The sequence below is a fragment of the Manacus candei genome, unplaced genomic scaffold (assembly GCF_025592945.1).
Source record: "Manacus candei isolate 608988 ecotype Guabito, Panama unplaced genomic scaffold, ASM2559294v1 h1tg000024l, whole genome shotgun sequence".
Classification (NCBI taxonomy): Eukaryota; Metazoa; Chordata; class Aves; order Passeriformes; family Pipridae; genus Manacus; species Manacus candei.
This window is the reverse complement of record NW_026138072.1, coordinates 6,552,843-6,624,931: the sequence shown is the minus strand read 5'-3', so window position 1 is coordinate 6,624,931 and position 72,089 is coordinate 6,552,843. Positions and strand designations below refer to the sequence as shown.

The following is a 72,089-nucleotide window of genomic DNA, read 5'->3' as shown; positions in this document are numbered from 1 at the left end:
CAGTTTTTTACTTCTTACATATGTTAGACCACACCTTGAGTGCTGTATCCAGTTCTGGGCCCCTCAGTTTAGGAAGGACATTGAGGTGCTGGAGTGTGTCCAAAGAAGGGCAACAAAGCTGGCGAAGGGACTGGAGCACAGGTCCTTTGAGGAGCAGCTGAGGAAGCTGGGACTGTTCAGCCTGGAGAAGAAGAGGCTCAGGGGAGACCTCATCACTCTCTACAACTCCCTGAAAGGAGGTTGTAGCAAGATGGGCATTGGTCTCTTCTCCCAGGCAACCAACTGAGCACAGTAGAGAACAGTCTTAAGCTGCGCCAGGGGAGGTTTAGGTTAGACATTAGAAAGATATTCTTTACAAAGAGAATGATTGGGCATTGGAGCGGGCTGCTCAGGGAGGTGGTGGATTAACAGTCCCTGAAGGTGTTTAAGAAGAGACTGCATGTAGCATTTAGTGCCATGGTCTAGTAGATAGGATGGTGTTAGGTCAAAGGTTGGACTTGATGATCTCAGAGATCTTTTCCAACCTAGTTCATTCTGTGATTCCGTCATTCTGTTATCCCAGAGGTGCACCACTGTTGCTGATGTGCTTGGCCTTGGCCAGTGGCGGATCTGTCTAGGAACCTGACTGGCACTGGCTCTGTTGGACATGGGGGAAGTTTCTGGCATATTCTCACAGATGCTTCCTGCTATGGTCTGTGGGGGAGGGGAGAAGGACCACGGCACTGCACAAAGGGGTCTGACCAGGTCTGAGGTTGCAATGCAATGCCCCTTTAATGAAGGTGCACAAGGGTTTTATCAGCTCTGGCGTGGAATGCACCAGAAAATGGGGTGGAGCATGAGACAGACAACCAGGGAAACGAATAGAGATAGGGACTCAGGCGAAGAGGGAGGAACTAGGGAGGAACCAGGGAAGGAAAAGACGAATGGTAGCTCTCTCCTCTCTGCAGCTTCTTCAGCCAATCAGAGGGGGAAGCAGGGAAGCAGGGAGCAGGTATGCCTGGGCAAGCCCGGGAATTACAACTTTCAGGGAATCATACAATGTATATATTTGTAAACACATAAGAACTGCAAAGTCCACATAATAAGTCCTTTCAATTGCTGTATATCTTTTTCCACTCCTGAAACCACTGCCATCCTGATTCTTGCTCCTTCACAGCTACCCTTGTAGCCCCCCACGCTACCAAAACTTTGACAGTCAAACCCAATCTATTATATTTTTCTTTGATGATTAGATGAAAAACAGATTGTGCACATCCGAGGAAAAACCTCGTGTCCTTCTCTGAGCACAAACATATGTTGTAATCTCCATGACCAGAGCTGTACACATCCATGCATGAATTGTGAGTTCTGAGCATCAACAGGCAAGCAGAAAGTGTATACAAACTGTCACTGGAGGTGGTGTATGTTATATACAAGCCTGCATACACAATAATTGAAATATCTGTGATAATAAAAAAGAATTCAACAGTGACTTAGAAGGAGAACAAACCCCCCAAATTTTCTTAGTTTAGGATGACACTAATTTGAAGTTTGAATTAATTCATAATCCATCATTAAATTCTTATTCTACAGTAACTCAGAACAAGAATTTGAACTCCCATTACTAAAAAATCCCCCAAACCTGGAAGACAAAACAGTAGTTTATTTTTCACCTTTCTGTCTGCAAATTAAATGTTGGGTATTTAGCAGAGCCCTGTAGGATTCCATAGATCCCTCTCCTGAATCACTTTGGCTGCATATTAAAAATAACATCTGAAGAATCTCTGAAGAATCCTCTGAAGAATCCTCTGAATCCTCCTTCTTCCTCTGAAGAATCCTCAGGGTTCTCCTTCAAGAAGAACAAGGACTGATTTGATAAAAACAATCAAGAGATCCAGGAATTGTTGAGGAAGAAGAGATCTGCTCACCAAGCACACCTTGCCCAGCCATCTTGTCATGTAAGAAAAGCAGCCTTTTGTCTTGCATGCAGCAAGCTCCAACAGAAACTCCGTGACATCCAGTACAAGTGGTGGATCAATCTAGCTGAAAAAACTCAACTATGCACAGATACGGGTGATCACAGAGGATTCTATGAGGCCCTGAAAACAGCATACGGGCCTACATACCAGGTCCAAATCCCTCTACTCAGCGCTGATGGTCAAATGCTTCTGACAGATAAAACCTCCATTCTGAATCGATGGTCTGAACATTTTCAGACTCTTTTCAGTACCAACCGTGTAGTTCAAGACTCAGTAATTCAGTCCATCACACAACAACCAGTGAAGAATGAATTGGATATTGCCCCCACTTTAGGAGAAACCCTTAAGGCCATACAGCAGGTGAAAACTGGCAAGGCAGCTGGGGTTGATGGAATTCCACCTGAAGTCTGGTAGCACGGGGGCCAAGCACTCCATGATAAATTCCACGAGTTCATGGTGCGTTGTTGGGATCTAGGCAAACTACCATCAGACCTTCATGATGCAGTCATCATCACCTTGTATAAGAAGAAGGGAGATAAATCAGACTGCTCAAACTACCGGAGTATTACTCTGCTCTCAATTGCTGGCAAGATCCTGGCAAGAATATTTTTGAACAGACTAATACCTGCTATAGCAGAAGAACTTCTTCCTGAAAGCCAATGTGGTTTCAGAGCCAACAGGAGTACCACAGACATGGTATTTGTTCTCAGACAACTGCAAGAGAAGTGTCGGGAACAGAACAAAGGTCTCTATGTAACCTTTGTTGATCTTACAAAGGCTTTCAATACTGTGAGCAGAAAAGGTCTATGGCAGATTCTGGAATGTTTAGGATGTCCACCTAAGTTCCTTAAAATGATCATCTCACTTCATGAGGATCAGCGTGGCCAAGTCAGATATGGCAATGCACTTTCTGAGCCCTTTCTAATAACCGATAGTGTGAAACAAGGTTGTGTTCTTACACCAACCCTATTCACAGTCTTTTTCAGCATGACACTCCACAGGGCCACAGCAGACCTCAATGAGGAAGATGGTATCTACATTCGATATCATACCAATGGAAGCCTGTTCAACCTAAGGTAACTGAAGGCCCACACTAAGACCTTAAACCATCTTGTCCAGGAGCTCCTTTACACTGATGCCGCTGCCCTGGTTGCCCACACAGAAGCAGCTCTGCAGCGTTTAACATCCTGCTTTGCTGAGGCTGCTGAGCTTTTTGGGCTGGAAGTCAGCTTGAAGAAGACTGAAGTTCTCTGTCAACCTGCACCTCAGGAAGTTTTCCATCATTTCCATATCACCATTGGTGAATCAGAGTTCAAATCAGTCCAGTAGTTTAATTACCTAGGTAGCCTCATCTCCTTGGATGGTAAGATTGACGGAGACATAGACAACAGGTTAGCAAAGGCATCTAGAGCTTTCAGAAGACTCCATAAGAGTCGGGCAAAATAAACACCTGAAGAAAAGTACTAAGATAGTGTTTACAGAGCCATAGTGCTGTCTACTCTTTTATATGGGTCCAAATCATGGGTCATCTACCGCCACCACTTGCAACTCTTAGAACATTTCCATCAACGCTGCCTCCAAACAATCCTAAACATCCACTGGTCAGATTATGTAACTAATATGTCTATTCTAGAACAGGCAGCAGTTAGGAGTATTGAGGCCATGTTGCTGAGAACACAGCTGCGTTGGGCAGGGCACATCTCCAGGATGAAGGATCACCACCTCCCCAAGATTGTGCTCTATGGTGAACTTACCACTGGCTGCCGCAAGAGAGGAGCCCCGAAGAGGAGATACAAGGACTCCCTAAAGCAACATCTCAGCCTTCGTCACATTGATCTTCCTTGCTGGTCTACCCTGGCCCCCAGTTGGGAGGTCTGGAGACACACAGTTCATAACGCTGTTGCTTCCTTTGAGAACGCACGCAGGATCACCATCAAAGAGAAAAGACAACGCAGAAAGAATTGTATCCTGCCGATACCATCCAAGGAGTCTTTCTGCTGTGCCTTTTGCAACCAATCTTGTCTATCTCACACTGGCCTCTTTAGCCACCAGTGTGCTTGTAGCAAATGCGGGTAAAGTCCTTCCCAAATCTTCGTTCGCGAAGCCTGGCCATGATGATGTACATCTGTGTATTGTTTAACAAGCAAACTAAAACGCAGTTCTTTGGAAAGATGTGAACTTCCCCTTCAGCTCCATAGCTGCACATTATTACTGTTATGCTGTTGTAAGAGCTATTAATGACCTAGTGAATTAAGCTTCAAAAATTTTATATTTCATGACTTTTTGAAGTGGTTCTGACATCTTTGCTGCTCTCAAAAATCTTTGAAAGCCAGTGGGTGAAAAAGCTACCTTTCATTTTTTATATGAGATTTGTTTCAGGTGTTGTAAAGAACAAACCCATTACAATTCACTGTCACCCTCACTCTCGTTCATGTTCTCTGAAAAATGATAACATAGGTTTCTGTGAAAGCACTGAACAAAGGAGGAGAATCACTGCATTTTGATCATGTCCTGGACCCTTATTCCTATATATAACATCATTGAGACTGTAATGGGGGTATGAACCAAAAGGGTTCAACAGGACCAAAAAGGGATATTATAGAAAGGTCTCTGAGACACGTGCACTATATTTTAATGCAGAGATACAGAGATTTTTGAAAATTGCAATAGCATTTACTAAGAAATTATATATGTGATATAAGAACTCTTACGGTTAGTTAAACAGTACTTCTGGAAAATTATTGGTTCCAGTTACATACTCCAGGGCACTTTAAAACTCAGAATGAGTCCTAACATGCTCTCTGAAGGTCAAATCTGCTTGCTAAATCTCATATAGGGACACATTTATACACATTTTTAAGGTATGTAAAAGAGATTTCTCCATCTGCTTAGTCATGCTGAGGACACAAATGAAGTGTTATGTTGATCAAGAAAACAGTATGCCTGAAAATTAACAGTGTTTGTGATTCTGCCTGGTGTTCTAACGTATATTTAAGCTCTGTGTACTATTTTCACATGCAGTTTTATATATTTGAAGGCTATAATTAAATTTTAAAATAATGAAAAACTTATTTGAATTCAAATTAGATGGAAACCATACATTAGCCTTGAGTCTTTTCTTCCTCAATTTCCCTGCTTGTGGGTTTTCGTTGTTGTTGTTGCTTTAAAGAAAGAAAAAAAGGCAGTGGAAAACTCTACATCTGTTTTAATAGCAGCTTTTGGATTTCAAAACGATTTGGATGGAACAATGATGGAGGTGTGATATCAGAGGCACAGGGAAAATCTTTTTAACTTTTTTGTGCTTTAAAGAATGTCTCCATTGAGACGAAGCACTTTTTAACTGGGTAGGTGCCTGGGAGGTGGGAGAAAGAGTCTGTTTCCTGACTCTGCCCCAGACACCCAACTTGAGCTTGGGTGCATCACTTGGAGCAGAAGCCTAGCACTTAGCTTAAGTCATCCTACAAACAGGTATCTCAGATAAGCTAGTTATTTTGGTCTCTTCTGTCATTCAGACAGAGAGACAAGTATCTCTGGAGCACCATTCAACCTCTTTTAGAATAGTTGTCTAAGAAAAGAGGAATGAATCATGCTCTGGATGTACCTGTCTTTCTTCATCAGTTGTAGAGAGAGCCTGGATGACTAGTTCTGATTAGATTCCTGATTTTGGGGGGAGGTGAATGAAGATGAGCTCAATCCCACCATTAGCTTTTCTGCACCTCCGTTAATATGTCTGTGAAACAGGCCTGCACTCTTCCCACTGGGAAATGTTCAGTAGAAGTGATGGAAAATGTCAGACAGGACAGTCATGAGGGCCATGAGACCCTCTGAGAGGGCTCTAGTGTCAGACATTTCTGGTGTTTAAAAGGCAGAACAACTTTTTAAGGAGTGACAATGTTCCAGGTGGGAGGAGCTTGCAAAGTGCAGCAACTGTCTCTGGAGGAGGTGTCTGTACATAAAGCATCTTGCACATGTGGAGAGAAATGTCTTAGCCTTCCCATGCAGCATCCATATTGCTGTCTGGCAGAAGACAGCTGCATTAGAAACAGAAAATGTAAGAAGTATCTCATTAAATGACCTTTTGAGGAGGAAAGAGACCATGTTCTGAAATGGGAGAGGAGAGAAACAACCAGTGGCTCAAAAATATTCATCTGTAATGGTCTGTAGGGAAATATTTAACAAGGATTCCCACTTCCAGGAGGAGAGGCAAAAGAAATTCCAGTGAGAAATGTTCATCCCTAGTAAATAAGGAGGCAGTGAGGAGCTACTCTGTGCAAGTGATTAAGCATTGCAATGAATTGCTGTCCTTTGAAGAGCCATTGAGCCTTCTGCACAGCATGCCAGACTCGCAGCTTTCCATTCCCATGAGAGTGCTCTGGGCTGACATACTTTGAGGGCTGTGTTCACAGCAGCAGATACCTCATTACTGGAGGAGACATATCTCTGTGTTAAAAGGGGCTATGTCACAAGGAATGCTTCTGTCGCAGTCACCCATGACAGGATATGCTTGTCAAGTGACCCATTTCTCCTGTACACTTGCCACTGCATTGGAGATCTGGTCACATGGAATTTCACCCTTCCCATGCAAGTCATAGAAAATCTCATCTCACAGGACGTCCCTGATACTGCTGTGAACCTTGTAATGAGCTCAATCTAAGTGTGGTAGGAGAGTCAACTCTCTTTCCTTGTAATTAGGAGACAGAAATTGCCCATGTAGAAGAGCTGGCCAGGAAGTAATTTGGAAACAGGTTTCCAAGTCTTTTGGTTCCCAGACCATATACTCATTATGCAGAACAGATTATTGCCTCTCCTTGACTATGTTTTCCCTCCAAAGTATGGATACCAGTTATGATGTAGAGTGTTCTGGAAAAAAAATATGTAGAAGTATCATCACGAATTAGCGCTTCTGTTGCACAAGCTAAGACATGGATATTGAAGGATGGCTTAATGGCTCCCTGATTCTGCTTATTGTTTTATAGCAGGAATCAGATTTAAACCCTATAGTGACCGTGCATTGCTCAGATTAGCCCCAGCTCACAGCTCAAGAACAGGCCCATGCTAGCTGTTAGCAGTTGTGTAGCCAGAACTACAATAATTTTTGCCTGCTTTACTTCTAATCTGTGCAGTTTGTCTCCATTTGTAAAGTTTTACAAGGTATTGGACACTTTTGTTGCAACAGACTCCATGCCAGCATGCAACTTGTTCACTTTATGTTCTGAACATAACATTGTCCATGTGATCTTCACAGTTGGCTGCCACCAGCAGCTGTTTTTCTTTATTCACCGGCTGGCATACTGAATGCACTCAGCTGTAATTCACTTTTTCGTTCCCAACCGTGAATACTGATACCACTTTAGAAGGTGAGTTTGCATTTTGAGACCTAGTTTTTACTGGAACTTGCAGGACGAGGGGAAAGAAATATCATTTATTTCAGGACTGGTCCTATATGAAGCTGCCTTTTGCAAGAGAATGACAGAAATGGTATGTATAACTGTTCTATAAGGGCTTTGAAATTATCTGTAAACCTGTCACTTCTGGGTACAATTTGATCAAAATCCTATAACATGCATTTTGTCAGAAAAGTTCTACCAGTATAACTGATACTGTATTTAACAAACAATGTCAACAGACATAATTTTATCATGTGCTCTTTCCTTTCTTATTCATTTTTTTCTTTTGCCTCCTTCTCTTATCCCACTGCCCCTCCTTTTCATTGACATCTTTATCTGAATGATGCCAGGGCTGACACTTGTTGCTTCTCGGTGCCACCATTGCTCATGTGTTTGCTTTTCTGCTACAGTGATTTTATGTGCTCCTAACATGTGTTAAAATCATGCTCTTGGCATATCAGTGCCAGCAGGAGTCTGAGAGAGCAATGTTTTAAAAAAGACATTTCAAGCCACCAAGTGACCTAGATACTCAGAGTTTTAGGCAAAAACTTCAGGTCAAAGGTGAATGTTACACGTAAAAATGAGCATTGCATTTAGAGTCTTTATAATGCAAAAGGTTTCTATTTGCCTAGTTGAAGGTTTCTGGCTTTGCATCACCAGCCTGTAGAGTTGACATATGTGCACATTTTGCTTAGAGCTGCCCTGTATTCGTGCCACAGATGAAACTCAGATCCTAGGGCTTGATAGACAGGAGTGGCGTGTGATTTTCCAGAGAAAGGGAAGATCTTATCCCTTACCCAAAACCAGGCTCTAGGCAAAGAGTAGCTCAAACTTCATACAGCAATGGAAAGGGGAACAACCAAAGTGGCATAGGCAATACTATGTTCATTCTTGATATGTTCATCTCATGCTAGACTTCATGTTTATCTCTTTTGAGGGTGTTACATAACTGCATGCGTGTTTGGTTGGTTGGGTTTGTTTGGTTTTGTGCTTTTTCTCTGAATATTCATTAAACACAATTCTCACAACACAGCTTTTAGTTCTATGATGGATAAATAAGCTCCAACAAGGAGAAAATTTGTATGCATGTACTTCCAATAAACTCTATGCAAAATTTTGTGCTTCAAGATATGAAATGGACAAATAAGAGACCTGTTGGGAGCATAAAGATGCTGATTATTATGAAGGCACTAGGATTCCATTAAAAATACTGATTTGTCCTTGTGGATCTGAAAAGAGTCCAAGAGACAAATATAATACTAATTTCATGCCAATAGGGATTTCTGAAAAAGTGTCTGTTGTATAGACTATATACCCCTGCCCAAAGACAACTTAGGCCTGTCTGATAACATGAGAGAATTTAGATACCAGGAAATAAATTCATTTCCTCTTGTCATTCCAGGAGAAATTATAAGAATTACAACAGGCACTACGTATTTGGGGATATTGTCTGTATGCATTGGAAAGATACTGAGTCAAAGAAGGACAACACTGGGTTTTTTCCTGTAATTTTAATGTGAGTGTCCCCAGATGGGTCAGGTTATTTCACATACAGCTTCTTTCTCAGAGGAACTAGTTCCTAATGAACTGAGGTGAACTGACCCTAGGAAGACCAGGCAATCCAGAACACAGGGAAGTGCCATATGATTTTCATTATGTGTCTTGTCTCGTGTTCACCTTAGTGAACTGTGTTGAAACATGAAAGATAAAGTCAGTTGTAGCCTGAAGCTGCTAAAGGGTAGCCATAGCAAGCAAAGCACATCTGTGAGATTTCCAGTCATGGAGGCTTTGCAGGAAGAAATGGAAGCTCCTTTTCATTTGTGTGTGGTCCTGGAGAGGATTTAGGCTCAAACCAGTGAGCAAGTGGCCTTTCTCTGCAATGCAGGCCATGAAACAGGTAGCAATGAATTTCTCCAGTCTGATAAACAGCCAATAGATGGACAAGACACAGCTGCTATCTGCAAAGAAACTGGTGTATCTCAGTGTTTCATTCTCCTGACTTTCCTTCCCTCTCATCACCCACCACTCCTTCTTCAAGATCTCCTTTGACGGTCTCAGATGTCATAGCTGAGAATAAAAGGAATGTACATTATCTAAATGTCATTGGCTGTTACCATACCAACAAGTAGACTACACTTAACAGCAGTCGAGATACAGATTTGATTATATCGAATATACTGAATCCTCATCTGTCCTTAAACCAACCTATTTGTCTTCTATGATGGAGTGACTACATCAGTTGACAAGGGCAGGGTTACACATATCATTTATCTGTACTTCTATAAAGCCTTGGACATGGTCCCCCACAACATCCTTCTCTCTGAATTGGAGAGAGATGGATTTGATAGGTGAACATTAGATGGATAAAAAATTGGTTGAATGGACACATCTTGGTCAGCGCCTCAAGAGTCCTGATGGACATCAGTAACAATATGGACCCCTCAAGGGTCTGTATTCAGGTCAGTGTTATTTAATATCTTCATTAATGACATAGTCAAATGGAATGAGTGCACCCTCAGGAAAATGGTAGGTGACACCAAGCTGAGTGATCCAGTTGACACACCTGAATGACAGGATGCTGTTTAGAGGGACTCGGACAAATTTGAGAACTGTACTTGTGGGAATCTCACGAGGTTTAATATGACTTGGGTCAGAGCAGCCCTGGCATCAGTGCAGGCTGGGGATGAACAGATTGAGAGCAGGCCTACCAAGAAGGACTTTGGGGGTGCTGCTGGATGAGAGACTGGACATAACCCAGCAATGTGCACTCACAGCCCAGAAAGCCAAGTGTATCCTGTGCTGCATCTAAAGCAGCGTGGCCAGCAGGTGCTGGCTGCTCTGCCCTGGTGAGACCCCACCTGGAGTGCCGCATCCAGCTCTGAGGACCCCAGCACAGGAAGGACATTGATCTGTTGGAGGAAGTCCAGAGGAGGGCTACCAAGCTGACTAGAAGGATGGAGCACCTCTCCTACGAGGAAAGGCTGAGAAAACTTGGATTGTTCAGCCTAGAGGAGAGAAGGCTTAGGGGTGACCTAAATGCAGCTTTCTAGTACCTGAAGGGAGCTACAAGGAAGATGGAGAGAGACTTTTTACAAGAGCATGTAGTGACAGAAAGGGGGGGATAGATTCAAACTAAAAGTTAATAGGTTTAGATTAAGAAGAAATTCATTACTGTGAGGATGGTGAGGCACTGGAATAGGTTGCCCAGAGAAGCTGTGGATGCCCCATATCAGGGAGTGTTCAAAGCCAGGTTGAATGGGGCTCTGAGCCACCTCGTCTGGTGAAAGGTGTCCCTGCCCATTGCAGAGTGTTGGAATGAGATGATCTTTACAGTCCCTTCCAACCCCAGCCATTCTATAGTTCTATGATTCTATGATTAAGCTAACCCAGACCTACCCCATTACATAGACACACAACTGTCACCTCACTAAGCTAAGCAGACGGTGTAAACCAGGGAAATCAGAGAGAGCCTGACAAGAGCAGGAAGGGCATTCTCTGGGGTGAGCTTCCCTCCCAGCAAAACTACAGAACAGCACAAACTGGCAGAAAGACAAGGAGGTGAGTGTGTCAGGATGACTGATGGAAAAGTCACATGGTTTCATGGAAATACTGAGCATACCTTTTACTTCAAGATTATTACGAATTGCCAATATTCCTTTTTTCCTTTAAACATGCATGGAGGAAGATAAGCAAACACACAAGCTGACTGAATTATCATTATTATTACAGTTTCCTGTTTCTGCACACAAGTAAGATTTCTTCTGCTTTGGCAGCACTTGAAAAGATCTAATAAGATCAGAAGAGATTTCTGTGCCAAAACAGGCACAATTTTGTTGCATATTGAGATGCTTTTAATAGAATCATAGAATCACAGAATATGCTTAGTCGGGAGGTATCCTTTAGGATCATCAAGTCCAAATCTTGGCCCTGTGCAGGACACCCCAAGAATCCCACCATGTGCCTGAGAGCATTGTCCAAACGCTTCTGGGACTCTGTCAGGCTTGGTGCTGAGGAGCCTGACACTTCCCTGAGAAGCCTGTTCTAGTGCCCAACCACCCTCTGGGTGAAGAACCTGTTTCTAATATCCAGCCTAAATCTCCTCTTGACACAACTTCAGGCCATTCCCTTGGGTCCTGTCACTGGTCACCAGAGAGGAGAGATTTGTGCCTGTTCCTCTTCTTCCCCTCACAAAGAACTTGTAGACTGCAATGAGGTCTCCCCTCAGTCTCCTCTTCTCCAGGCTAAACACAGCAAGTGACCTCAGTTGCTCCTCCTTTGGCTTCTCCTCCAGTCCCTTTACCATCTTCGTTGCCCTCCTTTGGACACTCTCTAAAAGCTTAGTATCTTTCTTATATTGTGGCACCCAAAACTGCCCCAATATTCCAGGTGAGGCTGCCCCAGGTCCGAGCAGAGCAGGCCAGTCCCCTCCCTGGCCTGGCCAGCGATGCTTTGCCTGATGCCTCCAGGACACAGTTGACCGTCCTGGCTGCCAGGGCACTGCTGACTCATATTCAACTTGTCCTCTGCCAGGACTCCCAGGTCCCTTTCTGTGGCACTGCTTTCCAGCATCTCGTTCCCCAGTCTGTACACACAACCAGGGTTGCCCCATCCTGGGTGTAGAATCCAGCACTTGCCTTTCTCAAACTTCATAGAATTGGTGAATCCTTTTCCACTCCAGGGGGAAGTTATTCTTTAAATGGCACTGCTATACACACAGAGGCACTGAGGGACTGGAATGGGTCTCAGGAGGTCATTTAGTCCTTCCCCCAGCCCAGTAGGCCAAAGCAATTACACTGACATAATTTCTGGCAGATGCTTTTCTAACTTGTTGTTGGAAAGTTCCTGCAGATGGGACCCTATGACCTTCTTAGTCAACACAAGTGCCTTGGTTCTCTCTCCTTACAGGCAAATAAAAAGAAGGTACCATTCTCAACCTAAACCTCTTTTCCAGCACTTTAAGCCTTTCACTTGCTGCATTCTTTCTGATGGATCCGGAGAATGGTTTATTAGGACTGCTGTGCAGTAGTCTTTTATAGAGCAGTTGGAGACAGTAATCTTGTATTGTCTGAAGCCTAAAGTATCTCCACCTGAGTTTTTGACACAATATTTGTTCTTAGTGATGATCTCCTTTCTGAATTTCATATGTTACATCATAGGCAATTTAAAAAATACTACTTGCAAAAAGTATAGAAGATGCGCAGTGGGAAATTTATGAAGCATCTATACCAGCAGATGTTCTTGACATAGGTTTGTCCCCTGCTACCTACCTGTGTAGAAGTTGACCTGAAATTTCCTTAAGAAACACTTGGCCATGAGAAGGGTGAGGCTCTGCTCTTGCTTTAGCAGTAGAGGATTCCTGAAAGACTAGTTCTTTGGCTCAACAAGTCAGATGATAATTATTTGCTGCTCAGGTTAATAAAGTGCATATATGTGAACAGTTCTGTTCATTATCAAAAGACACAATCATGACATTTATTATTACCTGGTTAGTGTGAGATGTACCATAAGACCTTTTATGGGAACTCCAGGGTCAATGGAGTGTATAAGACCTTTTGGTCTTATACATAGAAATATGGAGCACAAAGAGTTTTTTGGTAGTTGTTAATAGAGATGTCTGCTCCTTAAGTGCAACCTGAAGAGTCCGGGCAAACTCTCTTTATACCCTAAAATAAAGGGTTGAGGAACCCTATAAATATCCATGTTATCCTTTGTCTTGGAATATGAGCCAGATTCCACAAGAGAAAATGACACCCTTAAAAAAGTAACCTGCTTATTAAATGCAACTGGAAAATTGAGATGTCATGTAAACAGCAGTAAAGCCAAGTTGAGAAATGAGCTAAAAAAAAAGTTTACTCTAACTGGAAACATAAATCAAGTGCAATATAACAAAAGTTCTCTGCAAGAGTTTGTTTATGGCTGAAGGCTCCAGAGAGCGAATGCCAGTGTGTGGTTGACTCAGGGATACTCCACAGAATTTTGTCAGCCTGTTTCAGTGACTCGCTTGGAAACTGGCTTTGAAACTCATGTACTTGAATCTCTCCATTTGAGGGGAAGGATAACAACAGGGAAGTAACTCAGCATTTGTAAGGAAGGCACGGGGGGAAAAAACCCCTTCATTTCTTCTTAGTTTCAGAAAATAAAATGCTGATGGCAAAGTTCACACCAGAACTAAAATGTAGTAGAGCTGTAGAGTTGCTCACCTATCAGAAAAAAATTAGTCTCAGCAGGTGAGTTGTCTTCCCTCCCCACTCATGCACCACCAATCTCTATTCCTATTTTTCTGATGTCCTTGAAAGTTTGGTCATTTTAGTGATTTGCAGTTCTGACTACTCAGACTGTAATCTTCTATAATTTTCAACTAGTCTGCATAAAACTTACCCAAAGCAGTAGAGGAATGACCCCTCAGGCCTTCTGCAGATCTCAGCTGCAGCAGGGCTCTAATCCAGCTACCCCTTTTGGCTAAGGTGTCGCTTTGTAGATGTTGTGGGACTTGCCAAGACTGCTCAAACTCTCTAGAGAAAGAGTAAAAAGTCTATTTCTTTACTGACCTGCCAGATAATGCGTGACCTCAAAGTATGCAGCTGCTGAGAAGAACGACATTCTCATATTTGTACGAAGAACACAGAGTCTGGTACAAGTGTTCCCTTCAGCATTTTCCCCTTGGAACTAATAACATAGTCATTGCTGTTTACTTCTGCCATCTTAATACAGATACCTTAATCCTTACAAAAGGACATTACTAGTGCAGGGGACAGTGTGAGAGTGTCCCATCAGGGCAAAGCAATCTCAAATGGGGAAGTAGTGGGAGAGGTGGGACCTTTAAAGAATCACCATTGGTGGAGGAAAAGAACACACAGAAAAATACACATTGAATACATTTTGAAAGTGGAAATATTTCACTTTGCTTCTGTGGCAACCATGCCTATGTAAACTGCAGACAAATAACATGTACAGAGTAGCAAGTGACAAGCTGTATTTATTGGTGGCTCGCAATTGTCATCATGGTAAAAGAGGATACAGATTTCTCAGGAAAAATGAAAAAAACCGAACAGATTAAGTAATGTTTGTCCTACTTAAACTAGAGCATCTACTCGTGTGCTGCCCAATGACATGAATCCATACCCGCAGGAAGAGGCATACACAGATGTACCCACAACAGTGCTTTGCCAATTCAATTCAGTTTCTTCAGTTGCAGTTGCTGCCGTCTTCAGCCCCTCTAGTCCTTTGCTGCAGTCAAAGCTGAGGTTGGGAATTTTTATGTCTCTGAATTGACATATATTTCTATGTAGAATACAATGTTCACAGTAATGGAGGATAAAACCCAGCCCTCTGTAGGAGAGGTTAACCAACCACTGTTCCGTTGAAATTCCCATGGCAAAATCTGTGTCTGTGACATTGACTTGTGAAGTTCACAATTTTCTATTCATTAGCTCATTTTGAGTGAATTAATCTAATATTTGCAGAGAAGAGAGCTTTCTCCAGGTCACTCTGCTGTTGAGAGAGGAGGAGGCATCACAGTCTTCATTACTTGTGGGTTTATTTTCTCCTTCTAATAACAGAAGGCCTCTCCTTTGACTCTGCATCACCTAAGGACATCTTTTAAAGAATGAATATGCTGTTTTTCCAGGGGGTGTATTGTCTCAAAAGTATACCCTGCACATTTTGTAAATTTCAGCTGAAAATGCTTTTTTTATATCCTAACCCTGCAGTAATTTATATAAAAACTTAAAATTATATCATTTCTTGTGATTAAATGTATGGGATACAGTGAAATAAAGAGCTTTAAAATGAAGTGATCATTTGGACACAATGAGAGGGTGCATTATGGGAGGTCTCTGGTGGTTTGGTTGATACAGAGGGTGCCCTGTCCTCTCTCCATCAAGCAGGACATGGTGACTTAAGGGATAAGGGAAAATGGTGACAAGTTCCTACCCCAGGCAGCAGGCACATCTTTATGGCTACCACACCTTCCAAGGTGCCCTCGCATAGTAAGTACAAGGCTCTGTAAGTGGAAATGAACAATGTCAAGGCTGAATGTTCATTTAAGTCAGAGGTGTCACCAAGGTTAAGTCAGCCTATGCTCTGAATGAAAACCACTTCCATAAGTTAAAAAAGATGAGTCATTGTCACAGGGGACTGTCTTCTGAAGGGAACAGAAAGTCCCATACACAGACACAACTCACTTCTTAGGGAAATCTGCTGCTTCCCTAGAGCCCAGGTAAAGATGTGAAGAGAAAGTTTCCTCCCCTTTATGACCTTTGGATCATTATTCATTATTGATTTTTTTTCATGCAGGCAGTGATGAAGTTGCAATAAGAAGTTCCAGGGCAATTGAGAGAGACTTCAGAGCCTTGGGAGGACTCATTAGGGGATCACGAACTCAAGACATGTTCTTTTCTGCCCTTCCAGTTGCAGGGAAAGATGAAGGAAGAAACAGGAAGACACAGCACAATCAATACCTGACTCCAAGCCTGGTGTCACTGGTATAGTTTTCTTTTTTTTATCATGAGTTGGTCTACATGACACTAGGCCTGCTGGCAACATATGAGGTATGCCTTTCTCAAAAGGAGAAAAGGATCTTTTTACAGGAGTTAGAAAGGCAATCAGTAACCACGTGAAATTTACCTAAGGTAAGTACTGGATTCTCCACCTGGGATGGGGTACCAGATTACTCATACAAATTGATGGATGATAAGCTAGAGTGCAGCTCCTGCAGAAAGAGATCTGGTGGTTTGTGTCAACAGCAAGTTGAATGTGAGTCAATAGTGTGCCCTAGCAGCAAAAAAAGTCAACGGTGTCCTGGGGTGCATCAGGCGCAGCATTGCTGTGGGAGGTTATCATCCCACTCTGCAGTACACAGGTGTGGCCTCACCTCGAGTCCTGTATGCACTTTTGGGTGCAACACTATAAGAAGGACATCAGACTTTCCTAGTGTGTCTGGAGGAGGGCAGCCAAGATGGTGAAAGGTCTTAAGGGCAAGACCCTAGGATGAGTGGCTGAGGTCACTTGGTTTGCTCAGCTTGGAGAAGGCTGAAGGGTGACCTCTTGGCAGCCTACAACTTCCTCGAGGTGGGCAGCAGAGGGGCAGGAGATAATGTTCTCTCTCTGGTGACCAGTATTTGGACATGAGGAGGTGCAATGAAACCACATCAGGGTAAGTTCACACTGGGCATTACAAAAAGGTAATTTTCATTAAAAAAAAAACTGAGAAGGTGGCCAGCCACTAGAACAAGCTCCCCAGGGAAGTTGTTATGGCTCCAAGCCTGGCAGAATTCAATGAGCATCTGTATGACACTTCTGGTCATATGGTTAAGTTTTAGGTAGTCCTTTGAGGAGCAGGGAGTTGAACTCTGTGATCTTTATGGGGAAGTTACCCCAACAGCTGCCTACGGACTGCCTAGAAGGCACAGGGGAAAAATGGTAGCTCGTGTTCACCTTGCTCCAGACCAGGTTTTGGTCAGGTGGGACTTGACCAGAGCCAGACTGAAGATACTGTGTCTTGTCCTTCAGTGGTCAGACTACCCAGACTGGGGATGCTATGACCAGAAGCACAGAGGAGAAGTGCAGAGATTGTGGACTTTCTGTGTGACTTCAGATTGATTTGCACCACTTTATTAAAAAGCACAAAAGACAAAAACTAATGGAAGCAAAAACTGAACCTAAAAATTCCATATATAAACTAAGAACCTGTGACTGTTTCAATTTCAGCTCATGAGAATTGATTAAAGTCTGCTCTGAGTGTGTAGGGCTTTCACCACTCAGTTTAACACAACTGCAGATCTTTCACCTGTGTTCAAAATTCCATGTCACAGAAACTCTCCAGGATGGTTTCCATTCTGTCAGAGTGACAGACCCTTGGAAACTGCATCACTTGTCACCAATAGACTAGCACATCCTTATATCTGCCTCTCCTCTTCCAGGGCTTGCAGTTTCAAAGCTACAGTCTAGGAAAAAGGATTAAAAACTATTATTCCATGACAATTTGTGGTTTTCTATCCTAACTGCATTTAAATAGCATAACTTTTTCATCAGGGAAAACAAAAATTACTGTGATTTGTTGTCTTCTTGTAATTAGAGCCTTCTGCATTTTTGTTTGTTTTTTTCTCTCCTCGTTCTGATACACTTACAATGCGGAATAGACTTCTTCCTCATTAACTTCACAATGTTTTCAAAGGTGTGATTGTGGCATTTTTTTAATGGTACTAAATTAGTTCCTTTATATATTTTTGAATAGAAAGAAAGAGGAATTTTAAAATAATTTGTGACAAATACTGAATAATCTCACAACTATTCTGTGAACATGCCAGCAAAACAGCTGCTTTGAATTAGTCCACAGTTCCATTTAGTCCCCGGCTTTGTTTAAGAGTACTGGATACTTTAAAAAGTGTAAAGAATAAAGTACCTGTCTCTCATATCCCAGGCCTCCTGCGATAGAGATTGCATGGTTTTTGCTTGATGTTTCCTTTGTCTAACACCTTTTCACGCTGTTTATGCTTTTTGGCAGATTATCCTCTGACGGTCCATTTCAGGGTTTGACTTCATGCTGGCTTTAAGGGGATTTGCTCTGGGGTTTTTGTTCTTCCTTTGTGTTGCTCAATACTTGTGCTGTAAGCCACAACAAATTAAGAGATCCCTATTCTTCTCTGGTATTTCAGAGGCCTCTGCCACCACTGTGCTGCTTCTTTTCCAGGGTGGAAACCCTTTAATTTTAACTCTCTTTATGTGCAAACCACTCCTCAACTCTCACCACCTCAGCTCCTTTCCTCTGTGCTGATTCCAAAGTGCAAATGACATCCTCACATCCCTCTGATTTGTACTGCTGCATCCCCTGCTCCTGCTGAAATAATCCATTGGGTGCAAACACACTGGCGGTGAGGCCGAGCTGAGTGGTGTCCCAGGAGGGTAGGCTGCACCTTTGTGCCCAACTTGTCCCAATTCAAAAAAAGCTCCTTCCCAGAAGGGCATGGGGGCTGGGTGCACATATGGTTCTGAGCAGGCGGGACAGCTGGCTGCTGGAAAGGGCTCTTGCTGAGGCATATGCTCTTTTGATGTCCTTCCACTCTTTGTGGGTCCAAGGCGCAGCAGCAGCACATCTGTGCTGCAGAAGCCCAGCAGCTCCGTGATGTGTCGTGGCACCCATATCTGTGGGGAGCTGCAGGCACCAGGGCAGGATTGGGTCAGCAGGACCCCTGTAGGTAGCAGGGCACATTTCACTCCTGCTGAAGCAGCTGCTTCTAGTCCCTGGTGGCAGGAGACCTAGGGTCCTTGCACACCCCTACTACCAAAAGCCCATGCTTTTCTGGAAATCCTCCAGACCAACAGACAGCAACAGGAGCCCTGTTTGCTCCCCACAGCAACCCGACCAGTCCCTTAGAAGTAACAGACAATAGCAAAGTCCTGACATTGTCTCGGACAAGGAAAAGCACATTTCTGCACTACTTCATGGAACTATCTAGGAAAGAAATGCGTGCCCCTTGAAAGCTGGGGAATTGCTGCTGGGCACATCTCTGCCTTGGCTGAGATGTTCTGAGCATCATCCTTGGCCAGGGGCAGAGAGGTTGGACATGGCACAACATTTCTGCTGCTTGGGGGTTTCTCTGTGTGGCTTCCCATGCCTGCAATACTCCCTGCTACCTGACCTCAGGGTAGGTGTTTTCTTTCTGTGTATTTTTATAGAAGACAAGGGATGAAAGCTGACCATTCTACTATCCAGGCAGGTTCCAAGACTGGCTGGATCCTCCTGACCAGGCGGCATCACCGCCCAGTCCTGTGTCATGCTGTCATATTGCCTCAACCACAGCAAGATATGGCCAAAGCTAGACTGGGGGGCAGAAGAAACAACCCCTTGGCCTCTTTGCACTATTATTAGGTGAGATTTTAAGATCTTACTTTGTCTCGTGTACAGTATAGGCTAGCTCGATCCACACAGAGTTTTCCTTTCTCTGTTTTTCATGACCTCTCATGGATACAACAGAACAGAGGAAATAGAGCCTTTCAGAGTTGAAACATAGAATGTTCTAAAATTTTTTTAAAAAAGAAGCTATGTAAGTCTGCCTTATGTGTGCATAATTTTCAAACTATTCACTGAACTCCAAGCTACAAAGTCACTGAGATATACAAACACCGCAGCTGTGGTCTCCTGTCTGGCTATGAAGGCACCAATATGCATGCAGCTATAGTTACCTAATGAAATACAATATTTCAGTGTTGCTGGAAGATGGAAAAAAAGATGGAGTTTAAGAAGAAAAAAAATTGTACAAAAAATATGTTGATAATGAGACAGATCACTTAGCAGCTCCCTTTTTTTTAACTCACAGTGTGATACAGTAACCATACATTTTAAAGTTTTTAAGATCTCTCTTAAAAATAGTAGAAAAGTATATTCAGCAAAGCACCATCTACAAAATAAGAGATTAAAAGCAATTGATAACTGAGGATCAGGATCCGTATTCTCTCTAAAGCAGCATTTTCATTATTATTCATGAGATATTGCATGAGAATCAAGCTGGTATGAAAACAACAGCAGGTCAAGTGAACTGACATTTTCACTAGAAGAGAGAGAGAGGTAGAGAGAGAGAGAGAGAAAGAGAGGGAGAGAGTGCCTACTGAACAGCCAGGAAGTGTCCTTTGTAGTTCTAAACACAAACACATTTATGAGCTGAAAGTGTGTTTCAGATTGTATTACAAAGTGGGATTCCATATGGCAGCTGAGGTCCAGAGCTGGGATGACTCAGGAAATTGAGATGAAAAGATCAGCACAGTTTATTGAACAGGACTGACAATTCCTGAACCACCCTTACCTTCATGGTTTGAACCGGCAGGCTTACGAACTAGCAGAGTTTGAGACACCTTTTGCAGTAGCTGGAGATCATGACTACATTTTTCAAATACTGGCTTTCAAGTAAAAAAGGATATACAACAGTCCAGTTCCTGTTGAGGTGTTTTTGTAAGTGGGATTTTGTATAGGGAATAGACAATAGGACATCTGATTGATTTACAGCTGTAAAATGTCTCTGTAAAAACAAGGTAATAAAAAAGATCAGAAAATAGGTATGAAAAAATATTTTTATGAGACTTGGGAGTTTGGAAGTAACTTTTTGAACAGAATTTTTTTTTTGGTAATAAAGAAAGCAGTAAACTTACCTGTTCCACATATATGAAAAATAGGTAAACACAGCACTACCCAAACTGGAAAATACTTATATTTAGTCCTATCTATATTTCTACTTTGACAGTTGTTTTCCTGCCTTTGTTTGCCAAAACAAAAACCAACTTCTGTGCAAACCGGCTGCAGTAACGGCACCTGGAGTAAGTTCTGTATCCCTCCAAAAGTCCTCTATGGTGGGCTCTGGAGTGGGACTTCAGCCCTAGAAGAGTCAGCCATGCAGCTCAAGTGGAGAGTGTCACCTGGCCCAGGTGAAGGGAAACTCTTCTCGGAGCTGGCCCTGTCTGCCCACAGCAGTGTCCCATCCAGTGCTGCCCAACAGACCTTGGTGACTACCTTGAACCTGGTTACTGGTGAATGAGAACATACCTACTTTATTTTGGGGTATTGAGTGGAAAAAACATGGTGCTTCTAGATCTGGTCATTCTTGTAAATTTCTCTATTTGTGGTAATTTGGAATAAATTAATTTATTTCAGAACCTGAAGAATATAATACGAGGGACCTTTGTTTTGCCAAAGAAGCTCTGATCTCTGCCTCTTTTTGTCACAAGAAGTCCTCCCCAGGTTTCTCTGTGAGATTAAAAGGCAATCTTATTCCATATCAAGGCCAGATGACAGGATCTAAAAGCGATCAGCCTTTACAAATATGTTTAAGTGTAGCCAGGAAGAGATGTCAGACTACCAACCAAAACAGCAAACAAAAGTGGGCCTGTGAAAGGTGTGTTTGATAGCAGGGCTATTCACTGCTGTCCTCAGATTGCTAGTGAAACATGGCAAGGATCAGTCTGAACTTGAGTGAAGTCTTTAGGTAGTTCTGCAGCATAATTGTAGGCTGCATTACCTTCTCTATGCAGTGTCAAAGACAGCTCTCTGAAAGAGACTTATCCTGAGCTGTGCTGGCTTTTACCTCTGCTCAGCACAGGCACAGCATACCCTCGGGGCCCTGGAGGGAAGGCTGTGCAAGGCTGCTAACTAAGGCATGGTGAGCTGTGCCTGGGCCCGGTGTCTTGGGCAATACCATGCACGGTTCCAGGCATGGTGCAGACAGCACACCTCAGCCCTGGGAAGAGGTGGAAGCTCTCCCAGCTTCACAAGAGCCTCAGTGCCAGAGGGTGGCCAGTCCGTTGCGATCCCACTCCCACATCAATCTTGCCATTTTCTGCACCATGTGGGAATGGAGAAGGGGAGGTGGCCAAGTTCCATGGGTAGTGGCATAAGCTCAGTAGGCAGGCTTTGAGGGGGCAGCAGAAAACACTTCAGCAAGCAAGTCATGCACAGATCAGCAGAGTGAACAGAGAACAAAGAAATGAAGAAACAAACGAGCACTGACATAAGGACTTATGCCCTCTCAAAAAACCAAGACATGAATGTAGAGGGGCAGGCAGAGGGAAACTCTGAGAGCCTGCAGGATGCCTGAACCAAAGCAAAGCAAAGGAAAAGGAGCTCTGGGAAAGCCACCAGCCCATCTGGACCACAGTCAAGCCCCCAGGACAAACCTCAAGGAGTAAAGAGTGAGGTCCTGGTGAGCTTCTTTAAACTTTGGCTGTAGGATGTCAAAAAAGCAGAATGAGTCACCCTTGGTAAAGGGAGGGTGTGGTTGACTGACAGTTGAAAACCCAACAGAGTCACTGTATCTGTCCCATCTTGTGTGAATCCATAGTGCTCTCCAGAAGATCCCACTGGCAAGATGATTTGGCCAACATGGATGTGCGCAGATGAGCGCTTGTTTTCTGCTTCACCTTGAGTAATCCAGATGGGGACAGTAATATCTTAAGCTTTAGAGGAGTTTTAAAATATGTGTACAAAGATTTCTTGCCGTTGACTTTTTAACATTAAAACTAAGGTTTAGGATTCAGCAGAATATGTCTCTGTGTGTTCATAATGTTTCTGATGCCAAAATACAAAAAAAAAAAAATTAATAGACTGTCACAAAAGTGTCCAAAGCTGAGTCTATCAGGAAGAAAGGAAAATGTACTTTGTCTTCTCTCATTTTCACAGTTGCTTTATTGCATATTACTTTTGGCATTTTAGCTGGAGATTTTGATATCTGAAACCCATTCTTCATTCTTTATTCAGTTCCACAAGTTTTATGTGCAGCACATCATCCTTGGCTTTGAGTTCTCTTCCTAGCAAGCTCTGATTAGGACATTTTCATGTGAGCTTACTTCTATACTGTTCATCTTGGACACAGTCCTTGGCATGCAAACCATCACAGAAACATGGGGCTGGTGGAAGAGAATGACAGAAGTCCTCGGTCCACAGAGGACTGAGCTGCAGTTACTGCTTTGCACAAGCCTTTTCCTCCTCCCTTGGTATGGTGTTTACATGAACAAGAAGGTCAGGAAAAATCAAGGGAAGGGAGCAGCAACATGGAAGAAGCAGACACTAAAGAAGCAGAGCTTTCAGTAGAATTAGGAAGCTCAGACATACATCTGATGCCTTCAGCATGCCAAAAGCTACCTTCTACCTACAGCTGTATGTGTGCCCCTGTGAGTGTATAAGGTCTGGAAATCACAGGGGTGATTCCCAGTTTTCCATTTGGACCAGCCCACTGAATGCTTCCCATATTCTTTCCAGCTCTGCATTCCTGCCTGGGCCTGTGGGACGCACTCTCACATTAGCTTTGGGAAGGGGAGAAAGAGGTGACGGGAACACGGTCTCAAATTTGGCATTGTCCCTTTTTATATATAGGTGGAAATGGGTATCATTTCAATGTGCTGCTCTTTTCACACACTTTTTGTATATCCTTTTTTCTGTCTTGTTTCCTGGATGAAACAGATCCAGATCTTCAGCTGCAGTGGATTCACAGAGCTCTCTGACTCTGACAAAGCCACCAAAATGCTTATATGCATGACTAGGCTCTTAATTACCACCTTCTCCTTCTGTGTTTCCCCAAGATACACGAATTCACACTGCATGGGAAACTGCCGCTGGGAAACCTGGCCATCACTGCTGTGGCTTTTGTTTAACTGCAGTTTGATCTAGAGCCTATAATTACAGTGTTTTGATATATCAATATGTAGAAAATATTACAAAACAACAGTGCAACAATGTATAGGCAAAGCAACAATAGAGAAAAGATCTTATGAGAAGGGTGAGAAGTCCATGTGGTGGAGCTGTGGTGTTTGAGCAGACAAAGGCATGGACAATATATGGTCCCCTTTGCCTGCTGCAAGTGCCTGCTCCCACTCAGCATAGCTGCAAAGCCACTGCTGGCACCTGGCAGTGCTCAGGATCTCGATGCAGACTGAGTCAATGGCAGGTGAGTCCAAAAAATGTCACAATGGCGGTGAAAGGAATATGTCTGCATCCTCAGGGAGCACTGATGCCATGCTGAACCCCCCATCCTGTGGCTGGAGGGTAGTAGGATAGCCAGAGTGGGCAAAAAGGGTATGGTGCTGGAGGCTGATGGGTGCTGGTGTGCTCCGGGAGGTGCCTTTTAACTCCTAAAGTCAGAGAAGTTTGCATCAGTGAATGTCCTTTCTAGGTTTTGCTCCAAAGGATTTCTCCACAAATCAAGATCAGAGGCTGCTAATTCTTCATCACTCCTCTAAGATTCAATGAGATGAATTTATTGCTCACAGTCTGTGAAGCAGATACAATCTGAAAAACTACATTTTTACCATTCTTTTTTTTTCACAAGGGCAGAGATAGCTTCTAGACTTTTAAATTTTTATTTATTTAATTTAATTTTACTTTGTTGTATATAATTTCTTCTTATTTGTTTTGCTTTTTACCTATGTATAGTGTTACTCTGTACTGAATATAGGAAGGACCCTGGCTGGTTTTCCGTTTTTGTTGCATTTTTCCTTTTAGCAGACAGACAGGGCTTAGCAGGAAGCTGTGACCAGTGTAATTACTGCTGTAGATGAAAAGGTGTCTCCAAAAAGGAATTAAAGAGAAAATGCCTGTCTTGGCAACCATTAGCACAGGAAGTCTGGACAGCTGAGGTGGTGGAGTATTTTGAAACCAGATTAGGAAAGAGATGCAGCTTTTGACATTGATGCCCATGTGTGGGTGTAATTATGGAGAGGAAGGACTATCTGGAGGGTGATGTCCACATACAGTCCTCAGAGAGAGGTTCTTCTTGTTTCACCTGGTCAGTGAGGACATCTCTTGTGTCAAGGTTGAGTTTGGTTCAGCAGTTAAAAGTTCAGTTAAAACATCCCAGGTAAGTCTTTCTTAACACAGTGTTTTCCAGCATCTTTCTGGACATTCAGAAACTCTCTCCTCAGCTTTACTTTCCCCTATCCTCATAAAAGAAATAGAAAACCCAAAAGTCATCACAGTGCAAACCTAATCTTCCCTGATAGGCCACATCTGTCATGCTGTTTGAAAAACTGTCTATTATTGTTTGCATGAAGTCTATACATTAATCCACTTACTCAGATCTTTGTCTACAACTTGTCAATGTTTCATGGTATTCTCCCAGTTTGCATCAAGGTTGTTAAGCTGAAATTTTTAATATCACAGACAGCCTAAAGTGTGGTCTTTTAGAAAAGAAGGGACATAGACATAGGCAGATGCATAGCCTGAATTTGTAATCAGCAGATAAAGTATTCCCATAGAAATTATACCCTTTCCCTATATCCTGCAAAGTAGAACAAAATGTACATTGCCCCCATATTTGAACAAGACAGGCATCCAAATCTCCATCCAAAGCCAGGTCAAAGGTGAATCTCACAAATCTAAATCCAAATCCGGATTTGCACAGATCTAAATTTAATTCATTATGCCAGTAAATGCTCTCAAGGGCTCAGACATCTTGAATGCACTGCCGTAGATTTGAACTCCAGGGCACCAGACTGCTTTTCCCACATAGCTCTTCAGCAACAGTAACAGCAAATCTTGAATTTGAGATGAAGTTGTGCATCTTTGTAATTTTTTTAACAATCAAGTTACTCTTTTTGAGGGAGAGGTTTTTGCCATGCTGGTGATCAGAATAAAGGGGTTCATATTTATCTGACTAACAATAAAAGTGATACAAAGGTGGTATAGAGAGCTCAGTAAAAGCCATCACAATCAGGATCTGTAGCAGTTACACTTTGCTGAACCTTCTCTTCCTCTGCTCAAGGCAATGGGCCTCAATTAGGATGATTGCAGCTGCAGACAGAAGTGTGATGCAGAGAGGAGGATCCTAGCATGCATTTTTTGCATGGGAAAGATGGCAAAAGAATCACGTATGAAAACTCTGGACTGCTCAACAAGCAGAAAGTCCAAAGCTCAGACTGTAGGTTATTACTATATGGAGCTGTTGCAAAAGAATTGCAGTCTCTTGGGGTAGCACAGAAATGTCACCTTATTTTTTCCATCAAATGCTGTATTCAGTAAGGATGGCCAAAATCATGTCTTCTTAGACATGGCAGGTTTCATACCTCATCTGGACAAGAAGTCAAGTTATCAAACTTCTTAATGGAACTGGAAGTGCCAAAACAGCAGAATATTTTGTTCAAAGTTTTCACCTAAATAAAATGATTTAGAACATCTGAGACAAAACACTCCTGCTTTCTTTTTAAATTTCTTTCAATCTGTGATCTCAAGTGAGGGAGCCTTGACTCCTTCACATAACTATGCAGGGTCTTTCCTGAAGGCTGAAAATTATCTTAGCCCAAACCTGACCATAGAAGAAAGGCAGTGCAAGGTGCATTTTGGGCCTAGCCATCACTTCACTCCTCAGCCATCCCAAACAGGGAAAAAGCAATCCCAAGACTACACTTCCCTCACACCAGCTCTAGCAGCTTCAGGACAGAAGAGATACAGCTTTGACTTTGGCCTTTGCTAGTGTTTTGCAGTGATGGTTGCTCATGAAATTGCATTTACATATAATTAATATCATATGATTGGTGCTCAGGAAACCTACCGCATGAGAGCCTTAAGTGTAAAGTACTCCCTTCTCATCATGAAATATTAAAGTTACCAAGACATTGCTGCTTAGGTGGAAGCAGTTGCATTATCTCTTCACAAAGCATAAAATCATTTTATCAGCCTCTAGCAGAGAGGTCCTATTTTGACATATTTACTTCCAGCCGGGGAGCATGCAAGGAAAAACCTCATGAGAAACCTGCCTCTTTTCTTCTCTTGGTGGGCAGGACAGGTGACTGTCCCCAAAAGTGGCCCTGAATGCATAAAAAATATATTTGTTGTGAAAATCAGATACCCTCTGTCCACAATCTCTGAACTACAGAACATATGGCATGCTGCTAAAGTCTTTATAAAACTGGAGTGAAAAGAGATAGAAATTTGGTAAAAATAAATCTAGGAAAAAAGTATAAAACTAATTTCTGTGTGGCCTATATCTGACCCTGACTGCTCTTCTCACAGATGTTGAACCAACCTTTCACAGGGATGTACATATAATCGATTGTGAGAAAATCTGGCGTATTCATTTTGTGTTGCTAGAAGATAATGCACTGTATGACTTATGGGAGAGTGGATAATAAACACAGTGGATTTTCCTAGTATTAATGGTCAACAACTTACTGATACTGCAGTTTATAGTTAAGAACACTGCCATTTTATCATGCAAGAAGCTTATTTGAACTTGTGTCCCTCTAAGTGTATTTTCTTTATAATTTTCAATTGTATCTTTTTGATAACTGCCTAATTCCATTATTCTTCACTTAAGTGTTTGTAATTTTCTTTTCTTCTTATCTTGAAAGAACCAAGGAAATTTGCAACTGTCTTTTGATTTTTGGAAACAGTATTACTGTCTACAGAAAAAAATAGTCAGTTGTAATTACATCTTTGCTGTAATATGCTGGGTTTTAGTTCTTTTGTTCAGTTCAGACTTCTCCCTCATATGTTGATTTTGCTGCTCCCAGACTTCAGGAGAACTAATTTTCTTTAGATACTTTTATTAGATGAAGTATTTGAATCCAAACTGTAAGATGAAGGAAACAGAGAGAAACTAAAAGATGCCTCCAAAGAAATTAAATTCCTCCAAAGGGCAAATTAACAACCTTGAGAGACTCAAAGTACTGCAGTTTCTGTGTTTAGATGAGGAACTGCATGTCCAGTAGTTTGTAAACAGTGCAGATTTTTTATCTACAATCCAAAGGGCAAACAGATAAATGATGACAGGCTCTGAAATAATGGAAATTAACTGGTCTACAAGGGCCACTATAAGGAGAAGATGATGATTTTCAGAGGATTTCTTGGGCACACTCTATTGATTAAAGTAACAATATCATGGAGCTCCTGCACACATTCTTCTTGTCCTAAGAGAATTTTGTAAAAATCCTTGTTTGGGAGCACAAAACTGACTTCACTTCTGTGGCTACTGAGCAGAGACAGCTGTTGCAACTTGTGACAATGTTTTCAAGCATTCTCATTTTGAAGAAAAGCTTATTCTTGATCATTGATTTGGCATTATTTCCAATCACCTTCTATGGCTATGCAAAAGAAAGCACAGAACAAATTATTATAAGTAGATGCTAAGTTCACCAAAGGATAATTTTAGTTTAACAATTGGGATTGTTATTTCAAAACTTACATACCCACATGCAATTGGTCTTATTCTTGACAGCAATAATTTACAATATCTTCAGTTCTACCTGAGGAACTTTCTTGACAGATTTCATACAGAAACCAGAAGTGACAGTTATTATGATACTTTTAATAGAAATAATCTCAAAATTCATGAGCTACCATCTTCATAAATATTTATTATGAAGTTTAATCGCATTTTAATGTGATTAGATGTTAAATAGCAATGTTCTGAAATACCCTACTTGACTAAGGAAAATTTCAGTTCTATGCAAACAGCAAGTTTAAAAAGTTGCATTTGTTGTTTCCTTTTTTAAAGAATGCAACTATAATATTACTGGGAATTGATGCCATTCTAGCATTTTATCTATCCTCTTTTTTTTCTCTAAGCACACAGAAATTAGATTTTGAGAGTGAGATTTTGAGCTGTAAAGTACTGACCCAGTCTGCTTAGAAAAATGGGCATAATTTTATTAAAGCTTATTCTGCCTAAATTCCTATATCAGGTCCACTTTCTTAGGTATAGCTGTTGCTAATGAATAGTGTAAAACAATCTAGGCCTCATGTACAGCTCTTAGCACTGTTAATGACCTCTACCATATGTTGTGGTCTGAAGCTGGCTCCCTGCCAAGTCTCCAAACCTCACCACAAGAACTCCCCCCCCCCAAAAAAAACCAAGGGAGAAGAGGAAAAAAAAAAAAAAAAGAGAACCGAAATGAGAGAGAGGCAGCTAAAGCAATATATCCAAATATATTTACACTTACATTACAGTTATATACAATTGAAATATATATACAATTTCAAAAGGAAAAGGGAAAGGGAAGGTAGAAGGGAAAAAAGGAACAAAACCAAAATAAAATATACATGATCAATAGCCCAAGATCTAGCAACTAAAAGAATTAGCAAAAGAATATCTTACTACTCTCCTTGGGACAACAGAAAGTCCCGCTGGAACGATCGCCGGCAACCTCTGTCTCCCAAGGTTGGCAAGGCCTCACCAGGCCTCACTCCCCAACACAAGACTCAACAGCAGGGAAACCCGCACCTCCAAAGCCACCGGAAAGAAAGAGGGACGAAGGCCTTTCCTCCTTCATTCTTATACCCCGGCTTACATAAAAATCATAGGGAATACTGGGTAAATCTAGGCAGTTCCTTGGCTAAAAACTGGTCACCGAGGAAGGCCTAGACTGAACTACCACACCATATTTATTGGTTTTTTACTGTTACAGATCTCAAAAGCTCTGTTCAGCTGGCAATTTGGCTCTGGAAAAGTGACACACTAGGCCCTAAGTAGTTATTCTCACAGATGCAGGAGGTAAAGTTCCTTATCAGGATATGAAAAATTAATGGAGAACATGCAAATCACGAACTAGAGAAATATTCCAAAACAGAAGCATATATTGTATGTGAAAAAGGACAATCTCTTTTTTCAAAGTTAAATTTTATAATACCTGAATGAATCTCAGTTTGCTCAAAGCATCATTATTATTGGCAATCATAACTTTGTAGACATACATGGAAAAATGTCACACATATCATACATTATTTATTCCTGTGTAAAAACATGGAGGAATAAGAGGAAAGAGCTGCTTGGGTCAACTTTTCGGAGTCTTTTCAAATAGTATAAGAGGACAGACAGGAAAAATAATAAATAAATACAGACATTTTGAAGCAAATGGCCATCTCAGGGATGTTTATAGAATAAGGATAATGTAGGCCCTCAAGTGCAATGGTGTTGCAGATCCTAGCTGGAGAGAAAGCACACTCTGAACACTCTGAATACAAGAGAAGAACAGCTCCAAGGGAAAAAAAGTATGTATGGTTTGAGTTTAAAACCATAGTTCATTTACATTAAGAGATCAATCAGTGGGAAAATCCATTCTGCAGTATTAACCCATCAGTGAAAAAGCTAATTGAACACAGAGCAAGCAAGAGCTTGGGTGGTCTCTTTCCTCTTTTATCTGCACAGCAAAGCTCACAGGAGCTCCAAGATCCGCCTCTGCAAACAAAGCGCCTTCAGACAGTGCAACCATCCAACTGAGCCCAAGGAAATTTATCTGCTTAGCATCTTTGAAACCGATTTCCCTGCTGCTGAGCAGGGCTCGACAGCTGTGGTTGACACCTCCCCAGCTGTTGGCTGCTGTGCAGGTCTGGTCACCTGGCCATGTGCGGCAGGAGCTGTGTGCCCATCCTGGAGCTGGAGCAGAGGTGGCTTTGTCCAACATGCGATGCTGTCAGCTCCTGAAATAAACACGCTTATGTAACATGCAAAATCATCTCATCTTTCCCTGATGTTCTTTTGGCAGAAATGCTCACAGGAAATATCCTGTTAATGGAGATAAAAGGGTTGATTTACTCTGTTCCTGGTAATTCATAATTGCTTAATCACAAGCACATAACTAAACTACAGTGGGAAGGTTACAGCGACAATGGTTGCTGAGCAAAGATCAGTTCCCCTAGAGAGGCACTCTTTACATCATCTATATTTTTATTTTTTTTATAATGGGAACAAGAGGAAATGCACTAAAAAGCCTGAATGTTTGGTAAGAGCTATGGAAGCATGGAGCAAGGGTGTCTGGACACTCCAGAGAGGCATTAACAGAGGAATGGCAGGTAAGGTTTTAAATTATTCCCCTCACTAACTGAGCTTTTGGTGCAAACCACATCTCTAGAGAAGCACTTCTGGTGTGCTGAGGTGACCACCAAGCTCAGTGAACTCTAGAGAATATGACTACAAGGTGCTAAGCACCCTCTCAGACAATGCCAGCACAGGGGCTCGCTTGACCCTACCAGCTAAGGCTGCTCACCATCTGATGGTTGTTCATGTGGATGGCATGAGGCCCAGGGGACCAAGGGATCAACAGTGGCCAGAGCAACTGTAGCGGACCCACATCTGAACCAGCAGATTCAGTGGGAGTTACAGCTTCCCAATGCAGAGAGACCACTAGCTCCTATGGTGCCCAGTCTGTACCCTGCTGTAGGGAACAGCCTGAAAAGAGCAAACAGAAAGATGTTCCTCCCAGCGACAGGAGGCATTTTTGCAAACTGGTGAGTGCGTTGCACTCCTTTTCTTGAAACTTGCTCTTCAGTCATCTGGAAGTCAGAATCAAGGATAGGTTTTAATTCCTTTGTCATATAAATTCGGTGTCACTACTGTATTAGGCACCCACCACAAAGGAACAGTAGTGTGCTGAGACTGACAGAGACTTGTGTGCCTGTCCACAACTCCAGGCTTCCCTAATAACTTTGTTAATGAATGAGATCCTGTTTGTACAGAGAGGAACACCATATTAGTTTTTATCATTGATGATGAAGAAAGTATGAGAAGTTAAAAGCAAAATAAAAACCTTCAGTGCACACGAGATGCTGTGTTCCTAACAGAGAGAAGACAGTCAGTTCCAGTTTGTGCGAGCCAGTCTGTAAGTGCAAGTAAGAGCATCACTTCGCAACTTGCAGAGCAAGAGAAGAAAAAACTCTGCTTCAGAAAATGGTGAGCTGGTAAGAAATACTCCAATAACAGGTTGTGGAGAATGTAACTTCAAAGTTTGGAAGTCAATGGAGTTTTGGAAGCAGTTGCTAAAATTTGTGTCCAAAAGTGATTTAACTTCCTCAGTAAGTGATGTGTACAAATGGCACACACCACTAAACCACATATGCACACAATCTATGAATTTCCACTTTCTTGACTTTGCATTCCAGCTTTAACATTTTTTCCAGTGCAAAAAGAAATGAATCAAGCTTGCAATAGGATGTGTGTATGAATGCCAAAGAAAAAATTAAAATCAGCTGCTATTTGAAAATGACTGAGCCTGGAGTACTTTCTCTGGATACTTAATGCCCTGTAAATCCTGTACAACACTGTGGGTAACCAGTTTAAGGAATAGGTCTTTAAACAAAAGCTATTCTGTGTTTGTTTGGCTTTTTTGGTGGTATGACCTTTTATAGTGACTGAGATGGTTATAAAATCATCAGGATCCATGGGGCAAACTGTTCTTCTGTGAATTGATTACTTATAGTGTGATAATTAATCCATTTTAAAAGCATTTTCTTTGGTCCTGCCACAGAAGAAACGTGGCTGGCAAAAGAGGAAATGGCGGGACATACCGGAGGAATACATTGCCTAATATTTTTCTTCGTCCCAACTTACCCTGCTGAGAAAGTGAAAATTACTGGGACCATATGGAAGCAGAATGGCAACAACCTGCAGTATTTGAAAAGTTTCTGCAGCAAAGCAGAATTCCTCTCTCTCAGTCTGAAAGTATAATCAAAGTATCTCACTCAAAGTTTTTAGGAGAGATCTTCCTTTTGAGGGCTTGCCGGCAGGAACAAATTTATCAAAATAAATCTTCACTTTATGAATGTTGGTAGCTGTCATCTCTAAAAATGTTTAGATACAGTAAAGAAAGAGAATGAGACAGAAAATTTTTGCATCTTGTTTAATACCCTAAAATTATCGCCATCACTCTGCTGAATAAGACAGGACACTTGGAAGAAAAACTGGCAGTAATTTTTCTCTTGATACTATTTAGAGTAAATTCAGCTGTACCTGTAAAAGGAGATAAATTATAGTGAAGGATGTAGAAAATTCTCTGTAACCTTCCCCCCCCCCCTTTTTTTTCCTTCTGAATAATGTCCTATCTACCTCTAATACATTGGAAGGTGCATGTGTGCTATTGCTACAAAACATGTAGAGGCCAGGAAGGTAAGTGCATGTCACCTCCTTCATTGCAAGAATAGCAGAGCCCTCTGCAGTGTTTCATGTCCATGACCACATCCTTAATCATTCCTTTAAATGGGAAGCGTAGTGCTAATTAGGCCCTTCCAATGAGGCCCTGGACCTAGAGAGTCGAGTCGAGGACACTCAAGAAAAGATCCGTCTGGAGGGTCTCCCGGTTGCACCCTCTCTATTAGATAGACCACAGCTGCAGCTATTAAGAAAAAAAGAAGGGTAGTTGTAGTCAGTGGTTCCATTCTGAGGGGAACTGAGGACCCTATATACTGACCAGTTCCATCCCACAGGGAAGTCTGCTGCCTTCCTGGGGCTAGGGTCAGGAATATTAGCAGGAGACTTCCTGAGCTAATTCGGCCCTCAGATTATTGTCCACTGTTGTTAGTATGGTTTGGCAGTGATGAGATCAATAAAAGAGGTACCAGGGCAATTAAAAAGGATTTTAAGGCTTTAAGTTGATTAGTTGATGGGACAGGAGCAGAGGTGGTGTTCGCCTCAATTCCTGCAGTAGCAAGGATGAATGAGGAGTAGGAAATCCTATTTTATCAATAGGTGGCTAAAGGATTGGTGCCACCAGTGAAATTTGGGTTTTTTAGATCATGGGGCAAAATTTATGGTACCTAGCCTGCTAGAGTCAGTTGGGCTTTATCTATCTAGCAAGGACAAAATGACTCTAGCCCATAAGTTGTAGGGCTGCTCAGGAGTGCTTTAGACTAGGTTTGAAGGGGGAAGAGGTTGAAACCAGCCTCTCCAGAGAAGAGCCTAAAGGTGGAAAGCCAGGGTTAGGAGTGGTATCAGCAGCCCAGCTGAAGTGCATGTACACCAATGCACACAGTATGGGTAACAAACAAGAGGAGCTGGAAGCCATTGTGCAGCAGGAAAGCTATGACATAATCACCATCATGGAAACGAGGTGGGATGACTCGCATGACTGGAGTGCTGCCATGGATGGCTACAAGCTCTTCAGAAGAGACAGGCAAGATAGGAGAGGTGGAGGGGTGGCTCTATATGTTAGAGAGTCTCTTCATTCTCTAGAACTTGGAGTCAGTAACAATAAGGTTGAGTGCCTGTGGATCAGACTCAGGGGGAAGGCCAACAAGGCTGACATCCTGGTGGGAGTCTGCTACAGACCACCCAACCAGGATGATGATGGTGATTCAACAAGCAGCTGATGGAGGCTTCAAAATCACCAGCCCTTGTCCTTGTGGGTGACTTCAACCTGCCAGATGTCTGCTGGGAACTCCACACAGCGGAGAAGAGGCAATCTAGGAGATTCTTTGAGTGTATGGAGGATAATTTCTTGTTGCAGCTGATAAATGAACCTACCAGGGCTGGGGCCAAAATAGATCTGCTATTTACAAACAGAGAGGTGCTGGTGGCAGATGTGGTGGTCAGAGGCTGTCTGGGGCACAGTGACCACGAAATGATAGTTTTCAATGTTCAGTGAAGTAAGGAAGGGCATCAACAAAACCTCTACCCTGGATTTCCGGAGGGCAGACTTTGGCCTATTCAGGAGGCTGGTTCAGAGAGTACCTTGGGAAATAGCCCTTAAAAACAAAGGCATCCAGGAAGGATGGACATGCTTCAAGAAAGAAATCTTGAAGGCACAGGAGCAGGCTGTCCCAGTGTGCCAAAAGGCAAGCTAGTGGGGAAGATGACTGGCCTGGCTAAACAGGGAGATTTTGCAGGAAATTAGGGAAAAAAAGAGAGTCTATTGCCTTTGGAATAAAAGGGCAGGCAACTCATGGAGCGTTTAGGAATGTAATTAGGTCATGTAGAAAGAACATTAGAGGGGCAAAAGCTCAAACTGAACTTAATCTGGCCACTTCTGTTAAGGACAACACTAAGTGTTTTTATATAGACATCAATAGCAAAAGGAGGGGCAAGGAAAACCTCCATTCTTTGTTGGACACGGAGGGGAACACAGTTACCAAAGACAAGGATAAGGCTGAGGTACTTAACACCTTCTTTACCTTAGTTTTCAGCAAGAAGACAGGTTGTCCTCAGAACTGGCCTCTGGAGCTGGTAGGCAGCAACAGGGAGCTGAATAGTCCCTGTATTATCCATGAGGAAACAGTTAGTGACCTGCTGAGCCACTTGGATCCCCATAAGTCTATGGGACCAGACGAGATCTGCCCTAGGGTGATGAGGGAACTGGTGGAAGAGCTTGCCAAGCCAGTCTCTTTCATTTATCAGAAGTCCTGGCTCACCAGGGAGTCCCAAATGATTGGAAGCTGGCAAGGTTATGGAACAGATTATCCTTAGTGCAATGACACAGCACCTACAGGATGGATGGGAGATCAGACACAGCCAACACGGATTTAGGAGGGGCAGGTCCTGTCTGACCAACCTGATCTCCTTTTATGATCAAGTGATCCACCTGGTGGATGAGGGGAAGGCTGTGGATGTGGTCTACCTGGACTTCAGCAAAGCCTTTGACACCACCTCCCACAGCATTCTCCTGGAAAAGCTGTCAGCCCACGGCTTGGACAGGGGCACTCTGTGCTGGGTTAGGAACTGACTGGAGGGCCGGGCCCAGAGAGTGCTGGTGAATGGAGCTGCATCCAGTTGGCAGCCGGTCACTAGTGGTGTCCCCCAGGGATCAGTGTTGGGCCCAGTTCTCTTTAATATCTTTATTGATGATTTAGATGAGGGGATTGAGTGTACCATTAGCAAATTTGCAGATGACACCAAGCTGGGGGACATGTTGATCTACTGGAGGGTAGGAGAGCTCTTCAGAGGGACCTGGACAGTCTGGATAAATGGGCTGAATCCCATGCTATGATGTTTAACAAGGCCAAGTGAACGGTCCTGCACTTTGACCACAACAACCCCCTGCAGTGCTACAGGTTGGGCACAGAATGGCTGGAGAGCAACCAGGCAGAAAGGAACCTGGGAGTTTGGATTGACAGGAAGCTGAACATGAGCCAGGAGTGTGCCCAGGTGGCCAAGAAGGCCAATGGATTCTGGCCTATGTCAGGAAGAGTGTGGCCAGCAGGATCAGGGAAGTGATTCTACCCTGTACTTGGCACTAGGTAGGTTGCTCCTTGAGTACTGTGTCCGGTTCTGGGCCCCTCAGTTTAGGGAGGATATTGAGGTGCTGAACTGGAGACCAATGAAGGGCAACGAGGCTGGTGAAGGGACTGAAGCACAAGTCCTATGAGGAGTGACCGATGGAGCTGGGGTTGTTCAGCCTGGAGAAGAGGCTGAGGGGAGATCTTATTGCTCTCTACAACTACCTGAGGGGAGGTTGGAGCAAGGGGAAGGTCGGTCTCTTCTCCCAGGCAACCAGCAGTAGGACAAGAGGGCATGATCTTAAGCTGTGCCAAGAAGGAAGGTTTAGGTTAGACATTAGAAAGGAATTCTTTACAGAGAGAGTGATCAGACATTGGAATGGGCTGCCCAGGGAGGTGATGGAGTCACTGTCCCTGAAGGTGTTTAAGAAGAGACTGGATGTGGCACTTGGTGCTGTGGTCTAGTAGGCAAGGTTGTGTTAGGTCAAAGGTTGGACTTGATGATCTCAGAAGTCTTTTCCAATCTGGTTGATTCTGTGATTCTCTGATTCTGTAATGGAAGATGCAGGCTGGTAGCTCTTATTTTGCATCAGGATTTAATAGTATTAATTTGCTTCAGGACTCATCCCAGCAGTAAGGTGCAGAAAGAAGCATGTGCTAGAGTCAGTGTCTACCTAGCCTCTGCCTGTTGCAGTGCAGGAGAGTGCATCAGTGTCCAGCAAGAAGTGCCACAGTAGGAAGAGGGAGGAAAAGGACACATTTTTTCAAGCAGAGTAGCATGTATGCATTTATTTCCATTCCTAGTTCCCTCACATTAACATTTTTGCAGTCTGCTACTACATACTGTAACATAGATTACAGTTAGCAAAGAACAAACATGTTAGAGGTTTGGAGACCAATAAGTAGCACACCACTGCAAACAGGAATGCTGTTATGCAGACACCTAAACCATATGATGCTGGGCATGGACAAGCAACATACCGGGCATCTTTCTGATGATAACCCATGGAGTTATCATCAACCATTTTGAGGTAATAAAACCTCAGGATTAAAATGCAACAGTGGTGCAGTCAGTTGCAATCACTTGACACAGCTAGAGGTTTGCTCCTAGGGGAATGGGAACAGGACCTGAAGTACTGGGGCCTACTGTAATACCTTATAGTGGATATCAGTGATGCAAATGCGATTAATACTTCTACTTAGTCTATAATGGCTCTGCTCCCCTAATGCAGTAGAGTAGCTAGAAAGGCAGTGGTGCATAAACAATTTCCAAGTGGCTGTCCTATTAAGGTTATGCAAGACCTAGAGCAGTCCTCTGCAATGTGATGTCAGCTCTGGCTTCTGGCCTGACACACATTTACACAACAGGACAAAGCAAGGGAGAAAATGGAGATGCTCTGGAGTTACCAATTTTTTGAAATACAGTTTAAGCATATAGCTTCTGTTGCTGTCACTGAGAAAAAGTCAAACAGGTAAACTGCAGTGAGGGGAGTTATGATCTATCTAGGATATGATTTTTTTTTCCTTCTCTATATATTAATCTTTATTCTTATTTTCATGTGTCTGTCCTGATTTTCCCTCTCTGAAAGTCTTGGCAGGGGAGCAAAAGAAGCTCAGAAGTATATAACTTACAACTAAGTAATACTCTACCGAAGGCAGGAAATCTCTCTTTTTTTAATTTTTTCATTTTTTTTCTTACTTTGTACATGAGTTGCTAGCCTTGAAGCCCTACTGATATTTAGCATTCCTTTCACACTAGTTAATTTGTGCTGAAGCACGTGGTGGGGATTTGGGGTCAGTATTGGTGGAAATCACAAGCAGGGAAGGAAAATGTCACTGTCGTGTTGCACAACCCAGGAAAAGGGAACAAAGGAATCAACACAAACCTTTTTCCTTCTTGCTCACATACATCCACTGCACTATAGCAATGAGAGATGAACAGATGTGGAAATGCGTCTGAGCTGAAGGAGAACCTCAGGTGCCTTACCACCTAGGTTGTGCTGCTCTCTCTCTTCCTAGCGCTGTTTGGAGAAGTCAGGGCTCTCAGCCGAGAGAAATGGTCATCTTACCTGCTTGAGCCAATCTTTTTGAAGGCTTTTTTGTCCTCTTAGTTTAAAACCATATAGGTAGCCCTGGCTGAGGAGGAAATTGCCTGGACTAAATGGGGATTATGTGCTTCTTAGAGCACAGACAAAGCGCAGTAGAAGAATGTCCTGAGGCTACTCAGGGGCCAAAGGTGTGTGGAGGAACTATGGATTCTTTTTACTGGTGCTGGCGAGCCATGTCTACATCGGATGGGCATGCCATTGAAGTGGGCCTTACCAGCTGGTCTCCACACCATAGCTGGGCAGAGGTGTGGGCTGGTAGCATAACGAGGCAGAAGAACCAGGGTCCAGAACCCACAACCTGAGCATGGGGAAAAACAGAGAAGAGGAGTAGCAAGCACCAGTCTCTGTGTTCCATCTCTTGGACTCACTGCCCAAAAGGAAGGTCTCTGCCCAGTCAGGGTCTCTAGGAACATCTTGATAGCCAAGAGCCTTATGGAGCCCAGGGCTACCCTGTTCTTCCCCAAAACACTTGAAGACTTCTATTTAGTTCCCTTATTTTTCCATCAGGCTGTCTAAAGAGCTTGACTGTTCACTCAGTCATTCGATCAGGAGACTACATATGGTTGACATGGTGAATTCCCATCTATTCATATGTGTAGTTATCCTTTTCACTTATTCCCAGATTAGGCCTTGTCAGAATAAAGATGTGAAATTTATCAGACAAAAACAGTGTTGGTAATGAAGCTTTGAACTGTAAGAAATTATAAAGTTCAGTCTGAATTAAACCTTTTATCTGCAATTATCTACAATAGTTTTATGTCTCCTCTTATCTCTGATACATGCCAGCTTGCATTAATTTGTTTTAGTGGTATCTTGGAAAAAGACACTAGAGAAAAACCACTCAACCAAAGATTTCTATGTAGATGAAGAAAGTCATACTTGAAGCACAAAACTACCTATTCTATATTAAACAGGAGAGAGCAAAACCTGGGATTTGAAACACCCTGGAGTTTTGTGGAATGTTTAATCTTGACCTGACCTGAGCAGCTCAAGCCTTTGTGGCTCATTCTATGTTGGTTTTTTTTATGACGAAAAAAATACACTGTAAATGCAGGCCTGTACGGTCAGGATCCCTGGAAATATATGCATTAAAACAGAATAAATCAATTCAGAAAACTGGCTGTCTTCCTTTTACTCCATGTCACTTCCTCAACATCTCCCTTAACTGTCCTTGGTAACAGATTTTTTCTGCAGGGCATGTATTTTACACTTTGACAACTTGGTACAAATATTTGATTGTCAGAATTGGGACACAATTATGCTTGAAATCCAACTACCTATTCTGAATTGCATGTGTCTGAACCTGTGCATGTCTATGAAAAACATTAAGCTTTTCTGCTACTCCTCTAGTCCTTGTAATTCAGTTGGAACCATTATGCAGGCGAAACAAACTTTCTCAGAGAAAAACAGCTTGCATTCTCCTGGTTTATAAAAAGAACTGTATTTCTCTGAAGCAATACAAATTCCTTGCATTTCATAAAAAATTCATTCCATATGAGTGTTAGTGTTACCTCGCAATGAAGTGTGTGTGCATGTGGCTTTCAAAGAAGCCCTTCACAAAATCTGCATCAGAGATACAACTGCTGGACTTCAATCTGAATGTTGTTATTGTTCTCGCCTCCATCACACTTGCTTTTCCAGTCATTCCAGTCATTAGTGCTTAATGAAAGAAGTGACTTTGTTGCCAGCTCTTAAGTCACTATGGGACAAAATGCAGGCAAGGGAGTAGATTTCCACAGGTCAAGGTCCATAGCAGAGGACAACTTTTTATTCAGGTTACTGGCTTTAGTCTACCTTGACATAAAGTATCCTTGCTGTGCTTGAAAAGATCAGGAATCAAGCCATCTGATGCTAAACTGAACCGTCATGTCCTCATCCCCATTTGAACCCCATTTCTTCAAACTACAGGAGCAGAAGCCTCTGATCACATTCCTGCCCTGTGACAGGCTAAGCCACACCCAAGTCTGTCACTCTTGACACTAGTTTGTCTAACATGTTCTTTAACACCTTCAAATACCTCTAGAATAGCTTGCTCACCTCAGCAAGCTGTTCCAGCTTTTGTCTGTCCTTACACTCTCCGCTTTCTAACCTATATCGCTTTCAGGTAATCTAAGATCCTCAGTTTTTGGGAAATGAGATGAGTTCTACTGACATCAATGAAGTTTCACCATTAAACATGCTTTGAAGATATGACCTAGTACTGCCAAAACTCAGTCCTTTCACTTCCCTCTTAATTTTTCTCTGTTCCTACTCTTCATCTCTTGATAGATTCCCAATGTTGCTTCCCCTCACTTTAACATCTAAGCAGTGTGAAAGTGCTGGTGCTCACTCCTACATACCGTCATCAACATTCAGCTCTCTTCTTCTGTTCATATTTCTGAAACTTTCAGATCTTCATCTTCACACACGCCCACTACAGCATTCTGTTGGGAATCTAAAAAACACATCAGAAATGCAAAGAACTTCCTGAGATCTTCCAACCTTGTATTTCTGAGCAAATAAAACCTTCTCTTTGTAAACCTCACCTGGCTTCTCAAGTTTGAATTTTCAGGAATTACCTTTAATACCACTCATAGAGCAAAAGCTCTGCCAGTTCCTCTGTTGTTACAACCTACCTCAGTTGTGACATCGATCTTCACTGTCCATTTGACCTGTTAACCAAAAGAAACTTTCATGTGTTCTTCACTTTGTCCTTTTTAAATGCACAGTTTTTCAGTGGTGTCCATGCTCTTCTGGAAAGAGGAAGTCTGGTCTTCTGTGTGATTTCAATCCTTTCCTAAAAGCCCACTCTGACTGCAAATGTCTAATTATAAGATATGAGGTACTGTTATGTTTTCTAATAAACTTGTTTGACAAGTTTGAATACAATTAAACCATAAATCAATTAAACCAAATGCCCAGGTGCAAGTGTGTTAACTTTTGTAAGAATGACTTCCCTATCACTAATGTTTTAATCTTCCCCTTGCTTCTTCTAATTCCTCATTTATTAGGTATTGTCTTGAATAAGCAGAATGCACCACAAATGTAATATCATTCACTCTCTATTTGCATATATGCTTACACCTCTACATTATTTCCCACTTCTACCTAGATCGCTAGTTGTTAAAGAAGCCCTGCATTGCCTAAGAGTTTAGCTAAAGCCCCCACAGCTCAGCTTGCATCTGGCATTGACATCTTTGGTATGTTCCTGCTATGTTATCCTAGATTCAGCAGTGCCGAGTATGGCAAAGGTCTTGCAGTCATGGTTCAAATTCTGTGCAGCAGCAGTGGTGCACAGTCCGACCATGCTGGTGCCAGAAAGGCACTGTCCTTGGGCAAACGGCTGCCTTAGTATTTTGACTAGCTGGTAAGATACAGACGTGATGAGGTACTCTTCCTTAGGTCTGATGTCAGGATGTCTCACCACTGTAGGGTCTTGCCCCCTGACAAAGGGAGTTCTGAGCCATAGACTCTGCTTTTGGTAGCAGTTCTTGCAAGCCTAAGTTTTCCTGTCTTAGAGGCCTACTATGAAGAATGTTTATTTTATTGCTATTTGGCTGATTTTTGTTTTGGACTTGGATTAAATAAAAACACATTAACATTCAGCACCTACACAGAACTGCTTATAGACAGCAGTTTGCAAATGATTTAAAGACAGAGAAATCAGAAGCTTGTCTGAAAATCTAGTTGGTCATAATCCACGTGGTCTCCAGGTCTTTTTAGGTTTTGTTGTTGCTGGTTTTACTGTTTATTTTTGTCCTAGCAATAACTCTACATAGTCTTGCTTTGTCCATTAGGCTCTGTGTCTGTTTTTATACACACCTACTGTGAATCTACTGTAACCTGTACATCTGCAGGCCTTCACTTGCTTATCTGCTTCAACATTGCCTGTGCCTTCCTCAGATACAATTAATCACTTCATCAAAAGAAACCTAATACTGATACCCTCCAAATGCTTAGGTAAGTACCTTAACATAGAGAAAATATTAAACTTGTTGAGAAGGGGTCCACAGTGATGAGGATGCTTCAGGTGAGCATATTTGCCTTCTGAGACTGCTGGAATGGCAAGATATTACAGAGTAGGCCAATTCTGCCAAATGCCATGTAGGAATAGCAGATGTACTCAGTTACTTTCATCAAAGATGCAACCAACCTCACATTCCTTCCTCTGTCTATCTAAAAAAGCATCTCCGCAGGGCAGCCACAAGCAGTTAAACATCAACACAAGCTAGACTTGTCTAGTTCTTTCAGCTGTAAAAGGGAAGAAATGCTGAGAAGACTACTGAAAAACTAATGAGAACACTTTTTCTTTGGGTCATGAGCAGGGATCTGGAATCAAAGCCAATAAAAAAAGCTTTCTATTTTGTTTTCCACCTGCAGAATCACTGGATATCTAAATGAGAACAATATATCCTGGCAGTTTGGCCCAGGTGAAGGCATGGCTTGAGGCAGAGCCTGGCACTGTGCCCCTGCCAAGTAGCCTCATGCACCAGTGATCTCTGAGATCTGCTCCTCACAGGGTGATGAAGACACAAAAATCTCCTCCCCCACGCACTCTCAGCTTTTCTCAAGAGCAAGCCAGATCCACCTAATCAAGTAGACTGTCTTCCAGGAACACCCTGGTTTACCCTGAAAACAGAGGAAACTAGAACTACCACGAACACATTGTTATTTGTAGCATTGCTGACAAAACAAAAATACAAAAGCAAAAGCAAAACAAAATGTAAGTGTTTTCACAGAATCAGAATATCCCAAGTTGGAAGAGACCCAGAAGGATCGCAGAATCCAAATCCTGGCCCTGCACAGGAGAACTCCAAAAAATCACACCATGTGTCTGAGCATGTCATTCAACGCTGATGATTTTCTCATAATGATAGGAGAGAAAATACTCTGCAAGCAAACTGTGTTTTCCTCACTTTTGGCAGAAGTGTGTTGTTACAAGCAAAAATACAGAGAAGAATGCTTTCACCTGCTGGCATTAACTTTAAGAAGCTGTTGTGGTTTAAGCCCAGAAGGAAATTAAGCACCACGCAGCCACTCGCTCAACCCCCCACTCTCTTTCCCCCACCCTGTGGAATGGGGATGAGAATCGAGGTAAAACTTGTATGTTGAGATAAGAACAGTTTAATAATTGAAAATAAAGTACAATACAATAATAATGGATAATAATAATAGTAATAAAGAGTAAACAAACAAATGATGCATGATGCAATTGCCCATCACCTGCTGACTGATGACAGGCCCCCCTTTGGAATCCCAGATCAGTTGTGCTTCCGGGTAGCTCCTTGCCCTTTATATACTGGGCATGACAGTCTATGGTGTGGAATATCCCTTTGGTCGGTTTGAATCACTAGTCCCAGCTATGCTCCCTCCCACTGACAGAGCGTTAGACAAGGGAAAAAACCAGTCCTTTACTTAGGATAAACTCAACTTAGCCAAAAAACCAAATCATCAGTGTGTTACCAATGCTATTCTGACTCCAAATCCAAAACATAGTACTATAGCAGCTACTGAGAGGAATTAGCTTCACCCCAGCTGAAGCCAGGACAGAAGCTCTGGCAAAAAAAAAAAAAAAAAAAATAAAATTAAAAATTAAAGCTCTTTGTGTCTTTTTCCTGTTATTCAAATAATAATACTGGACATGTTAACACAGGCAGCCAAAGCATTATGAAGGATTCTTATGTGCAGTTAGATGGATTTGATTGATTTTGGTTGGTGTGTAGGCCTGCAAGTCCCTTGCTGACAGGAAGACAGGAATCAAAGAAATTTGATCCTATATTTAAACAGTCACATGCGAAAGAACCAGGGTAAACTTGATTATTTCGAACATGCTTTTGGGTTTGGTAGGAAGGCTTTGTTTATGATGATCAGAGAAATTGTAGCAACCCCTTGAAGTTCTTCTCTGAGCTCTTTTCTCAACATTCTCCATCCCCTGCTCTTCAATTTTACAGGTAATTTCCACATGCTTTTAAAGAAGCAATTACACTATTGCTTAGAAAAGCCAAACTGTCAGAAGTGAACAGGAAGCTATACAATACCACCTCTTTATTCCAGTGGAGTATATATTTATGCTACTTCAAATTTCTTACTTCTAATTTTCCATTTTTGTAGTGTTACAAAGCTTTGGAACTGCACTGTAGCTTCTGAGGCCTACATGCTGCAGAAAGATTTTGCAGTAAAACAAATTTGCTCAGAAGTACTTTCATTTTCCTTTAAAATCAGTAAGAGTGCGCACCAAAATGAGACCAGTTCAGCAATGTACTCTTTCACCGTGCTGTCACACAGAGCATTGACTTTATCACTTATCACAATGCAAACACCTTTCTTTGTTTTTAGGTAAAGAACAGACTTTATGGTTATCATCTGTGAAATCAGAGTTCCAGATCCTTTGTGGTATGATAAAATGGACTAAATCCTCATTGTGAGCTCTACTGAGCTCACAGTGAAACTTAGAGTGCTTGATTTGGACCTTCTTCACAGTGGTATTGTAAATGCTTCAAGAAAATGTGGTTCTTTCATGACTTCTGCACTTGTGTTAATCTCATTTTTAAGAACCAGCAACATGGCTTAAAATACTAAGATATTGAGTAATAAAAGTACAAAGTCATTTGAAGGTTAGGTCAAAGGTCCTCAAAAAGATCACATTGGCAAACAGAATGTCAAGCAGACATCACAGTGGAGGACAAAACAGGCAAATCAGAATCACCAGCTTTGTCTTCTTAAAGCTTTTCATCCCAGGATATGCAAATGCATCTGCATTAGGATATTGGAGCACTGAGTACTGCCTACAGATATAAGCTTATACACTTTGAAATGCATTGAAGAACAAGGACCAGTGTGAGGTAATAAACAGTTTTTAATTGATGTACAGATCTTAGAGCTGAAACAGGGGACACTCTCATTGTCACTTTTCTTGTCTATCCATCTCTTTTTTTAACTCACACTTTCCATGAAAATTAATCTTGCTGAGACTTAAGCACTGACAGAAATAAGCTCTATTTCATGGAAGACAGAAGTTGTTCTATTATGCCAGCTCTAGTTCTGACTCATGATATATTTTTTTTCAGGAAATGACAATGAATGTAAAGACTCACTTGCCCTTTTGCAGGGCTGACCACTGGCTGTGTCTTTGTCCTTTTTCTGAGAGGAGAAATACAAAACTTTGGACCTTCACTGCTTTTGACCTTCACTGCTTTTGACTTTTTCAATGCATCAGTAGAAGGAGAGGCAGTTTAATATCATAAAGAACCTGAAAGTAACAGCTGGGACCTCCAGTGATAGCCTTCTGAGTGGGCACACGAGGAAGAGAAGGAAGAAGCAGTTGAGTTACCTCCTAATATCTCTATGGTAGTTTGAGAACAATGAAAGAAGAAATCTTGCCAAACTAAATGCAAAGTTGTGAGGACTGCACGAAGATGATGAGACTGGAGAGAGGACTGGGAGAGGAAAAGGTCCCTTGCTGTGTTAAACGAGTTTTGATGCTATAGATCTGTGACTTGCTTGAAGTACAACCTTTCTGTATACTTCTGCCAAACAGTGTTGATCAAGAGCTTGAATGGGAGAAATTACTGCAAGTCTAGACAACCAACACTCCCACTGCTAGATATTTTGATGTGCTTAGACTGTGGCTTCTAATATTTGAAGAACTGTTGCCTTCACTCTTCGAGACAAACAATGTTACTGCAGAGGTGGGAGTGGGACTCTCTGGTCTAGTGCATGAAAGGAGGAGGATATTACTCATTGCTACTATGAAGCAGAGACATTTTTTGGAAAAGAGTGGTAGAGTCTCAAACCTACTCCATTCCTCTGAGTCTTAGGGCAAGAAGTAATCCAAGGATGATAGAATAGTAGAATAATTTCTGTCCTTTGTTGCAATCACAGAATGCTTTGAAAAGATGTAAAATACAATTCAAATCTGAATGGATTTCCCTTATTTTGCCCTCAGAACTCAAATGCTTATACTATATAGACAATATGCCTATCAAGCATTGATTTCCCTCCTCCCTGCTGTCTTTCTCCACTACATTTCGTATTTGTTTGTAAGAACAGACTGTTCTTCTGAGATGTCTCTGAACCTGGCAATGCCTCAGAAATATGCTGCTCAGTTATTCAAGTGACAGTTACGAACACTAGAGCTGGCTGGATACATTACACACCCAGTTTATCCAAGATGTAATTCAAGACAGGCCATTTATTCAGTTCAACTACATGTAAAGCAGACCAACTCTGTACAGCAATGCACAGCATCAGGAAGAAGGCTGTTTTTTTATGGTATTCATTCATGTTTGCACATGTCTTCTCCACTTGTAGGGAAGTAAAATATGTTGGGGATTTCTGGGCCAGATGCTTCAAGTTACTTCAACTTTCTTTCTGCTAGATAAACACAATAAATCACAAGCTTATTTGAAGGTAGAGTAAGTCAATTTCTCTGATAAGCACAGTAGCCTCTGCAAAGTTATATCCTTTTAGTCCACTCTTGTTTGCCCATTGCAAAGCTGAATCATGTGACATTCAGTGAAAGAGCAGGAGAGGATTAGGAGGGAATAGTACAGCAGTTCAATATTTCTTACATTACCCATAGATCTGGGAAAAAAAAAGATGTTGAGCTATGTGCTCAGCTACTCAAAGACAACTTGTCCTTGTAAGCTCTGCTCTTTTGCCTTGATCTCACCTCATTTCTGTACTTATCAATCCGTTTTAGCGTGCATCAGCACAGTGGTCTGCAGGGCAGGAACCACTGTCTGTAAACCTTTGAGAGCTACTGATCTTAGCATCATAGAATCATTAAAGTTGGATAAATTATAGCAACCTCCATCACACAAAAACAAGCAAGGAAAGAGACTTGAGTCCACCATCCAGGGAAGGATGAGGCCTCAAGGCAAGGTCCTTCTGTGTCTCCAGACAGCAGAAATGGTCAGATTAGTGGTAGAGTGATCAGGTAAATCTGAGGGTGCACTCAGACTAGAGCAGGCAGGAGAGACCCAAGTATGACAGGGAGGCCTTATGGCCCCTTTGCAAAGAGGCAGAAACAGATCCTGTTCATGTTGCCTGCCTGGGTACAGGGACTTACAGACACAGGGTCTCAGGACTGCCAAGCACAACTCTCAGAAGTTCAGGGCTGTCACATCTCTCCAATTTTTTTGCCAGATGCTAGCAATCCTACCCAACTGAAGAACTTGGGTTGACAATTAATGAGAATTAAGCCATGCAGAAGGCATAAAACCCCACATTAGAAGGCTAGTTCATGACACTGTTCATTAAGCAATTACTTGACACTAAAAAAAGACAGCCCAATGTGGCATTTCCATTACCCAGTTTTATTATACTGAAGGATTTTATAGGCCATGTACTTCCCTGCTGGGAACTGTAACTTCTGAACAGCTTCTTCACCCTCCAAGGATGTTAACACTCTCTCAGGTTTCTGAAAATGAGTCTCACATTCAGAGCACCTCCAGAAAGCCTTTGACTAATGCACCTACACAGGAAAAGAGAGGGCTTTGCATAGGAGAGGTAAAGTTATCCTGAGCCCTCACATGATATTGGAGGAATAAAACATCCCACAACTTCGCTTTAGCACAGTGTTCTTTGATATGCCAACACATTAATTTCCATGCTCTCACCATGATACCTTGGATGCTTTTCCAGAGGCAGTGTGAGAGCCAACAACTCATGCTCACCATCATCGCCCACTGAAAAGGAAAGAGTGAAGAAAAAGGTACTGTGAGGTTCCAGCTACTTGTGAGCAAAATGGAGATTTACTGCTCCTCTGAGGGCAAGGAACATGCATCAACAGTAACACTGGACAAGAACGAAGTGTGTGAAACCGTTCAAATCCTTGTATATGTACATCTACATAAGTATGCCACAAAATATGAGCTACAGGTAAAAATACTTAAAAATGGAGGAACAAACTATAAGGAAGGAGAACAGGGAAAGAAAAAATTTGAAAAGGGCAAAAAAAGCTACATTTTTGCTATTTGAACACTATAAAAAATCTTGGTTTGCCGCTTTGTAGGAGGAAGGAGGATAAGAAGGCAAGTACTATATTATTCAATAACAGCTTCAAGTGTGAATCAGATTAAAAGAGTGAGTCATTCCCATCCTCATGGTCAATTACCAAAGTCTGCTGAGGAAGTTGCTACTATAAGTTTCATCACTGCTATTTCATGATTTGTAGTCCTGAGGGTGGCATAAGTTATGAGAAGTCAGACCTCGGCCCATCACGTGAGTTGGAAAGCGACTTCCTGCCCTCACCCAGCCAGGGGGCTGGGTGATGACAGTGGCACTGCAGGGGAAATACTGACCCTGTTGCAAAACCCCAGCACTGCAAAGAAGTATCAGCACTACTGTCCATGCTGGTTTTTTGGAAGAGGGGAATGGAGCACAGTCCTAACTGGGTTTTGAACCTTTCTCTTCCTGGATTTGGATGCTATGTTTTTCAGAGCAAGAGGAAGGGAGGCATGGGCATGAACCAGGATCTGTCTTCTTATCTTTGTTGTCTTCCATCAGTAAATACAGGGGCTTTTTAAGGCTAGTTTCTCAATGGGAACAGGAATTAAGATATAAATCCCAGAATATTTCCCTGTGGTCACTTAGGTATTTACAGCGGTCTTGGCTCCTTGAAAGAGCACAGAGGCAATTTCATATCTCAGGAAAAAACTTGGCTATGACTTCACTGCATCTCTCATGAAGTAAAGTCTCTTCAAGAGCAGCTGCTTTAGCACACTTCCCCTTCCTTCCCTGCACTCTGCTAGCTCGCAGGCCAGCAGCTAAACATGGTGGCTCAGCTCCTGTTTCTGCAGCTGTCCTGGACTAGAAAAATCAAGGAAAGACTGGATAGCACAGACAATGCAAAGGTAGTGTGTGAATGTACACAATATCTTCATCAGCTAGGAAGTCTGTTTGCCCTTTGGCAACTGTAACTGTAACTCCTTGAATAGAGAGTTTCATCAGGGGTGCTTTTGCATTGAGGACCTTTGAAGTGAAAGACAGTAACACTTTTGACCCAGACATTGCAACACAATCTCCCTTAAATAGCCACAAGCCCTTATCATTCTCATCCCTCTATTTTATTCTGATGAGGCATTACCCCTGAACCACTTTTGCAAACTTGGGCAGGGAGGGGATCTGTTAATTAGCCAGATATTGCATTTTTAGTGGAAGTCTGCTTCAGAAGTCATGTTTTTCTAAAGCTAACCTGTTGAGTGATTCACAAGATCCATATTAATACATGGCACAGTACAGCTCCATTGGTTAGCATCCTAAATCTGCCAGATGACTCATTAAAAAGATAAGCAGCAGGAGAAAATTCACTTCCAAAGATAGCGTTGTGACAGCAGCATCCATTAGTCTGAAGTTCACAGGAAAAAGCTACCATGCATTGGCATTTTTGAGTACTCTGCACTTTTCAACCAGGATGTAGAGGAAGATCAAATTTAGAAAAGAAGGGCTTTAAATAGAAGCTCAGTTCAAAAATAAAGTGTACTCTTAGGAGTTATGTTCCTATAATAAATTTAGAAACAAGAGTGCAATAAAAAATTTACAAGCATTCTCAGGTGACAGGCAGTATAGTCAGGTGGACATCCCTGAACATGACATGCTGTTTCAAATACAGATTTCCAAGAAAAGCAGGGCTTGGACCATGTCTTCTTTTTCTGTTTATTGCACAGTGCTAAGAACATCAGAGATGTGTGAAAAGCTATAAATCTTCACATGTAGGCAATCTGTCTCAAATGGCCTGACAACTCATGCCAATAGTTTTTGTATTTACTACTTGTCTCCTGGTTTCCAAGTAATGAGTATCTCTGTGGTCAAATTTTCAAACCTCTGCTTCCAAAAAGGCACAGGAATAAGAGCTTATTCACATGTGCTCAACCCATAACAGCTTCCAGTCTGATATCCTTGGGCAGATTTTTAAAAGCACTTGGCAATAATATTCCAGCAATAGCCTGAAGAGAACTTGGTGATATACTGTGGCCAAAACTCTTCTGGTAGAAAACGTACAATATTTCCAACAGTTAAAATTCATTTCAAAGAAGCAAACTTGTTTGTATCAGAATCCAGGGAAAAAGGAATTGAGCACAGAAACATAAATAAAAAAGGGTGTTCGCATTTGCTTTGTTTGCAGCAGAGAATTATTTTTCTGTTTGAGGATATTTTACTGGTAAATTCCATCCAATGTTTTTTTGAATTCTGAAATTCATTCACAAGTGAGATGTAATATTTTGTGACATATTAACAACACATTAGATCTTGTGAGTTAAAACTACAACAAAAATACTTCCTGCAAACTTTCAGCTTGTTGAAGATGTTGAAAAAAAAGATATTTGTTGTTGATCTAGGCTGATTTTTTTCCCAGCTGTTGGAAGAACTGCCACAAACCAGAAAACCAATTATTCACATGGTTTTAATATTGTTTTGTTTGTTGGTTTGTTTTTTTCAATCTACCTCCACTTTTAGATAAGTTTATGATAAGAAAGAGAAAATTCAGTCCTACGTGTTTCCCTGAAAATACAATTTACTGGATGACCCAGAGAAAAGATCTTCACCTTCTCCTGCAGGTGATTTTATCTCTGTTAGGAAACATGAGGACAGACTGTCATTTTTTGTAGATAATGAAAGTATAATGGAGACACTACTTAAAGATGTCCTATTCTTTCTACTGTACTTAAAGAATTTACTTAAGGAAAAGAGACAGGTTGGATTTGTATATTGCAGTTGTTGTATTATGCAACAAGATACAAGACATTACATTTCTCATTCCTTATTGCTGACTTTTTAATCAGTTCATAACACTTATTGTTTAGACTATCATATATTCATACTCTATATTTAGAATACTTTTACAGATTAAAAAGGAAAACTTTCCATGTATACTGTCTTTTCAGGAAGAGAGAGTAAAAATATAATGAAGCTTGTTTTTGTAACAGAAATATGATGTTAAACATGGGGGAAAGTGTTTTGTGCTGCATTAGAGCCACTGAACTGTTGTTAATTCTAGAAATATTTCTGACAATTAGCTTTCCAGATATTGAATTTGGTCAATGTGTCTTTAATTTTTGTAGTTGATAGCTCCTCAGGGGTTGATATTGGGAGTGGTGGATTTTAACACCTCTGTAGTGACTTGAATATGGGGTTGAATGCAACCTCAGCAAGTTTCCCAAGGACACCAAGCTGTTTAGTGTGGAGGGAAGTGATGCCATCCAGAGACCTGGGCAGTCTGCAGATAGGTGGTCAGTGTGAAGTTCAAAAAGCCAAGTACAAGATGCTGCACCTGAGAAAAGGCAATCCTAAGCACAAACACAGACTGGGTGGAGAATGAATTGACAGCAGAGCACAGTCACTTGAGGAGAAGGACTTGGGTGTGTTGCTTGACAAGAAGCTCAACTTGACAGGGCAATGTGTGCTCACAACCCAGAAACTCAACTATATCCTGGGCTGCAAAAAAGCAGCATGGCCAGCAATGTTGAGGGAGGTGATTCTCGCCTCTACTGTCATGAGACCCCACTTGGAACACAGCATCCAGATCTGGAGTCCCCAGCACAGGAAGATCATGGACCTGTTGGAGCAAGTCCTGAGAAAGGACATGAGGGTGATCAGTTGTCTGAAGCACCTCTCCTGTGAGGAAAAACTGAGAGAGCTGAGGTTTTTCGCCCTGGAGGAGAGAAGCCTCCAGGCAAACCTGATGAAATTATGGAGAAGGTTATTCTGAGAGCTATTGAAAAAACACTTTAGAGACAGCACAGTCTTTGGTTAGAGCTGGCATGGGTTCATGAGGGGGGAGTCCTGCTTAATGAGCTTAATTCCCTCTTATGAAATCATTCCTCTAGTTCATCGAAGGAAGCCAGAAAATATAGTAGTTTGGGATTTTAACAAAGCTTTTGATACTGTCTCTCACAGTATCTTGTTATACAGAATGTCCAGCACACAGCTAGACAAGTCCATAACATGTTGGGTGAACAATTGGCTGACACAAAGAGGTGTAGTAAATGAGGTCACATCAGGCTGGAAGCCAGTCACCAGTGGGGATCCCCACGGCTCATTTTTAGGGCTAGCACTCTTCAATGTTTTTATAAATGATCTCTACACAAGAGCCAGGCATACACTAAGTAAGTATGCTGATGATACTAAATTAGGAGAAGCTGTGGAATCCCTCGTGGGCAGAGGCCTTACAGAGAGATTGGATTAGACTAGAGAGCCAGGCAATCACCAACCATACAAACTCTAACAGGAGCAAGTGCTGGATTCTTCAGCTAGGAGTAGGTAATCCTAGTTACATGCACAAACTGAGGGCAAGAGGCTGGAGAAAAGCCTGGCAGAAAGAGATCTGATGGTTTGGGTTGGTAGCAAGTTGAATATGAATCAGCATTGTGCCCTTGCAGCACAAAAGGCCAGCTATGTCCTGGGGTGCATCAAGCACAATATCACCGGGCAGTCAAGACAGGTGATCATCCCACTCTGCACTGCACAGGTGTGGCCTCACCTCGAGTCCTGTGCGCAGTTTTGGATGCCTCCATGTAAGAAGAACATCAGACTGTTTGAGTGTGTCTGGAGGAGGGCAGCTGCGATGGTGAAAAGGGCAAGACCCTAAGATGAGTGGCTGAGGTCACCTGGTTTGCTCAGCTTGAAGAAGACAAGGCTGAGGAGTGACCTCATGGCAGCTTAGAACTTCCTCCAGGGTGGCAGTGGAGAGGCAGATATTGATCTCCTCTCTCTGGTGACCAGTGGTTGCACATGAGGAGGTGGAAAATGTTCTCCACCCAGAGGGTGATTAATAACTGGAACACTCTCCCTAGGGAACTGATGAGGGAACCAACCCTCCAGAGTTCAAAAAACATTTGAACAATGCTCTCAGAACACATGGTGGGATTTTGGGGTTGTCCTGTGCAGGGCCAGGAGTTGCACTTGATGGTTCTTGTGAGTCCCTTCCAAATTGAGATATTCTGTGATTCTGTCAGTCTATGGTCTCATCTGTAATATATCTCATCTATCACCTAATTGCCTCATTTATAGCATTATAAGTAAGAAGACACATGGTGTGGAAAAAATACTTAAGAAGAAAAATAGTAGTTGAGGAAATAATAGAAAGAGGAAATTCCAGTGCAGCAGCTTGCATCTCCAGCTGTGATATTCTTCAGGACTAAATGGATAATCCACCATGAAAAAAAACACATAACCAGTCATAACATCTTTGACTAAAATTAGATTTTATCTTCTGGTGAAAGTACATGTTTGAGTGACAGTTGAAAAATCCTGCTGAAGGACAATTTTGCTGATTTTTTGAGAAGTTGTGCATTCTTCAAGAGCACATGATTTCACTGGGAGATGTGACTTCTCAGCATATTTGAAAAATTAAGCATACTGAGTATGGAGGTGAGAAACTCACCAGAAAACAAGAGGTTTATTTACAAATGTCTTTCTATTGAAATAAGCAGTTGAAAAAAGCAGTACCTGTAATGCAAGACAAGAGTGATAGGTAAAAGCTGATCCACTTCACCTTAAAACCAAACTGACACAGAGATACCTTTGAGAGAATCACATATTTGTCCAAATCCAGAAGGCAAGAGGTAGACCATCTGAGTTTGGACAGTTACAGTAAACTTGAGAGGAAAACTGACTAGTTATTCTGCACTTCATTGACTGTGAATAAAGTGAACGAGGTTTATTCAAGACATGCTGGAGAGCATCTCCCTGTAAGCCTGCAACAACTTTGCCTGCAAAAGGGACCACAAAGTGCAGAAAATGCACAGAAATCAACAGCAAACACACAGGTGTCGTACTGTCACATAAGCTGACCCTACTTGAAAATTCTTGCGTGACAGAATTTTGCTTTTACAAAGGTGAATTTGCATGTGGAGTGGGCAAAGCAAAAAGCACATGTTTTGGAAAAAGTGTGGCGATCAGGACTCAGAAGTAAAACATGGTAGAAACCAACCTGCATTATAAACACTGTCTTCAGAAAAAAAAAAATGGCAGCACATGAGCACTTCCAGACAACAGACCTAGACATGATGGGTTTGTCTGCATTTTCCCAGGGCTAGCATCTTCCCCTTTGTATGACTTTTGAAAATGAAGGCAGAAAATTAAACAAACAAAAACCAACAAAAACCCAAATAAAAACCAAACAAAAGCCCCAAACCAATCATTCAAAAAAGCCCCAACCAAACAAAAAAAAAAAACAAAAATCCACCAAAAAAAACCCAAAACAAAACAACACCCCCCCAAAAAAACCCCAAACCAAACAAAAAAAAACCCAAACCAAAAAACAAACAAACAAACAAACAAACAAAAACAAAACAAAAAACCAAACCAAACCAAAAAACAAAACCAAAAAACCCCCCAAACCCACAGGCATGACAGTAAAAGAGAAAAAGCAGAACATTTTTGTAAGAAAGCATAGTCAAGACTATACATGCTGCTTGGCTAAAAAGAGAATTCAAGATGACACAAGAAAGTCCTGATAGCTTTCCAAAAGCAAGGGTAAAAAAAGAGGTGTTAAAACATGCAGAGATGAATAGAGTGCGCAAAGAACCATGGCAAGCACAGACAAAGAGAAACACAGTGCCAGTACATTCTGCCTTCTCTTCAGGGGCTTTCAAGGACACCAGAAAAAGGGAACAAGTGAGTTCACTGAGGAAGAAAAAATTCCACCAACAACCTGTTGATCCAGGAAGCCTGCTTGTGGCAAAGTGCCTTTGACTCACACCAGTTTGTACAAAATTTGTCCAAAAGAGGGTACCTCAACCCCACTACTGACATTACTGTGCAAGGAGACTTTTGCATGTAGTCAAAATGTGAGGATGTCTAAGGATTTCACACCTGTTTTGGAGGAGATACCTTTCAGGGCATGGTATTAGGGAAATCCATGTACAGCTCTGTTGCTGGATCTGTAAAGCAGGAAATGGAGGAGGATATTTCTGAAAGGGCAGCAAGAACTGACTGACACTAATCTTCATGGCCACTTTGGAGTTTTTCACTGAGCTCCTTCTTCTCTGCCATCTGAGCTATTCATGAACATATCCCAAAATAAGCACTGCCTGATCCCCACAGCTACTTTTTTCAGCATCATACAGTGTGATCCCAGCCCAGGAGAAACTCCCTGCTGGAGCGTGGGCTGATGCTCTGCATCAGAGATGAAATAGGCACATGCCATGAATACTGCCCATAATTTCAGGGCTCATCCTCATCAGTTGTGATGAAGACAGGGATTCGATTGTGCTATTTCACCAGCTGCCTGGAGACAGGCTCCTGGCAGATCTAGCTCAGTTGGTAATGCAGTGACGAGGACACTGCCTTGCAGATTGGTGTTAGCTAGCTAAGCCATGCCACTGCCAGCCCCATGACACCTCCTAGAGATGGGGTACTCATGTCAGCTTTTCCTCACACATAGGACCAGGGTCAGTGAAATTTGAGACATGGAGTGCTGCAAGTAACAAACTAAGAGGCTGAAACACCCTGTGTAAGCAGCTAATAGGCCTTTTGTGGGTTGTATTCTGGTTATTTTACCTGCACGGCAGAAGGGTGCAGTTCAGTTGGGAATCACCCTTATATCAATTTTAGAGGGACAACAAATACAGTGATCATTTTAATTACATTAAAACCATGTCTAACAGCTAACCTTGGGCAGACGCTTTTGCATCTTGGCTGGATTTGAATGGATTCAGCTTGCACTCAGATTTGGATTCAGGTTTACCCCTTAATCTTCCATTTCTTTATAATTTCATCTAATTTCATTCCACGCAACCTCCTCAGCAAAAGCTTTTGTCATGACATAAAGCAGATTGGTTGTCATTGCACCATTCACTTTATCTGAACTCTCCTTCAAGATCAAGGATGCACAGTTTGTTTATTTGTTTGTTTACATATTTATCCAGGCTGCAAACCCAGATTTTAGAGAGGGCCATGAGGAGTCTTTGATCTTGAGCAATAATCAGCAATGAGCTTTTGATTTCTGCAACTGCTTACATTGTTTTGCTATGGCTTACAAACTCAAGGTTCTCTTCCTAGGTAGAAGGACAAGAAACATTTCCTTTGCTCTTGTTGTTCAAATTGTTTGCTTGTTACCATTTAAGATGAAAGTTTATGCTTTCCACAGCTTTTAAGAGATACAGATTGCACTTTTTTCTTAGATATGATGAAAATAGAATTCCTTGTTTATTTATCAATGGAACAACAGAATGGGAAGGGAGGGGGAAACACAGCTGAAGGATTACCCAAAACAATAGATTTTTCCTCTTTTGAAAAGCCGTGACATGGGGAATAGTTATAGCACAAATCAACCCACCTGCCCCACAAACAGCACAGCATTGCTGCAATCGGTCTTATTCACAGCAGCTGTCTTGTGACTGCGTAACTGCTCCCCACAGGCTGTGACTCCCTTCTCTAGGATGTCCTCAGGTATCCTTCTCCAGAGGCTGCTGCACTGCCCTATTTCCTAGAGTTTTTACTCCAGTCTTATGGCTTTTATGCTACCTCCACAGTCAGACTCTTTTTCTGCTTCACAACAATAACTGCTCTCAAACAGTTATCAGACTATATTTCCTAATTAGAGAGATGTAGGCAGTACAACATGCACAATGCCAATAATGTGGTATTATCAATGGCTTATGGATGTTTATCTAGTACCTGCCAAAACTGTGACTTTTATTGCTGCCTGGTATAATGTTCTGGCAGTCTTTTGGCATCAAAAGAGAGATAGCTAATACTCATTCACGCCTCAATGAAAATCAAAAGACAACACTCCTCTGTAAACTTGGAAAGTGATTACCACTCAATGTTGCACAGAAATTACAATGCAAAAACCAGGCAAACAAAAGATGGAATTTCATTTAAAAGTTCTGCCTTAAGACCTCAAAATCCCATTCCATCCATGCATGTGTACTGGATGGAAAAGTTTTAGCAGCAACTTGTTTTGCTAAGTAAACAGTATCAAGTTAAGACAGAAGGAAAGTATTTCTATTCCACTGACATCTAAACAGCAATAGATTATGCCTAGTAGCAAGTTATGAATAGATTTCATGTTCTGAAACTTCATAATGCTCTTAAATTTTAAGTTGCTTGTATTTAGGAAGATTTTGTTTAAACTAAAATGAAACCATGAATGCTGCAGAAATGACCTCTTGTTTTTCAGTACACTTACAAAAACATCGGTGTTCTCTTTTTTTCGATCACATGGAAATTTACTTTTGCTAGCAAACATTAGTTTTTATGAATCCACATTAAAAATATTTTAAAAAATTGTACCAAAGTGGCGAATATCTTTTAGTTCTAAAAGATGACTTCCAGGAATATTGTTTAAAACCAAAGTCTCAGATAACTTCCTACTATGAGTTCTGAAAAAGATAAATAGAAACAAAAGAGAAATCAGTCGTGTCTGTTCATCAAATTTTTTCAATTTTGAATACACCTACAGAAGACAACACAGAAAATTTACAGTTTCCTATCTTGTAATACAGTTTGAAAATGTGTCTACATCTTTCGAACTAGACTAAGGAAGAAGGTCATAAAGATATCAAATTTTGCAGTGGAAACCTTCTGGACCTGTATCTGATAGCAGGATTTAGCTTTCAAATTGTATTGGAAAGTATTATTTGTTTGTGTTTCAAAAAATATGCATGGCAGACCCTATATAACTATAACTATATATACAAGTGTGGACCAGCCGGTCCAGGGAGGGGATTGTCCTGCTCTGCTCTGCACTGAGGTGGTCTCACCTTGAATATTGTGTACAGTTTTGGGAACCACAATATATTATATTAATATATATTAAGCTCTCAGAGAATGTCCAAAGGAGGGCAACAAATACGGTGAATGGCCTTGAGGGGAAGCCGTATGAGGAGTGGCTGAGGTCACCTGATGTGTTCAGCCTGGAGGAGTGGGAGGGAAGACCTCATTTCAGTCTACAACTTTCTCATGAGGGGAAGAGGAGGGGCAGGCACTAATCTCTTCTTTGTAGTAACCAGTGATAGGACCTGAGGGAATGGCTTGAAGTTGTGTCAAGGGAAGGTTTAGGTTGGTTATTAGAAGAAGGTTCTTCACCCAGAGGGTGGCTGGGCACTGGAACAGGCTCCCCAAGGAAGTGGTCACAGTACCAAACCTGACAGAATTCAAGAAGTATTTGGATGATACTGTCAGGCCCATGTTGTGACTCTTGGGGATAGTCCTGCACAGGGCCAGGAATTGGACTCGATGATCTTTGTGGGTCCCTTCCAGCTCAGCATATTCTGTGATTCTGTGATCTTAGTACATTTTTAGAAACTGTCTCCTATTTTGTGCAATGCTTCTACCTCCCTCCTACAGAACTACCACTTGTGGGCTGGTGTGTAGAAAAGGAGAGAGCTTGTGGATTCCAAAAACAGGCCTCCATTTCACACCAAGTGTAATTCCAGGTAAAAGGGGCCCTGGTAGTGATAACAAGAAGAAAAAAATTACCACAGATAATATACCAGCATGCATAACCTGAGGTTGTCTGAACAAAACTTCTGAAGATGCTGGGTATTTTCACTAAATAATGGAAATATTCACTACCCAAGCTGTCTGGGCAATTTAGCTGTTCCACCTGCATGAATTTGCAAACCCGCACTGCAGAAGCACCTTACCTTGTTTGCAGTGTCATTGTCATACTTCACTGGTGCGAGCATAAGGAACAAGAACCCAGGTGGCTCTGGTAAGTCCCACTAGCTCTCTGATATCGGTTTCAGAGCTGTGAAGTATTCTTCACTTGGTTTTTAATTTTAATGCATTGCTACTTGTGACCTCTAAACCTATATCCTAAACAAGGACACACTCTGAATTTGTTTTGAGAACTGGTGAGAAGCATTTCATAATTATTCTGCTTTCAGCTGTGTGCTGGTTTAAAAGTTAACCATCAGGGGAAATGAACTCAACTCAAAAGAGTGATTATAAGTCAGAATAACAATTTAATAAAATAATACAATAAGTATGATTATACAGACAAGCAATTTGGTTTTAACCCACAAAACCCAAATGTATAACCCAGCACCCTGGGGCATGAACAAAGTGGTGTTTCTTGCCCTCCCCCCCCCCAAGTCCAAAGTAAAGGGAGAGGGGAAAAAAACCTGCTGGTGGGAGAGCTGTTGCAGTCTGGTCAAAAGTGGTGACTGCAGTCCAGCTGAGGGTGGTGAGCTGCAGTCTGGCTGAGAGCGGTGAGCTGCAGTCTTCCTCTGGATCCCATGAGTGGTAAAAAGGTTCCAAAACTCCAAGTTTATATATTCTCCAGTTCAGGCAGGAATGCTCAGTCCTCCCCTCAGAGCGGGGAATTCCATAAAAGGGTATGAGGACAGGAACATCTACAGGCCTCTACTGCTAACAATTTCTGGGAAATGGCATGGAAGGCTATAGAATACACAGTTTTGAGTTACACCCATACCATGATGAACTGGTCTCAGCTGTCCTAACTAGTACAAGCTGCTCACCCTCTGTGCATTCAGCTTTCTTGCAAATTATTTTCCACCAGTATTTCTGCATGAAATTCCTGGTATCCTGTATAGAAAATTTCCTTTATCTCTGAGAGCACAGGATTCTTAAAAAGTGGACCTTCTGAATAGTTAGAGAAAAATGAGATGTATCAGCACAACTACACAGCAGAGGAACAAGAGGCAACAGTCACAAGTTGCAGCAAAGAAAATTCCAGTTGGATATAGGGGAAAAAAAATATTGTTGTATGAGTAGTTTAAGGACAGGACAGGTTGCCCCAAAGTGTGAAGTGTTGTGAAATCTCTGTCTTTGGGGATTGCCAAGGTGTGACTGAACAAATTCCTGAGCCAAGTGAGCTGGCTTTGAAATCAGAGCTCCTTGAAGCAAGAGGCTGAGCCAGATGACCTGCAGGACTCCTTCCACTCTCAGTTACCCTGTGGCCCCACATTCTTTCCACAGCATCACCCTTTAGCACAGCTGGCATGCCAGGCTACATCCGAGAGCAAATCTGAAGAACAAGATTATCATGTGGCACTGTGCCATTCATGGCACAAAAATTTTACTAATACTCAGGCAAAACTACTTTAATTTCACCCTGATATTTCATAATGAACTTTCATGTAATGGATATAATTTGATTATAAAAATAAGCTTTACAACTTTTAAATATACAAAATATTCCCTTTTGTTGTCTCTATAGTAATCATTCATATCTAAAGCCTAATCTTCTCTCTTAAATCACATCTAAACTGCAAAATAGTTTTACATTTCCTTCTATGATTCTGCTGCTGTCCAAAAGCAGATGGTAAAGGTAAAGCCTTGTCCCCTTTGCACTCAAAACATGGAACATTTAAAAATTTATTTTGATTATATAAGATTTTCATAGAATCTTCATAGAATTATTTGGGTTGGAAGGGACCTTAAGAATTATCTAGTTCCAATCTCCCTGCCATGGGCAGGGACACCTTCCACTAGACCAGGTTGCTCAGAGCTTCATCCAACCTGGTCTTGAATACTTTCTGAGATGGGACATCCACAGCTTCTCTGGGCAACTGGTTCCAGTACCTCACCACTCTGGCAGTCAAAAATTTCTTCCTAACATCCAATCTAAATCTCTCCCTTTTTAGTTTAAAACTGTTTCCCTGTGTCGAATTGTGAGAAATACCTCTAATTAAAATTTTGGAGACAGTCAAATAAAGTGAAACAAAGAAGTTTATTAACAGTGTGCTTGGTGCACTGACCTCGTGACTCGGTTCGAGCACATCCAAATGAGAAGGACAAGTCCCTTTAAGACCCTTTGATTTGCATAACCACTCCCTTGCTCCCCTCATGCCGGCCCTCGCTCTTTTCTTCCTTAAAAGGTGCTCTTCGCTTTCTGGTGCAGTCCGCTGGTTGTCCTCATCCACCTATCAGGTTGTTTCCCTGCCCCTGGCCGCATGGTTCCCTGGCAGTGAGCCCACCCTGGTCTCACCACCTTACATCCTTCCCAGCTCGCCTTCACACTGTAACAGTAAGCAAGCAGAACAGTCAGTAACAATAAGTAGCAGTAAGCAGGCAGAACTATAAGCAGAGCAATAGGCAACCTCAAGTAGAACTATATGTAGCAGGTAGGCAGCAGCAATAAGCAACTTCAAGCAGAACCATAAGCAGTCCACCAGTCCCCGACCACAAAATAGTTCCCCAGTCCTTCAAACAAAATGGGTCCCAAGTGCTCTGGCACGAGACAGCCATGGAAACTCCTGCTTGTAATAAAACCATCCTATTTCTTTCCCACAGAATCACTATCTTTAAGTGTAAAAAATCATTCTCTAGCTTTTCTATAAGGCCTCTTTCATCCATCAGAACCCTCAAGTCCTTCTTGGCAGGTCTCCTCTCAGTGAGCATATACTTGTGTATACATGGGACTTCCCTGACCCAGTGTCTTAGTTTAGCAAGACACAAATGTCCATTAAGGAGGGCGGGGCAGAAAAGAGGAGCCAATGTCCTCCCTTTACGTTATTACAACTTTGAAATTAAGAGGCTTCAGGTGAAAGGTGTGGAAAGGGAAAATAACAGCCCTTTATTAACAAACCTGAATAAACAACAATGGTGCAACCAAAACTTTCAAAACCGAAGTCCTAATTCCTGAGGTGGAGGGGCTCCCATGGCAAATCAGGGGGGCCAAGGGTGGGCTGTCCCCAGTGGCTCAACAAGTGCTCACAGCCATGTTAGCCATGGTGGCTCCTTGGCCAACAATTAAGTGGGTTTTTTTCCCGCCGGTCCTAGGGCTCTGGTGCAGTTCTTGGGTCAGGCAGCTGCTGCGGGAAGATGCTCTGATAATGCAGGCCCATGGCCCAGGGCGGAATAACTCGATCCGAGACGATCAGGGGGGCTTTTCCAGTCATTCCTCCACAGCAGTACTAGGAGGGGAGAAAAAACCAAATTTCTTCTCAGGGAAAAGGGGGGGGCAGCCGAAACTGAGGGTGGCTGCCGCTCTGTCAGTTGGTGGATGGCAGGCCCTACAGAAAAAAGGTGGTCCGAGGCGTGGCTCTGGTTGGTTTTATAGAGAAGCCTCCCCCACTCCCGTGCCGCTCTGTGTGCAACCCTGCTCCTTCCACCTTTCCATCTCCCCCCACTCTGGAAAAAAATGGATGAGGGGGGAAGTGGGAGGAAGGGGTAGGCTTTCATTGTAGGTGCACACTATCCAGTAATTGATATTGGGGAAGAATTCCAACAACTCTTTTCAAACCTACAACTTGTTAAACTTCCTGAGATTCTCCTGGGCTCTCTTCTCAATTTCGTTCGGGTGTCTCTGGATGGCACCACATCTTTCTGTAGAGTCAGCTGCACTGCTCATCTGCAAACTTGCTGAGGGTGAACTCGATCCCTCTATCTATGTTATTGATGGAGAGTACTGGTTCTAAAACAGACCCCTGAGGGACACCACTTGTCACTGTTCTCCGCCTGGACCTAGCTCCATTGATCACAACTCTCTGGCCGAGTCATCCAGCCAATTCCTTATCCATGGAATAGCCCACCCTTTGAACCCCTGTCTTTCAAATTTGGAGATAATGATGCCATTGTGGGACTGTGTTGAAAGCCTAAGAGAAACCTAGGTAGATAATATCTGTATCTGGAGACATTTTTTTCTCACATGTTTCAGTTAATGTTTCCTGAAACTATCTAAATTTATTATTTTATTATTTAGATTGCAAATAGATGGTGTTTCTATATATCTATATGCATGCCTGATTTTTCACTGCCATTCTGTTCACAGTTCCATTCATTTGTCTCTCTGGAAACACAGTGTAAGGTGTCCTCAACCTCTGCATATCTATTAACTGAGACTGGGCTTATCCCTATCTCCACAACTCAGTTCTAGTTTTACCTTTGTTCTGTATCTGGACTCTGAGTTATATTGTCTGTTGTGCAACTATTCACAACACGTGCCAGTTAATTACCTGCTGGAAAATGTTTTATTTGTCCTTAATTCATTCTTTTTATTCTGGCAGTATGTGACTTTCCAGAAGGAAAACAAACCACCAGGCCAGTCTGAATTCCTTGTTGATCTGCTTTTACCACATCTGACTTTCTTTTATTAGATATATGCAAAATTAGATCTGTAATTATAGGTCTTATTATCCCATCCTTTCTAATCTAGTGACAGATGTTCCCTCTGGCATCTGGTAGTTCCTAAATATGAGATAAGGAAAGAAGTTTAGGAAGGTAAGTTATTAACTTGGATTGTCAACACACCATTTTTCAATGACAAGCAGAAGGGCGAGGTGATCTGTAGAAGTGGAAAAGGAAACTATTACAACCATAGACACTGAAATTCTAACAGGGATGAAACAGTACATGCAAGCACATTTATGGAAAACCAGCAGAAAGATGCCTGATGCATGGATTATGTGCTCACAACATTATTGAGATAAATAACATTGCCTGGAAAAAAAAAAAAAAAAAAAGGAAAAACCCTACACTTGGGAAAAGAGAAAAGGAAAGTAAAAATGGAATTTATTCTGCACATCAATCAGCTTGCTTTTTCCAGGGTTTTTCCCTCCTTCTTAGATTTCTTTCAAGCTTTATTGCCACAAACTGTTTGGAAGATAATGTGTTTGTCTGAGATTCCCAGGATTACCCCCTCAAAACAAGGTTCTGTTTTCAACATGAGAAGTTTAGATTATTCAGTAGGGTGTATGTTGAGGTCCATACGGAAACTTAAAAGAGGTGATATGAAGCTGCAGAAGACTCAGAGGAAGACATTTCAAAGGAGAGGCTCTTAATATTCAATTATTCTAGAAAATGTGAAAACAAGGCTCTACTTCTAAGAATAGTCTGAGAAAGCAAAGAAGCAAGTGGGAAATCTGGATACATGCTGTCACCTATTTGGCCCTAACAATGACAGTGAAGCAAGCTCTCACACATCAGTTTTGCGTATTGAAGCTGGCGTGCTGCTTCCAGTGTAAGAGGAGAAGAAGCAGGGAAGAGGAAAAGTATTACAAAGTATTCTTTTCTGGTCGTCACAATCCATAGAAACTAAAGCAATTCATAAAGATTCCTACAGCAGCTTCTTCATAAAACAGAACACAACTAACAGAAAAAACCCCAGAGTTAAATCAAGCCTTCTGTGATTGAGCCTCTAGGCTAAACTGCATCTCCCATGGCCAGTACAGATTCCTGTATGAAATATGCTTCTCCATCTGGCCTGAATTTCCTGTGCCAGAGTGTGTTTTTGAGTAGACTAAGGAAGGTCTTTACAGGCTCACCAGACTGACATCAAGGCAAAACTTCAAGTTTAGACTCCTTCAACACTGGGGCAAACCCAACAGCTTTTTCACCCCACCTTTAATAAAACATCAGTCATCAGCCCCTTGCAGAAGCAAAACACACTGGTCTTGGGTAAAATAGTAAGACATGCGAAGGCTTTGAGCAGAGACACTGCTACAGACTTGCTGATCCCCATCTACATTGCTTTTTGAGCTTTCTCTCTAGTTATGCCGTGGGGCTGTAAGACCATCTCTCCCTCCCCAGTGAAGGTCCTTAGGGCACATCCATAGCATCTGAGGTACATCTACGCTGCACGCTGCTTTCCCACTTCTTTCCCACAAGACCCTATGGCTTGTTTCTAGCCTCTCATAGCATCAAAACAAAACAAACAACCAAATGAAAAAGGGTACAAAATGAGGGAGAATGGAATGTGAGTCAGAGACCGGTTCTTCAAGCTGTCAACCTTCATTCACATTGCCCCTCTTAGACAGTGGCAGTACCTGTTTGTGCCCACACCTGCCATCCCACACCAATCTGGAAGTCTGGCACGTGGTCGTGAGGATATGTGCACGTGCATGCTTGTGTGCACAAATGTGTACGCGGCTAATTTTAGGCGGAAGATTCCTGCCTGCGTGCTGGAGTCAGGGAACTAGCCGCTTGTCCAGTAAAGCACACTTCATCCCTAACAGGAGGCAAAATAAGTCATCGCACTCCAGGACAGCTCATGTTTAATTTCCTCTCTTGCAGAGGCCGTTGGATGAGAAGTGCCACATCCAGTTCCTTCACAGCTCCCACGCTCTCAGAACCATGTGGAGCACCCGATAGGCAAGCTGTTGCCTTGAGTTCTGTACTCCTGCATGCTTTGGAGTAGGCACTTGATGGAAAGCTATGTCCAAATACTTGGAATGGAGCTGGCAATGGAAGAGAAGCAGGGTTTAAAAGCTGGTTACCCAGTGCTGGACACTTCCAGATGAATGTGTGCTGGAACTTGCTGTGTTTTGCCCAAAGAAATGCAAGCCTCTCAGAAAGCCATTTTTCATTGTATTCCTTCATATCAGCCTCTGGATAAAAATGACAGCTCTTCCTGGGAGATCCAGGCATGTAACCTAGAAAGATAATGGCAGTGTGGCTGCCACAGGGAAATTCTGATGAAAAAAGAACAATATAATGACACTGTAAGTTCCCAGTGGCTGTTTTGCCTTCCTGCAGCTACCACTGTCATCTGCCTAGTGTTCCCATCCCTGGGACTCCTGGAGCAGCATGCAACCAAGCCAATGGGAGACCTGGCTCCTGAGATAATCCAGGTAAAGATGGGAAGGACCTTTCCGAAATGCATTTCTGGGTCTAACACTGATGAATCCCCATATCCTCTAAATCCAGCTGACTCTGAGAAAAAGGGAGGCATCCCCCAACTTCTGAAGAGCAGTGAAGAACCAAATGAGAGTAAACATCAAGCGTCTTGTGACAAAGTGGTTTGGGTGGAAATCTCTAGTTGTGGTTCTGTGGCCTGCAGTGGCTGCCTGAGTTTGAGGGGATGCAGACAGGGACATGGTTGCTGCTTGCAGAGCCAGTGATCAACCATGCAGCTGAGTCCTTCAGCTCTTGCCAAAAACTCAATCTACAACACATCAGCTCAGGGAGTGCTGACCAGGAAAATAGAACTGTGCACATCACAAAAGCAGGTGTACAGGAGGGTTCGTGTCTGTGTTTGATGATTTTGAAGTGCAGATGCATGTTTTTAGGTCAAGGTCAGTGCGATGCCATCACCTGTCTGTCATGAAGACCTGCCATCAGCTGTCTGCCAGGCCGACCCCCGTGCAAGATGAAGCAGCATAGGTTGCATGCTTCTGAGCTGTCCCACCCTCCAGTGAGCAAAAGGGAGAAAAAGGGTACCCAAGGGAAAGCCTTGTGGGGCTGAGAAGATCTGTGTGTCCTGAAGGATGTTCTCGACAAAACCGCTAGTATCTAGCTTTTCTCCATATGCAGGGATCTCTGTTCTGGTGCAGCAACTGTTGGTAACTGTGCTTTTCATTCTCAGCTGTGGTAATGGGGTCTGCCCCACACCGCTGCTTGGCATAGCCAGGGCTGATGGGTGGGATGCTGGATGGTTCTGCAACAGGAGCCCTGACAGTGACAACACCTGGAGGAAGAAAATGTAGTGCCATGAGCATGCAAATAGCCAGCAGTGGCTGCTTACAACTGCTGTGAATAGTCTGAGCTGTATGGCTGGCAGTGGAACAGAGCCAAGTATCCTGATTGCAGCAGCGTGCAGGAACTCTGCTTCTCTGTTCCATGGAGACTTCAAGGAGGGCATAAATATGCTCTGGTGTACAGATAAGGTCTATCTTATCCTATTTTGTTGGATATGTCTGTAAATCACAGTCACTCTGACATAGACTTTCCCAAGTGTGATGCTCAAGGGGACTCCGTAAGCCTGGACATTTCTGCCCAGAGTTGCACTTGAGTGTTCCCCTGATGCCCTGTGTGTGGTTCCAGACAAAACTTCCAAAAGCTGACAGATGAAGACATGAAGCTGTGCTAAAGCATTCAGGGCTTCATTTCTTTCTATAGTGACCTTAAGCCACTTCATTCCTTTTGCCCCAGGTTTTCAGCTATAAAAGAAAAATAAATACACCTTATGTCTCAAGAATACTCATAAGTTAAGTCTGTTAATTAGTATAACACATATTAGTATGGTAAATGAGCCCACATAAGCAGATAAGAAATACTGCTGTGTTTAAGCAGAGGAAAATGTCATTAAATTATTGTTAGTAGAAACTGTAAATATATTGGTTTCTTCACAAAGCGATCTTCCAGTGCTGTGGTCTAAGTAAGCATGTCTCACATGAGCTCAGTCCACATTGCATGGAAATAAGCCTTTTTGCAAGACTCTATTTATACACTGTAGTGTGGGCAAATGTGAGCTCTGTCTGCTCCTATTGCAAGCTAAAACAAACGTGAGGTTGTATTAGTGCAGATAACACAGGGTAAGTGCCACAGGTAAACTTCAAGAGCAAACTGTGTCTACCTGCAGAAACTGATGGCTGAACCATTCTCCTGGCCCTCATTGCCACAGCATGACAGCTTTCTGCAGAGAGCCCCTGCATTGTCTTTTACTCTAATGCAACAATAGCCAACCTGGGGAAAGCAGTTTGAAGCAGGAAAGAACAGAAGCAAGTGAGAGGAGGGAAGCAGAATTCTCCTGTGCCCATGGTGGCTATTTGCTGTCTCTTGTTCGTAGGAATATTGCAGTACTTTTCACTGAAGTCAAAGGAAGTCAGCTTTAAAAGAAGAAAATAATGTTTAAAGAAAGGCTTTTGCCTCCCCACGAGGCTGGTTTTCCACAGTTCATTTCTATATATCTGAAGCCAGGCATTGATAATAGGAGTCTTGGCACAGAGTGCCTCTCTCAAGTGAGCAGCACTGGCACCTGCTGCTGTCGACTCCACAAATGGGATCAAATCCTGCAGCCTCTGTGCAGCCACAGCTCCATTGCTACAGACCACCAGATTCGTCCTTACTCACTTTTTCTTTTTCCTCCAATGTTTCCAAGTTCCAAATACTCCTTAAAAGATTTACACTAATGAAAAGATGGTAACTAATTGACCATCTGTAGCTGATAAAGTGTATTTCTGAATAAACTGCTGTCATTTGTTCAAGAAGAAATAGGATCCAAAGTAAGTGCATAAGAAGTTTCTTTAGCAGTATTTTTTCTCTTCCAAAATCTCTACTGCCAGTGCATTTTATGAAAGAAAGAATTTTTTATTTTTATTAAAGAAAGACCTACAGTTAGACCTCCCCTTTTAAGCTAGGAGATTTCTGACATAAGAATGTTTTCATGTTTAATATGTTACTAAAATATACTGTTGACAGATACTCTGCCAGTAGTGATTTCCCCTGGGAAAGTGAAGTAGTATAGACTTCCTTCTTCATCTGAGGAAAAAAACCAAAACACAGAAATGTGTTTTTCCAGGCAGCTGGTCAAGGAAGCAGGTGTCAGACTCATAAGAAAGTCTGCAAGTTGTGCATCACAGCCCCCTTCTTCCCCTGCCCAGCTGATGGCAACACCCGACACACACTGAGACTGTTCCTTGTGTGAGGAAGAAAATACTTCCTTGTTGCACTGAGGCACATTTAGCCTATGCTATATATAATTTGACAGTCATTTCTGCTGCAAGTTGTACAAACAACTTCCAGTTCATGTTGTCTTTATTTCCTGTCACATCTATCTGTCATTTGTTGAAGCTAAATGTCTCTTTGCAAGTTGTCCAGCTGCTTGCTTTCGATACTTGGCAGGCTTGGCTGTATTTTCTAATTTCATAAGTCTCCTTTCCAGTCTTCTGCCTCTCCAGACTCCCCCGCAGCATTTACATCTCCCCCTTATCCCTCCAACTAGTCCACTAGTCTCACCCATACACTTCCAGATCAGTATCAAAATCCCCATCCATGCTTGCATTTAAGTCCTCTGAGGACTTTCTTCCCATGCACACTGGCCTCCACTATACTCTCTGCCTCACCCTGCTACTCCTGCTCTAGCAGTACCAGTCTGCTCTCTGCGCCCAAGCACAACCTCCCCTTGCTGAAGCAGCCATGCTGGCCTGCCTGCCCAAGCCATCTGGACCTGGAGCCCTCTGCTTCACTGAATGCCACAGCTCTAGGAACTGATCTGCATGCCCTTTCCCTGACAATTAATTTCTTTCCTCCATCCATTGTTTTTCAGGCTATAAAACAAAGATTACTATTGCTTTCTATGAAGGATTTTAGAAAGCAGGATGAATTAGGTACTCTATAGATTAAGGTGAGATCATGTATTTTATTGTCTTAAGTGTTTGACATGCGGGTACCACATTGTGTATCTGGATGATGGATGGGAAGATGTTATAAACACATGCATGACACACAAGTCACTTGAAAAGTTGGTATTTACATTATGTAATATTACACTGTGTTAATTCACAGTGCTATATGAGACGTCATTATTTATTTCATTATATTATTTCCTTATTTTACGTAGCCTAGATTTGCAAAGAGGAAATAAAATATGACAGCTTCTCAAGTTTGGGTAAATTTCAGCAAAACTCATGTTTCTAAAGGTGATTATTGTATGCAGGTGGTTTCCTTCAGTAAGGATTCAGAGTGTCTTTTGTTTTTCAGTGGATTGTGTGAAGTAAATCCCTAAGAATACAAGAAAAGGAAATAAAGATAAAGGGAGAAGATAAGAACAAGTAGCACACATAAAAACAGATTTACTTCCACAAACAAAGCACTGAAATCCTGTTAGTGACCATGGGAAGTGACAGCAATAAAATTAGAGCTCAGCTTGTCATTTCACTGTTAGTTCCCCTTTTTTTTAAGGTGCATTGTTCAAAGAGCAACTTTAGTCTGCTTTCCTGCATGTTTGTGGGTTTTGTCTCCAAAATCTTCCATCTACTACCAAAGTAAACCAGGCCTCCCCAGGCTTCCATGCATCCTCACGAGCTTAGAACACATGTAGCACTTGATCCAAGCTGGCCCTGGCACATGTTGATTCACACTAGTCAGAGTAAGGCTGGAATCTCACTGCTCTGCTAAGCAGCTGCTGCCAGATGCTTAAGGGCACTTCCCAGAGGAATCGCTAATTTTGTTCTCTATTCTATCTGGATACTCACTTTCATAAAACTTATAAGAATTTATCTTGAGAACTTCCACTCTTCTTTCAAGTAAGGCTGCAACTGACCAACAAGCTTAAAATTTACCAGGCAGAAACCAGTAGTGAAATGGACAGAAGGAGTTAACAAGATCCCCAAGGCCTTGCTCTGGCGGGAGGCCATGGTGCCACTTGGATGGTATCACTGCCTCGTGTTAATTTTAGATCTCCTCCCTGAGAAGGTCTGACACCCCGGCAGTTGTACCCTCCAGGTGCAGTCAGAATACGTGGGAGAGAAGGAAGACAGATGATCTTGGTTTGCACAGCAAAGCAAGATACTCAAAACCGCATATGAGCCTTGGCTGTAGTGCTGGATCCAAAAAATTACTTCCATTTTAGAAGATATGTAGGAGGATTTTTCTCCCACACTGCAATCCAATGCCTGCCCTGTCATTTTAAAATTGACAGGATCCCCTCAAACAACCCACCATTTGTGCAAACGCTGGCAAGTCTACCTGCAGGGCTATCCTCAGCCCAGCTGACTTGAATATAAACAGCTATATCTGTTCTAGGAAAACTTCCCCAATTCTGAGACAACGATGGATGACCTAGCTACATCCCTTTGCAGTATTTGGGTGAGACCTACTGACCCCTGAAGTCTGCAAAGAGAACCAGAATGTGTGCCATGGCTGGGAGATATATTACTCCTCAGCTGGATGTCCAAAGTTGGAATTTGAGTCCCTTTCCAGGAATGCACTGTGGTAAAAAAAGCTGGAGACATTTCGTGCTTCCTTACATTGGCACTTTGACCCTTCTTTCTTCATATGACCCTTGATAAAATGCAGAGGGTAACAACACTTCTGACTTGCCATTGCTTTCTCATCCAGAAGACAGCAGGGACTGTCTCTAAGTCTATGTTTTGGTTGTACCTTGACACTGTTTTGGACTTTCCGATATAATAAAGAAAGCTTAGTTATATTACATGTTGCTAGTGACAGAAAAGTATCTGCATGGTGAGCAGTGATTTAAAACCTAGTTCCGGCTTTGAAATCCTATGGTGTAGCTGTGTCTTGTGCAATTTCCAAGCAACAGCACTTTTCTGGCATTTCTAAGAAGGAGGGAAGGTGCTTGACAAAGTCAGATGGCAAAGTGGGATAAACCTTGATGAAACACCAAAGAGGCTCCCTGCTGATCCCTTTTGGTTACAGTCAAAGGAAATCTGCTGAGCTAGGTAAATCACCCGTGACAAAGACATTTGTTCATTTGTTCTTTCCCAAGAACCAATTCATATATGTGACAAAGCACCAGGAAGCAGGCAATGATATTTTCCTGCCCCATGGGAGTCAGCACAACAAGCATCTAGCCTACTTGCCACTTATTTGCAGTTTGAGTACGTATAGCAATCATAGCTGCTCTGTACTTAATCTTCTTCCAGGACCCTCTAGAGAGTAACAGAATTAGATCTCCAGTGATCTTAAAACACTGACTTCAGCCATCATTTTCTGAGACTGATGGCCTACTGTAGTTTGTATCCAAGACAAATCCTGCCAGTAACCTGGACAGAAGTATAGAATGTCATGTAAGTGATTTGCACACCTGCACAAAGGCCAAGAATGGGTTTCTTGTTTATTCGGAGGGAAAGTTCATGAAATGTTCTATTTCCTATTAGTACTGCCTTTACAGATGGTTTTCAGTGACAGTTTTAGACTCCCTGTTATGTTGTTGATTAGTGTGTAACAAGCTCTGAAGAGATTAAAGAATTCATTTGAAGCCACAGGTGCAAGGGTGAGTGAGAGCTAGCAACCCAATGGAGACACAGAGATCTCTCACATATCCTTATGTTATTTTCCCTGAAATTAAAATAGAGTTATCCTAGTTGATAAGCTTTGAATCAAACTTTCTTTTAGCCATGAAGAAAGAACACTGCCATTAATTAGCTGCTCATGTAAGCACCACTGAAGCCCTGGAAATTACAGCTGAAATAAGGAGCAACCCTTATCTGAGTGCAGCTGTATTTTGCTTTTCTGCAATGTAGATGTGTTTTTTACAAGTATGTTCCTGTATAATCCAAGTTTTTCTTGTAAGGACTTCCTTCTGATATAATCAAATGTACATTCAAAGCAGATTTAAAAGGTTCCCAGAACACAAGCTAAGAAAATTAGAGCAAGACTAAAGCAGAAAGTATATGCATCATCTAAAATGATTTAAGGAAATGGAAGGAGCTGTGCTATGCAGACTACAAGTAAGCAAGCTTTGTCTTCTAAGGATTTTTATGCGTTGGTCTATAACTTTCTCTTTGGTTTCCTTGAAATAAACTGAGTTCCCTACTCCTCATCTACCTTGTTCTCCGTACCGTGAAGGGCAGCAGGTCTTGTAACATATACAGCCAATGCCAAAAGCAATATATAACAGTGGAGCTCTGCCCACTATGCCCTCCATGGAGTACTCACGTGA

The 72,089-nt window shown here is 42.2% G+C and overlaps 1 long non-coding RNA gene across 3 annotated transcripts; it reads right to left on the bottom strand.

Annotated features, from left to right (window-relative positions):
- Window positions 1-32,432: 32,432 nt before the first annotated feature.
- LOC127471456 (uncharacterized) lies at window positions 32,433-59,448 on the bottom strand. 3 transcript variants are annotated; one of them, XR_007904655.1, is made up of 6 exons: window positions 58,903-59,448; window positions 58,423-58,526; window positions 57,068-57,156; window positions 47,454-47,514; window positions 40,186-40,280; window positions 32,433-32,541 (listed from the first exon to the last, which is right to left on the bottom strand). It is a non-coding gene; the product is annotated as an uncharacterized LOC127471456 (long non-coding RNA). The 3 variants fall into 3 exon arrangements; XR_007904653.1 differs by lacking the exon at window positions 47,454-47,514; XR_007904654.1 differs by lacking the exons at window positions 47,454-47,514; window positions 58,423-58,526.
- Window positions 59,449-72,089: the final 12,641 nt, after the last annotated feature.